Source organism: Abrus precatorius, unplaced genomic scaffold (assembly GCF_003935025.1).
Source record: "Abrus precatorius isolate BTA unplaced genomic scaffold, Abrus_2018 Scaffold10, whole genome shotgun sequence".
Lineage (NCBI taxonomy): Eukaryota > Viridiplantae > Streptophyta > Magnoliopsida > Fabales > Fabaceae > Abrus > Abrus precatorius.
The window spans coordinates 27,438,435-27,510,166 of record NW_020874292.1 but is presented as its reverse complement, the minus strand read 5'-3'; the positions used below and the strand labels follow the sequence as shown (position 1 = coordinate 27,510,166).

Sequence of the window (71,732 nt, the reverse complement as noted above, 5' to 3'; positions counted from 1 at the left end):
AAATTTATAATATATTGTTCAAATTTCTTAGACCATACAATATTTATATTTGATATTTTCTTGTAGGTTACAACTTAAGGAAGATAAAGCAAAAAATGATGAACAAAATGCAACAATAGAAGATTTAGAAGATTGAACTATTTTTATTGTAATATTGTATAAATACTTTTAATATTATGTAGAATTTGAAAAGTAAAATGTTATCAAACATTTAAGTCTTTTATAAAATAATTTTTTTATCTTATTATATACATCTCTTTTACTTTATTATTATTGTTATTATTATTATTATTATTATTATTATTATATATATATATATATATATATATTATGTATTGAGTTTGTTCTTAACATAAAATTTGTCTAAATTTTATATGTGACTCATAAATTTATATTATATCAACTTGTGTAATTTTAATTAATATAAAGATTAATTTTTGTATTAATTTTTAGTTTCTATTTTAGATATTAAAATGTAATTTGAATTAAAAAAATTACATTTTTAAAATTATTAGTTTATATTATATATTGTTAAATTAAATTTTTAATGAAAGATAGGTTTACCTATTTAAAATATTTTATTAATTAGTTTAATATAATCTATAGTTCAATATGTACTTTAAATACTAAAATATATTTTGAATTAAAAAAATTACACTTACAAAATTATTAGTTTATATTATATATTATTAAATTAAATTTATGATAAAAAGACAAGTTTACATATGAAATTGAAAATACTATAAATAAGATAAGATAATTTAAAACTACATTAAATTAAAAATTATTGAAAATAATTATACTCATTTGCATAATTTAAGAATTATAATTAATTCATACTTATTATCTTTTAATTGTATTTAAGAAAAAATTATTAGAATTGATAGTTATATAATATTAAAAATGACAGTAACAAAACTATTGTGAATGATATTTAATAAAAATAAAAAAAGTAATATTGATTAAATTGTTCAAAAATATTTTTGAAAAAATTTGATGAAGTTCTCAAGTTATCTTTAAATTAAAAATAAAAATATATCTTTGTTTTAAGTTCTATTTAATATTTGAATGTTAGTTATTATTTTATATTATATATATTATATATTATTAAATTGAAATTTTAATGAAAAAAGCAAGTAAACTATAATATAGATGAAAAGACAACTTTTATTATATCTCACAATAGGATTTTATCTCTACTTATATAAGTCATGTTTATAGAATTTTAAAAAATTTGTTCACTCTTTTTTTTAGGTATCTCATATTAGACAGCTCACAAACCAGACTTTAAAGAGTCAACGAGTATAAAAGAGAAAAATTATATTTATTTATTGAATGACTCATCTGCGTATCAAGCATAAAAAAAGATCCTATTAAAGGCATACAATTGATAAGAAAGTGAGTAAGCCAACAACGTTCTTTTATATTTGCTTTTATGTGAGTCAGTCAAAGTTTAATAGACGAGGTATAAGGTGTGTTTCCCTCCTAAATCTTTGAGTTGGAGTTTGTTTTAATGATTCACCGTTCTTTTTATTGTCTTCTTTTTTTTGTATTTTGTAATCATGTAAGCTGTCAAGAATTACCTATCCACGTAAGTATATGTGTTTTTTAGGTTGATATTTTTTATTTAGTTTTACTAAATTGTGTTATATATTTTAATTTAATTTTTTGTGTAAGCATAAAGGTGTATTATTTTAAATGATATCATGTATTGAATTTTATTTTTAACTGATTAATTTATATCAAATCTATCATTATTTTCTTTAATACATCATAAGTAATTATTTATTTTTATGTTTGTCATGCTTTTATAGAGAATAACAAGTTTCAATAAAGATAAATAAATTACGATTATGGGATATACTAAATATATATCGTAAAAAAGAGTTAATTGATGAAAATGTATTAGTATTAATATTTTTTTTGTTTAAAAATTTATTATTTTTAATAAATTATAATTACATTATCTTTTATATGTTGTTGTATAATAATTAACTAACTTAATTTATTTTTAAATTTTCTAATTGATTAATTTTTTTTTCTTGTAGAGCAATTACACACATGTTTCCATAGTACGAAGTATTTTCTATTGGTTCAAATATATATTAAAGGAAGAAAAAAATATAATTCATAACAAAATTTTCAGTAACAAAGAACAAAGATAGATTTGCTGTTATTCAAAATAATTCTTTCATGTTGCAATTCTATGTCACTAACTATTATTAAGGAATTAAATGATAATAACATAAATTTTTACCATATCTTTAAGATTGTGAACTTTGAAGATTTGAAAAGTTATTATAAAAATAACATCTTAATAGCTATTTCGCTATAAAACTTTACTATCAAAATTTTTAGATTGAAATACAAGTTTTAATATTTTTAAAATTTTTTTTAAAAATATTCAATTACAAATACAAAGAATCATATTTTCTAATAAAAAATTCAGTCATTCTTAAGATATAAATCAAAATACAAGTATTATATATTTTTTATATAATATATTTAATATAATAAATTTTTTATTATATTTTTATATTTAAATTATATATTTTATATTTTAAAATAAATTAATTTTAAAAAAATAAAACAAACCCGTGCGCTGCACGGGATATTTACAGTGTTAAATGTAAACCGAACTAACTATACGATGTGTTTATTGAGGAGAATGCATTAATTAAATTAATCCTAAAGGGAAAAGAGGGGGGTGCAGGCACTTGTGAGGTGATTAAATGCAAGCCGAGTGTGGTGCTTCTGATCAGTCCAATATCCGCTGTCATTTTCGTAGAATCAGTATAGTATGCTAATTAGTATCATTTACCAATTAATCAGCTAAAATTCCTTGCATCTCCCTTTCAAATCAATTATTCCCTGTCACACCATTTTGCTTAAAAAATTTAGGAATCTATCTCTGAATGTAGTATTTCACATTAACTAACGATAATCAATATAACTAATTTGAGGAGAACAATAGGTACAACAGGATCTGCACACAAAAGTAAGAGGGTAAGGAGTTACCTGTCAATTAATTAACCAAAAATGTAATATTAATTAATTCATTAAATAATAATTAAAAAAAAGGGGTTTGGGTAACAGTTTTAAGTTTTAATGGGGGAGAGTGAACAGCAGAGGGAATGAAAACAATTAAGGGAGTAGAAAGAGAAAGAGAAAGAGAGTTACAAAAAGCAAAGGCAGTGTCTCTCTCTATCTTTATTCTTTATTCACCCTCATAGTTTGATCGTATCGTATGCAAATTGAAGACAGTGATGGCAAAGTCGAGTAGTGTTCCGACGTCGTTTCCGGCGATAAAGGCAGAGCAATACGCACACAGCGCAGTCCACAAAGCGGTGGCAATTGGAGACCACGCCGCGCTTTCTAGAATCATTTCTTCTCTACCCCGATTCCCTGACCCGGCCCAAATCCAAACCGAGTCTGACTCGCTCACTCAGGAGCGACTCGCCGACAAAATCTCCGCTGTCTTGGACCGCCGGGACGTCCCATTCCGGGAGACACCTCTCCATCTTGCCGTCCGTCTCAACGACATTTCCGCTGTGCGAGCACTCGCCGTCGCCGGTGCCGACATCTCCCTCCACAACGCCGCCGGATGGAACCCTCTCCAGGAGGCTATCTGCCGGCGGGCCACTGACATCGCTCACCTTCTCGTGCGTCTCCACCACCGTTCCGCCTGGGCGAAGTGGCGGCGTCGCCTTCCTCGCCTCGTCGCCGCGCTCCGCCGCATGCGCGATTTCTACATGGAGATCTCCTTCCACTTCGAGAGCTCCGTCATTCCGTTCGTCGGAAGAATCGCCCCCTCCGACACCTACAAGATCTGGAAGCGCGACGGCAACCTCCGCGCCGACACCACCCTCGCCGGCTTCGACGGCCTCAAAATCCAGCGCGCCGACCAGAGCTTCCTCTTCCTCGGCGACGGCGACGCCGCACACGACGTCCCCTCGGATTCCCTCCTTGTGCTTAACCGCGACGACCGAAAAATCTTCGACGCCTTCGAAAACGCCGGAGCTCCGATGAGCGATTCCGACGCGGCGGGATTCTGTGCCCAAACCAGCGTCTATCGTCCTGGCATGGACGTGACGAGGGCAGAGCTCGTGGGAAGAACCAATTGGAGAAAACAAGAGAAGACGGAGAACGTGGGAGAGTGGAAAGCGAGGGTCTACGAAGTGCATAACGTAGTTTTCAGTTTCCGATCTCGGAAAGTCGCAGGTGGAGAATCTGACGTGGCAGGGAGCGAACAGGTGCTGCCGTTAGAATTGGATGAAGACGAAGACGGTTTTCTCGTGGCGGAGAATCCGAGTTTCGGAATGCCTTTGGGTGGTTCTGACAAGAGAAGACATAGTAGCTTCGTTCGAGAAGAGAGGGAGTGGGTCCCACTCGGGAGAAAAAGCGTGGATTTGCCTTCCGTTACGGTCCAACCGCCCAGAAGGTCATCGGCGTCGGGTAGAGTTGCGCTGCCGCCTCCACCGGCGACGAAAGAGAAGGAGTATTTGAGAAGCTTGCGGCCGTCTGTGTGGCTGACGGAGCAGTTTCCGTTGAGTACGGAGGAACTGTTGCCGTTGCTGGACATTCTGGCCAACAAGGTGAAAGCTGTGAGGAGGCTCAGAGAGTTGCTCACTACCAAGTTTCCGACGGGAACTTTTCCGGTCAAGGTAAGTGACTCTGTTAAGTGGTTGACCGTTGCTGTTTGTGGTGCGTCCCACAAACTGAACAAAAACTGAAAATTATTAATTTAATAATTGGTTTTTGATGTGATTGACGATGTGGTTTTTTCGAAAATTCATGAATGATTTGATGTGTGATCGGACGGTGGTGATGAAAAGTTTGTGTTTTTGATGTTTTGGTTTGGGGGGCAGGTAGCTATCCCTGTGGTCCCTACGGTAAGGGTGGTGATCACGTTCACCAAGTTCGTAGAGCTGCCACCGTTGGAGCAATTCTACACGCCATTTTCGAGTCCGAGGTATTTGCTGGATGCAGATGATGATGACGATGAGAAAAAATCAGGAACTGGAAGTCACGCTTCTTCTTCTTCATCTGGGGGATCCACGTGGCTGAGGCGAAGTGGTAGCCAATCCAGAGGTGCGGGGAGTAAGCACCAACAACGATCTTCTTCTGGGGCTTTGGATTCAGACCCTTTTGCTATTCCTGCTGGGTATACGTGGACCAATCATGGGGATGATAAATCACGCAAAATGAAGAAGTCCAAGTCTGTCAGAAAATCCAAGTGAAACGCGCTTGGCACAAGAAGCATGCGTCATTGGGAAATTTTGAAGTTGAATGCGAGATATCAGATATGAAAGTATTGTATTGTGGTGCCAAAAGCTGCATTCATTGTAGTGTAAATATCCCCGTCTTTATTTTTAATTAATTAACTGGGGCTTTGGGAAAACGGTGCTTGTTCATAAGGAGAGGTGGCGCAGCAAGTTTTCAGAAGTTAGAACTGCGTTGCATGGCTCACAGTTTTGTTTTATCTATCTTTAGTTATATGGAAATTTTTTATGGTTTTGTTTTTCATTTTTGGATTTGGTGCTGGGGACAGGAAGAGAGATCAAATTTGTCGTGCTTGCCTTTGCTTTAATATCAATTTATTATTGCCAATATTCTTGAATGGGGCCACGTTTCCTAGTCGTATTGGCTATTTCATTTACTGACTCGTGCTAGTTTAGTTTAGGCTATAATACTTTATGATTTTTAACACCCATGAATCTTGGGATCACGTAAGAATTCAGTATGAGAAAATCCATTCTCATTCACTCATCACGCGGATGCGGATATAAAAGTTAGCAATTATATGGAGAGAATGTGAATCCTCGAAGCGTATATTGTAAAGTTTGATTATGCCCTCAAGCTGTCCCCATCCTTACTGATATTATCAAGGCAGCAAGGTTGAGGGTCAACATTGACCAGCCGCTAAATAGGGAGCAAAACGGTAAAAAACTCCATTTTGGACTTGTTTTGTCAAAAGTCGTCTTAATCGTGAACCAATTTAGCATGGAATGTATTATTACTACAGAAATGTACTGCATATAAGACCTTGTTCAAGTTTTGCACTAAAACCTACTAGTGCGCTTTTCTGTGGAAGCACAACGCATTCAACCAGCACCATTTAGAGCAGAAGAGCTTGTGGTTTTTGCCAATTATGCATTGGCAAGATATGTTTGATGTTCGTATTATACCTAGGAGAATGACTAAAGAAAAGATGAGACAGCCGTGTTTACCCCCTCTTTATTTTGACTGCAAATAGCGCCCAAGTGTTGAAAGGGATTCACAATTGTACTTTTGTGACGTTCATTTGAAGCAGGCTCCACTGTCCTTTAGCCTGTCTTCGCATACAAAGATTCATTCTCCCTAGACACCAGTACAGAAGACATTTCCTGTAATCTTTATTCCTCTTTCCCCACGCTTTGGACTAGGCTTTCCCTTTTTCTTCTTAAAGTTTCTGATTGTAACCTTGAACAGATCTTTAATTCCAATAAATCATAAAAGCTCAGCACCCCTAAGAAATCCCCGGAAGGATAATTCTAAACAAATATCAGAAATTTTTTCTTCCTTTTGTCTGTGAAAAATTGCATATTTTGCACAACACATAAAAGTGAATTATAAGCAATAACATTGGCATAAAGATTGTTACTCTACAGCAGCTCTTCTCCCCTAGGAAATGTTACAGTAGATTTTATATTTAACAAAAAAAAGAAAAAAAAAACTAAAGCACTGAACGAAGTTGATGTTAGAAATCTAAAGATACTAACCGGACGCTAATAATATTTATTGTACCTTCAAAGTACAAAAGGTTTCTGTTTAATTTAACGACTAAGTTCGGTGGATATGTGTTGTTTTGCCTCCGAAGCGTGGGTGATAATACGGTGATTGAGTGCAGTGTACTGTATAATAAATTAAATAAAAGAGACACGGACAAGGAAAATCCGTTGATATAAGTGGACAAAAAGTAGTGCGAAGATTATTAAATAGACAGATACTTGGGGCCTGCTACAATCTTACCGAAGCCGAACAAGACACCTAGCGGGATAGCTAACTACCAATGCTGGCCGAAGCATCACAACTATGAGATAAGGTTAAGGATAAAAAATTAAATTAAAAAAGTTTGCTCGACCAGGTCGAAAAACTCAAATTGGTGAGTTGCCAAGTCCTGCTGTGAAAACATAAAAGATGAATTGGGAAAGAAAAGACAATGTAACAAGGATGTCTGGCCAGCCCTCTATATAGCTTCCCTTTTGTTCTGTTTAACTCCTCTTTCTGCATCTAACTCTAACCGAGTCATACGAGGTATTATTCATGTCTCTAAGCATTATTGGTGTTTCCAGTTTTCAACTCTTAGACTCGACAAATATTTGTTCATTTAAAAATTCCTGAGTTATTTAAAACGGTTCTGAAAATCTTTATTATGATTCAAGGGCAATCGCCATATTGATGTGACAAGTGCATCATTTTTCACAGCAGGCATTTCTTCCCAAAAAGGTTTTTGTTTTTGTTTTGGTTGTTTAGCAGTGATTTATTGAGCGATTGTCTCCTTGTGATGAAAAGTTTGAGATTTCTCTACAACTCTAACAAAGGTTTAATGATTAGTATTATTCTTTTATTGTACTCACGGCACCTAGGAAACATGGGCACCGAAGCACCTAGTTGGGCTGATCAATGGGGTGCTGGCGATACGGAGGATGATGACACTAGATCCCAAAGAGACATTGGCAAGAACAAGAATTCAGTTGCCAAGGGCGGTTTCACCAAAGTCAAAGCAGTTGCAATGATAGGTGTGCAAAAGATTAAAAGCGGGGCCTCAATTTGTGTTACATGGATCAAAAATCGATTCAAAAGAAAGAGCACAACCATATAATTGGCAAGTATATATATATATATATATATTCTGTTGGGGGACGGGATAGAAAGGAGAAGTCCAAGGATAGAACAGTTCCAATATCAATTTAGGCGGTTTACATCCCACTGTTTTTTCTAACATTCCGTATGAGCCCACCAAAGAGTTGGTAAGAATAAACGTTCGCGCGAATGTCACTTCTCTCCAAATGTTTATATCAACAATACTCCTCTATAATTTTCACCCAAAAGTTAGCATCATAAAGTGGATGATGTTACTGAAACTAAGCTATGGAAAAATCAAATGCCCACGCATCGGAATTCTAAATTCATCCATTGAAATTCATAATTTAAAGATAACGAACATAATTGAAGTTTAGGATAACAATCTTCAACAGGCCAAGTATTTATTGATAATTAGCTGCAGAGAATTTACATTTTACAGGAGCTATTTACAGAAGGTAACATACATTATGCCTAATGGGATCCGAAGGTGTTCTCTCCACTATAAGTCATGTAAAGAAAACCATCTTGATCCTTATTTTCCTCATAAATAGCAGACATCAATGCAGCTGCAATGAGAAGGGATTAGTACATAAGCATTGCCAAGAGGATAAAAACAACATTTGGTATGACTGGATACTTACCAGTTGGTGGTAGAGTGTTATTGATGAAAACAAAAATAGCCTTCTCTGCACTGAGCTTAATCCTTTTGCGAACAACATAAACAAACTGGCCAACAGTCAAATCAGCTGGGACAAGGTATCTACATCATCACAAAACAGAATCAATTGAGAATCCGTTAATGCAGAAATCAGATCAATCATAAGCATTGATCAAGATTAATATACCTAACCCTTCACTATTGGAATATGGAAAGAAAACCAAGCCTGGTCCTCCAATTTTCAATACTCATCTCTAGCTTTTATGCTTCAATATTTGAAACATACTAAAAAAATATCAAACTAGAATCTTACATGGAGGTAACTTCATTGTCAAGATGGATAGATCAGATGAGATACTTGGATTCAAAAACTTATCCATAGCCATTCAGCACATGCATATGCAGCATGCCCTATTCAGTAATCAAATTACCAGAAATCCCTAAGCAAAAACATGGTTTTATATCAGTAATCAACCACATATTTTATTCCATTAATTGTTCTTCAAACTAAATCTTATTAAGATTGAGCAGTAGTGTCCAAGGCTGCAGCACCAGTGGTCAATCAGGCCACTTGATCGTAGCCAACAATTTATGGCTTGGCCAAATACACCCACTCACTTTGGCCAAATAGATTTCCCAATAAGATTATCATTTGTACATTTTGGCTTCACTTGTTAATCTTTGACAAACACCATATGAAAATGAAGTTATGAAGCGGCATACAATTTTTTTTTATATCAAACGTGCTTCGTATCTAACAATAATGCAACATCATTAAATATTGATCAACATCAGGACCGGCATTTTATAAGAACATCGAAGTGTCAACTCAACATGAGTGCTCCATTTCACACTTTACTACCTTGACTGCCTGCAACTTTTATTACATTACTTAAAGGACAAAATACGAAACTTGTAAAATCTTCAGAAAAAGCATAAAGACGCCCATCCCCCCAAAAGAATTCAGACAGCAAAACAATATTATCAGGCCTGAAAACTAATCAAATGGTAAAGAATAGCTTAAGAAAATCCCTTACTTCTTCTTATCAATGTCTGGAATATCACTTCTTTCAGCTTTCTCCACAATCACCTGCACAGAATTGCCATATTTGAACAAGAGTACTTTAAGACAGAATAAACAAAGCATCTAAACTGAGTACAATCTTACAGGTATTCTATCAGGATACTTCTCTCTAATGCGAGTAGCTTCAGCCTGCCTTCTCTCTGACACGTAAAAACACCCAGCTGTTAGTTAAGTCCAATGAATCAAAGGTTTTAGAATCTCAAAATAAAATAGGCCTGTAAACATAGCAAACACGTTTAATCTTCCATCCGCAAAGATAAAAGGCTAAAGATCCTTGTCATTTCTCACTAATTTCAATTGCATGAATGCAAACAAAAACATTTTTTTTACAATAGAAAAGGCATGGACGTTGAATTCGACCCATCAAAATGTTCCGATACCCAACAAATACCGGAAAATAAGAAATGGGAGGAAAATTAAAAAAAGGAAAAAGTACCCAAAGGATGTTGAAGTTTGAAGGAGGTTTTGGCCATGATGAAATTGGAAGAGTAATTGGAATCTGCGAATTTCAAACACCGAAACATTAGAATAAAATTGAAGAGAGCAAGGGAAAGAGAGCATAAAATAAAATTGACAAATCGAACATGAAAGAATGGATGATTGAAATGTGGGACTTGCAAGGCCAAACGAAAGAGGCTATGTCTCTGTCTAGGTGCGAATGAGATGAAATGGATGAAGTTGAAATTAGGGTTTCGTTTTGTGTTGTTTTCTTGCTTGGTTGGTTGTTCTGATGTCTTCGAGTGGAACACGGAACGTCTACTTGTACGTTCTGTACACGCCTTCAATCGACCTTTCCCAAGTAAGATTCGCTGTGCCTCTGTTACTCTACACCTTCTTTTTTTGGTCAAGAAAGTTGTCAATGGGTGTGGGCTTCTCCGTCACTCTGCTCAGCCCAGCCCATTATCAAATTATTTTTTTATAAATGTTTTCTACCTTTCACCAGCAAAAAAAAATAACAAAACTGGGCTCGATGTAGTCAAACCAATAGGATAGGTGAGACAAGTCAAAATAATCAACATTCACTTTTAGATTAACTTTAAATATATAGTATAGGTATTTGGTCCCTTGAGACACTGACTTTGTTTTATTTTTTGGGCTTTTTAGCCCTCCTATTTAGCAAATAAAATATATATATATATATATATATATATATATATAATATTTAATATCTATGATTTAGGTGCTTGAGATCTACTTATAAAGGGAACATGTGAAACTATAACTTTTATTGGAAAATCAATAGCTAAAATTTAACTAAATTATAAAGTTGTAAAATTTAACTAAATTTTTTAATCAACGGTTAAAATATGATTTTACATTTTTAAAATGCATCTCATACTTTTGAAAAGCTAAATTATTGTCATTTATATCGGATGTTGGATTTATCATGTATCTTGTTACATACTTATATTATATTTGTACGAATTGACTAAAAGAAATAAATTTGAAATTTATATATTTTTTAATACATATGCTTTATTTTCTTATGTTTTTAAGCAATGTAGTTGTTTATATGTTCTAAAAGCGACAAGAAAAATAAAAACAAAACTCACAAGCAAGTCTGTAACTCTGTATGCTCACAAGTGATGAGTACACAAACTTGAGTTTTAGGGGCCCATTTAAGGAGTAAGTTTTTAGATAAGATAATATTAGTTGGATGTTATACTAAAATTTCAAAAAGCTTCTATTAATATTTAAATTTTAAAAATAATTTATTTTAATAATTTTTTATACCAAAAAAATAAATATTATTTTATAAAGTTAAAAATTAATAATATTTTAAAAAATAAAATACCGAAAAGATCTTGAAAATTACTCTTGGTTTATTCTTCATTGAAGTCATTGACCAACTAGGTCCGACTGGTTCTACAAACCGAGTGTACAACCATCATTAATTTTGTTATAGAATGGTTAATGTCAATTGATAATTGCTTAAATGAAAGAAAAAATAAAAAATAACTAAACTATATATCTCCTCTATGTTATGTACTAATAAGTACCTTTATGATAGTTGATAAATATGACATATACTTTTTTTAAATTAACAAGACCTTAATAATTATTATAAAAGTAATATAAAAACCTATAAAAAGATGAAACACTGGGTGTGACATTTTCTATAAGCCGAGGTCGTAGATTGTTACTAGTTATGATCCATCACCACATCTTTAGTTTTTCACGGGTCAATGGTGAACCCATTGAGGGCCACATTGTAAGTTTCTTCGTCCCAATACAACAAAGGCCACTGGCCCATAGCCGCTTACTTCATAACATTGGTGACATTGTTTCTCTTCACACTCTCAACTCTCACCTCCAGTGGTGCCTATCAAAGTGTCTTTACCTACCCTTTTCAATTACCTTCACTTCACAAGTACAGGACCCCCACACAACATGGATCTCTGTTCTTCTTCTTCAACTTCCACACAAACAAGTCGTTGTGAGCAGGCTTCAAGCTTGAAGAAAAGGTGCTTGAAGGCAGCTAAGGAACAGAGGTCAAGGCTCTATATACTAAAGAGGTGCATTATTATGTTACTGTGTTGGCAAAAGTACGACCACTATTGATCATTGAAAAACACTGTTTTTTGCTATGCATCTCTTTATTGCATGTGGACACAACTTAACTATACCACCTATATACACCCTTTTTTTATGAGGTAAGGTAACCTTGGAGTTAATCACAATAGAGGTTGTTTGGTGTTGAATTTCATTCAATGACCACTTTATTCCACCTATGAACTATGTTGGAGGTTTCATTCAAAGGGTTTCCACATTGAAGAAAATACTTGTTTATTTAAAATTAATACTTGGATTTTATTAGCTAGTATGATAGAAGGAGGTGAAATATGAGTTGCAGCCTTCGAGAGTCTTCATGTGATTGTGTAAACAGCTAGCAATTACTCAGTTGAGGTTGTATTTTTTGGTGTGGAAGAAGGTGAAAGAACAAACATTATTTCACATGAGGATAGGGACAGAACGTGGCTATTAAGTACAGGTGCTTTTGGTAGGACTTGGGTCGAGAATATGGGTTTGGCATCTTTTCTGCATGCTTTGCCAGTTTACATTTTATAAAGCTGTAATTTCAGCAAGAATCTTTACCTTTTCTCCCTTTTTTTTTCCCATTACCGTTCTGCAATAGCATCAATCATGTAGTGTTTGGGCCTTTCAACTCCAAAATTTCATTTTTTTGTTTCCTTGTAGCTAGCAATTTATACTACCTTGGTTTTGTTAATATGAGACGAGAGCTAGAAACAAAGTGCATTGATTGTGTGCTAGTTGTTTACCCAATTAATGTCGTTTCATATGCTTATATCAAATACAATCAACTGAGTTGTATTTAAAAAGAGATTTGCTATATTTATCTACGTTTTCTCTTAATAATTCTCTTATTACCTTATAAAATAATTGTTTAATAAAAAATTAGATATATAATGCATTTATTATCTTTACAACATATAAAATATTTAATAATTTCTTCATTTAATAATTAAGGTAATTTATAACCATAAAATGGAAAAGGATTTAGAATTATTCATTTAAATTTTAAAAAATTGTCAAAGCAACAAGCTGCCTTTTAATTACAAATTTTATATTAAATTTGAATTTTCATTTTTGACAATTTTTAAAAAAATATATTTTTTAATAAAAATTTTTGTTAACCTTAACTCTTGAGTTTAAACATTCACAAATAGAAAAATTTTATAAAAAAAAATATACAATTATTATATTAAAGTTATAAAAATATAATAAATACATCTCTTTCTAATAAAATTTTACTATTATTAATTACTTATCTTTGATTGAAGTTATCAAAACGCTTCAATAACATAAAATATGACTTTTCACATATCAAATATTTTGTATTTTGTCTTTTTAAAAAAAATAAATTTAGTCAATTTCAATTTAATTGATTATTGTGTCAAAAATTTTCATATTTATAAATTATATTTAAAGTCTATAAATTTAATTTTGAGATACCATGTCAACTTAATAATTGGTTCATACAATTTATTTTCATAATTCATTTTAATTTCAAAAGTCTTATATATTTAATTTGTTCCCATATGATAGTTTTAAAATTTTCTTTTTAATTAATTTATGCAATAAAATAAAATGGTCAAACTACATTCACACCTTGTGTATATAAGTGATATTGTGCTTGAATTAAATATATTATGTATTTTTAACATAATAAATGTATGCACTTTTTTATTTAATATTTATTTTATAAAAATATATAAAGTCTATATTACAAATCAGGAGATGTTTATGTTAAGGAAATAAATTACAATATCACTTAAATTTAAAGAATATGAATATAATTTATCTAACGTACTTTTTTATTCTTGCAATAAAAACATTTTAAGAAACATGGTTTCACTATTTGGTTGAGAATGATCCTTTGTTATGGATTTCATTTCAATTTGTACTTTTAAATGAAAATACACACCCAACGCATTTAACTTGCTTAGCATATTTTAACGGATTAACCGATTTGATTACCTTTAATATGAATTAAACAAACAATATAATAAAAAGAGCAAAACACGTATTACAAAAGTAATAGTTAAATATATTACTAACAATAAATTTTGTTTAATAATAAATATTTTTTTAATAAAATTTTCAATTGATAAATGTTTTAAAACTCGGACGTATATATCTCTCTTTTGCGTGTGTTTTACCACTTCTAAGTTATTTTGGTCAATTTTATTCCTTAATGTTGCATTTACTTTCAAAGATAATATTCTGAAAAAAAAGTAAAAGAGTATATTATTATTTAATTTTAAGCACTGAAGAGTTTCTTTTGGATTGACTGTGAGTCTTTTAATTTTAATTTTTAGTTGTAACAAATAAATCATTTTTTAATCTCTCTTTAAAAATATTTAATAAACCACTGCAATCACCACCATTTTTTTTTATCATCACCACCCATCAATTATCTCTTCTTATTGTAATCCAATAATCCTTGTTCTTGCTGCCTTCACAATAATTGTCATGTTTGTCATTAATGGTCATTGCCATCACCATAATAATCATACTTATTGTAACCATTGTTATTATCAACTTCTTTATCTTGAGCTGCTACCAACTGTACCGTCATCACATTATTAGTGTTAATTATAATATAGTTGTTATTATTAACACACTTGTTGTTTTTTTATTATCATTACCATTTTCATCATTATAAGTTTACTAATGTTGTCACTATAACTTCCATTTTCCTTTTGTCCTCTGGTCCTAATATCCCTTTATTATTAAACAAGCTTAGTTAAAAATAAAAAATAATTTTGTGTGATGTAAATTTAAAATTTGATATTAAAATTTAAAAAATGAAATTCACAAAATTTGAAATTAAATATTATAAAACTAAAAATTAATTTAATTTTAAAGGAATTCAAACTTAAAACTGTGAATCAGCCAAACCTATATCTAAATTAAGCATTTTTATTGACTTTTCCCTCCTAAGACCTTGCCTTTGAAAACAGGTGCAAAAGTAAAAGAAAGAACGAAAATCCCTGGCCAAGTTGATATATTAAGAATACTAATAAATGAATATCAAATATATTTTATTTAATATTTTGAAGCATTTAAAATTTAATTATTGAATAATATTTATTTTTCGTATAAAATATACTTTTAATTTTTATAAAAACATTTTTTTTTACTTTTTAAATAATACCCATGTTTGATTAGCATTTACCTTGTAAATTTTGTAGATATATAAAAAGTTTCAAAAAGTTTATTGATTGTTATTATCATTAATATTTAAAAATATTAAGCAAATTATTTGTTAGTAAAATACTTGATACTGCTGTCAGATCAGATCAATGTAATTATATGTATTTCTTATCTTATTATGCCAATTGATAAGAGTTGCGTAGACTTGAATTATGTAAATTAGTTATATATTAGAATATAAATGTTATGTAATTGCCGAATAAGGAGCAAAACAGTTGTTGTGTCGTATGATGATGTTAATATATGTGAAGTCCCGTGTAAATTGAAGAATGATTGTTAAATATGTTGAGTGTTTGGAGAATTTAGAATTGGTAGCATTTCACTTGGGAGAGAAATTTTGGAGTCTGGGTGTAGGGTATCTCGCTCAAGCGAGAGCTGATAAAATTGTCTCAGTTGTAACCTCGCCCAAGCGAGATGTCGCAGAAGTAATAGGTAACTCTCTAGACGCAATCTCGCCCAAGCGAGAATGCTGCTCGCCCAGGCGAGATGCATCTAGCTCAGGCAATGTGTTTCTCGCTCAAGCGAGAATATCAAAAAATTAAGAGGTTTCACTGTTTGGTTTTCTCGCCCAAACGAAGGTTGGCTTGTCCAGACGAGAGCATATCTCGCTTAAACAAGAAGTAACTCGCTTAAGCTAGAATGCGTGGGGCTGAAGGGATATTTAAGGGGCCTCAGCGTCCAGAAACTTCATTTTTCACCAAACAACTTTTCTCTCTCATTCTCTCTCTGTTCTTTCCCCTATTACTCTTAGAGAAAACTTCCTCAAAGCCAAATTCCTTCACGATCAAAGCAAGATCTTCTATTTCATCGAGATCTAGGTGAGTTCTCGGAGCTCAGTTTTCATTTTTACCTTGTTTCTTCTCTCTCTTTCTCAAGGGACTTAAATCGGGTTATTTAGAGTAGATTTGAATCGTTCAAGCTGCATTCCACACCCAAACGATCGATCTCTCTACGGAACCCACTAAAAACAATATCTTGGAACTCATTTAAGGTAAGCAGAGCTTACCTGATTTAATCTAGATTATTTAGTAGAGACCGTGATGTTTATATAAATTATTTCATTCCAGCTGAGAATAGTGGACTGTATGAGTTAATTTTGGGCTAAAACCCAGAGTCTATATAGTTAAGTAGATTTCTCAGCTATCTGATGATTATTTAGAAAACTATGATAAAATATAACATGCTGGAATGCAGTGATATATGAGTCAAGAATGTTAATATATGCTGGAATATTTAATTAGTATTTTGAGCTACTTTGTTTTCATTGTGTGCTGTATATTAAAATACTGAGCTTTGCTATAAATATAAATATGGCTGAGATGTTAAAGTTGAAAATGAAAAATTTGTTGTGCTGTAATATGCTGATTTAGCTATACTACATCACATTTATCGCTATCATCATAGAGTTGCCTAAGACATTGAGTTGTGCTGAATCTGGATCCAGATAGCGGGATGGGTCATTCTCAGACTGAAAATAGTTCTTATAGATTAATTAGGCTGTGAAATTAGATAGAAATTGAATTGCTGCATTTGGATTAGATGGGCTGAGAATGGGCTGGACGTGTTGCATTGTTTTATTGAAACTGTGTAATGTGTTGTGTGCTGACTGTTATGAATTGTTTAAATAATTTTATCTATACTCATTCACATTTCACTTATAAGGTTGTCAATTATATAAGTTCATCCTTGCATTTTGTTATGTTGATATGTGTGCTGCAATAATCGTACGTTGGTACGTGAGCAGAAGGTACAGGGAATGCGTTTACTTCTCAAGCTAGGAGATCTGGCTAAGGGACAACAAAGTTGGCATTTTAGAAAAATTTTGATGTTGAATATTTTGGTCAAGTCTAGGTTATAGTAATAGGTTTAGACTATTGGGGCTATACTTTTCAAGTAATGTAATTTATGTTTTAAACACGTGTATTCGATTTTCACTGAGTTAGCATATATAAATGTGAAAGTTTATGTAAAGACTTTGAATATTATATATAAATGCTCATGAAGCTCGTTATTTGTGTATTTGAATGTTGGAGTTCAATTTTTGAAAAACTTATAATCTAGTACTGATATATAATGCTTCATAAATTAAATAAATGAATATAAGAAAGGTAAGCAAAAATATCATTAATTCTCTATAAAAAGGGTCGTGACAACTGCAACCTAATTTTTTTTATAACTATTTAAAGATTATTAAATTTATATTAATGTTAAATTATATTTAATATATTTTATACCATGTTATTATATATTATTTTGTGATACACATTATATATATATATATATATATTAATATAAAAAAGTGAGAAGAATAAGTCTTAACCATTTATTATTTATTGATGTATATTATTTGAGTTAATAGTCAAAAGCTTAATTGAGATGGAGTGTGTGTGGATATATATATATATACACTTCAGCTACAATAAAAAACAGAGGTATTACTAAGGAGACACCCTTTAAGTGTCTTGTTTAATATGAGATATATTTTTGCGCTGTAATCTATGTTAAAGAGATAAAAAAATAATTATATACGATCTCACGTTTTAAGTAATTCAAATAACGAAGCTAAAAACATTGAAAAGTAATAGTAACATTTTTACTCCGATAGTTTTACTTAATTGAAAAATATTTACTCAGTTTACAAATAGTTGCTGATTCAAAATTTGAATTATGAATAATTTTGCATTCATACATGTTTTATGACCCAATATATTTATCACCCATGCTGATATTAGATATGACAAACTAAAATTAAGAAATAAAGTTTTGCATAACTAATCATAAAAGAGAATAAGACTTAATTTGAATTAACTTCTTAATATAATTCATACGATACAGAAATAACGAAAATGAATTAAATATTTTTCATAAGTCAAAGTTAATTTATGTCTTTTAGTTTTTATTTTATTTATTTTTAATTAACTTCTTCAAAATAAGAAGTGCATAGATCAATAACTATGATGGTGAATACAGTGGCATGCAATAGAAATTGAAGTTAAAAGGAGTGGCGATAAAGATTATTATAATTGTTGTGAAATAGGTCACACAAGGCATTGCTTGGTAAAGAGGAGGTGGCATATGTTAATACACGAGTCCTCTTAACGCTCACTCAAATAATTATAATTTATTTCAATTTAAGTTTTGAAAGTAGGATCGAAGATCAAGATCATGTCCTCAAAAATCTTCCAAGCCAAATTTCTTGGTATATCTGTTATTTTCCTGAATTAAGGATTCTGATTCTTTATAAATCTCTAATTAAAGAAAATATTACTGTGAAAATTTTGAAAGATCTCACAACTGACAATTTCTGGAGTATCATAAATTATGTTGCTAAGCTTCAATTTTAATCTTTGATCTTGAATCGTAAGTTCTAACATCATCCATGATTACCCAATTCACAAAAAATATAAAAGATAGAAGTAAACAATCCAAAATGAAAAATAGATTAAATTAAGAACAAGAATCCATAATTACTAAAAGTTTAGATAAAAAATTTTCATTTCGTGCAAGCAAAAAAAATGAAAAAGAAAAAAGTTAAGAAAAGTGCATTCATAGTAGCGAACTAAAACTCTGCAATGTTATATCTCTGAAAAAATCCTTACTTTTCTGAATTCTCAATGTCAAAAAGTTAGTTAAAATGTTAAAAGCTCATTTTTATACTTGGTTTTGTGGTGTGTGCATGTGTATTTAGTGTGGTTATAGTCAAAATCTTTGTAAAAATGCTAGAATTTAGTTAAATTCTCCTTCTGCTTCCAATATCTTTTGGCTTTGCCTTTTAGTTTAAAAAATCTTTCATTAAAGATGAGAATATGCTTAAAAGAACATGCTTCTTCATTGTTTTTCACACAATTATAAGATTGAAGCCCTATGAATATATATTACTTTTCACATAATTAAGAATTATTTGATTGATAAAATGGTCCACCAAAATGTGAACTGATGAGGGCACACAAAATGTAAAAGTTTTTTCTTCTAAAACTTGTGCGTACAAATCTCCCCCTCATTCATGGGCATTGCTCGCGGAGAGACTACAGGCAACTTGTCACAGGTCCCAGGCATGCATGGGAACTAATTAACACTATGTCTGCCGTTGTTCAACCACAAAAAGGGAATTTGTGTGAAACTATGTGGGACCACAATTATATCAAATGAGTAATGTTTAACAACCCCCTTCAACTAATAATTTTTTCCTCTGCATTTGTAGTTCTATGTCTATATCTCTGTGGGGTCTTATTTTATTTTTCTCTGAAAAATTTGCATATGATTCAATAGTTTCATTTTAGTTTTCCTCTTAATTATTTATCTGATGGTCATGCAAATACGAATTTTCTGTCAGGAATCAAACTTTAAATATTGTGCTGGCAAGGAATTAAAACAAGAAGTAAAATTATTTGGCCTAAGCCACATAAATACAAGAAGATGCCAGTGAGTTCTTGGTCCAAATAATATCTATATATTAAGAGAAAGAACATGGTGCATTTTTTCTTAAAGGTGACAGGATCAAATCATTATAATAACTTCCTGGTGTATATGTATTCAAGAAACTAAGAAAAACCATATTGTGAAACACTTCTTTTAAATGATTCTGGACAAAGGAAGCACAAAATAAGAGCATAAAATGAACAAATAGGCCTATATTTTTGTTAGAAATTAATTTTAAAAAAATATAAGTAAAGGAAATTCTGCGTGAATGATGTATAAACTTTCATGCGAACTTCCTTTTTATGGATTCATCACGCCGAAAGGCTGTTTCTTTTTTTAACCAACTCCACTTACAGGTATCTCAGCCTTTGAATGAGGAAGAAAGTTGTGAGCTGTTTGATATTCATGAATCCAGGCTTTGCACATACATAATAAAGGCTTTAATTAGCTTTCAAATTAAGGTGGTTTCAATGGGTTAGACTCAATGAAAGCAGCATATGCTCAACACACCAACCACATCACATAGACACATACTTTTCTTTCTAAAAGCTATTACTACTATTTGAATTTCAAATGTGGTTGGCAGCGTGAGCTCATAAATATAAAACCTGGAAGCTAAACTCAACATATTGTCTCACTGACCTTCTTCTGCTTGTGATAATTCAAAATATGCCTTTCTCCAATTGTTTCCATTTCCTTGAATTTAATGTGCCCACTTCCCATTCGTTGTTGGGTTGTTGGCAAATTTAATGCCACTATATTTAAGGCTCTGCATTTGTGTCTCTGTTTTGGTCCCTCCATGTCTCATCCATTAAATTTTAAGAATCTCACAGGACACCATAGTTACTCCAACAAAACATGCCACCACTCTCTTCTTTCTTCATACCCATCTAACATCCATTCACGTTAAGCTTTTCCTGCTTCTTCTTTTTGTGTGTTGTTTTTTATGATATATATATCTATGCATGTTGGAATTACCATGTGGGATGGGGGGAGGGTAAGTTTTTCTTGTCACATAGATTATATGATCCATTAACAAATGTTTTTTTCTTTAGAAAGTGTAGGAACTTTATACATGGCTTGCTCTATACTTGTGGTGGTTCTAATCTAACTTCTAACATGTATATATTTAAGGGCCTGAGATATTGGTACGGTTCAATCAGAAGGTAGTGCTTTATGATTCTAAAGCTCTCTTATTTGATTGAGCCGTGCCAATATCACATGTAACTGATCATATCTTGTGGCAGCAATCCGCAGCACATTGAAGGTTCTTTCACTGCTTTTCATTTTTACTATAAGCTTGCTGGTAAGTGTTGTTTTTAGTTCAAGAGTAAGCAAAAAGTGAATACTAGTAATTGAGGCTTTTCTTCTGCAGATGTCTCAGGATCTTCATTCTGCTAGCTATTTGGTGCAGCAAGCAACCATCATTCGGACGTGGTCTTTTTTTTTTGGAGTGATCATATATTTCTCGCAGTGAGATAAGAAATGATTTTTTCCTCCAAAATCAGAGATCACGAGGTGTTCACAAATTCAAAAGGTCCAAGACTAGTTTTCACTCGCCGTTTATTGCTGCTGTTGTCCAAAGGAATTAATAAAAAATGAATTTGGTAAGAAAGGTAGGAAATTAGTTTTATTTTATTTTTTTCTTTTATGGTAGGGACTTAATTAAAGTGACCAAAATAATCTAACTACACGTTTAGTTTGCTTCTATTTAAAGCTCTATCTCTTTTTTGACAATCTAGTATTATAGTAGGTGTTTAGGTGACAAGATCCGATCTTTCCTTTGCTTTTATGATTAAACCACTTTCCTGGTATATACAATCAATCTTCTTTTATTTAGGGAAACATTTCTCTATCAGAACCGCTTTAATTAAAATTATTGTAATTTGGTGGTCCAAAACATTTCAAGATCGACATTTTGACGGGTCTAAGTTAGAATTGATTTATTGATCTTGTATCTGGCTATAATAATTATTTTTCACTTATACTTTTCATGGCAATAATGTCTATAGGTTCGGTAACCATGTATAAAATGTTGTTTGCTTCTTATTTATAATTTTCCCATGATGATATTTCTATACTGTGTCTTCTTTTATTAAAAAATTCATGTACTGTTTGTTAACTCTCATGTAATAAAATTATTTGGTTCGGTTTATTTTGGAGAAATAATTATTTATTTTTGTCAGTTTTTTTGAAAAGCTTCTAAAAAATAAGTAATGATCTCTTTAAGATTAAGTATTTGCAAACATGCATTAAGATTTAGTTTTAAGTAATGCATGTTAAAATTATCCATGTTTTAACTACACATTTAGTTTTTGAAATAGTTAAATGCTCTGTGACCTTGAATGTATCTATTATTATATTCTCCATTTCAAAATAGTTTTTATTTAAGGTTTTATACAAGAGTTAAAGATATCTCTTAATCTTAACAAAATATAATTTAATTTGATTAAGTTATTTTTTTTAGTCCAATAGTGCCCTCTCTCCCTCTCATTCCATTTAGAATTTACCAAGAAATAGAGATAAAATGATAAAAAAAAAAAACTAATGAATGTCTTTTTGATTTTGTAAAATGTCGAAATTTTGAAACAAATCTAAAATAACTATTGAAAAGGATTGATGTTATTATTATAATGTTTCATTAACGTACACAATTTCAGTAGCCACTATAAATAAGTTCAAAATATTAAGAGCAATAAATAATTTGTAAGACGGGATTGATTACAGCTTGAGTTTAATAGGCATTTATCACCATCCTATTCAATTATGAAAGATATTAATGAAATAATTCCCTGTTTATATGTAAGTCATTAGTATATTGGCTGTTTTACGGAATTTTATATGGCATTTTTGTTGTTCTCTTTGAGCCAACCTTAATTGATGCGAAAGGAGGAGAACATGCAGCCAAGCGAAGCAGATTTCTTCATATTCTGCCGTTTTCAGGTATAATTTGTTCTTAAAATTAATTCTAGGGGGAGTTTAGTAGTTATCTTATTTTCTTGGTAGTTTTTTTTCCCTCTTTTGCTTTGATTTTTCCTATTATTCAGTTCAAATATGCGTAGAAATTCTCTTATGTTTGTCATTATTTAGGAGAAGATTTTCAGTCTAAGAGAATTTGTTTTAAGAGGAGAGTTTTGGAAAGATGGGAAGGGAAAGACACTTTCTATTAAATAAATATATTTTGATTTAAGAATGATTAAAACTAAAGATATAAAATAATATATTAGAATAAACATAATATGTTAATCATTTATTTATTATCATAAATAATATATATTTTCTTTCATTTAAAATAGAAAAAATGTTTTTCTTCGTTTTTCCTCTCAAACTCTCTCTTTGTAAACAACTCTTAGAGGTGCATTTTGGGCTGTTGGTGTGATGATAAAGAAACACAAGTCTTGATATTCTTTGATAACCTCACTTGATCCTTGTCATAAAGTTTAAATATGTAGGAAATGAGAAGACGATACACTGATAAAGAGAAGAGCCACACAAACATGGAGATAAGATGCTTCAGATGAGCTACTACAAGCAATGATGATGCATAAAGGATTGATTAATTGGAGCCTACATGAAGTAATGTTTGGAAGAATCGGAAAATGCAAATCTTTGGAGAATCATGAAATTCATTAGAGAAATAATAGAATGAACACTTAAGTGTTCATTCATCAAGTATTAAATTGAGGAAGATGCACAATGATGAAGAACAGAACCTTCAAGGTGCCATGAAATGCTGCCAAATTTCAGCCAAAAGCTGCTGCATGAAGCTAATACCTGATGCACATCCCATATTTTCAAGCCAGATAACTCCAAAACTGCATGAAATTATCCCCAAAGCGTTCTAAAAGGTTCTGCTATTCAAAGTTCAGACTAGAACCAAGAAAGCAAAAATACCCTGGACCAGTAGGAATGATGCTATGCAGTAGGAAAAAATGTCATAAAAGTACTAAAAGCTCTTTTTTCACATTTGTCTCTTCATCCATCACATAAAGCACTTAATGTGAATATCATTCTGCCTTAAATATGTAGCAGGTTGGAGAAAAGAAGAGCAATGAACCAAAGGAAAATTTTCTGCATATTTTTTCTTTGAGACCTCATGTTCAAGTATTTATCATCTTTTGCAGAGCCTTTATGTGTATTTGTTCCAGCTCGTGATGAGGTAATGTTTGTGAAATGATAAGCAATTGTATGGTTGGTGTGTATCTATTACCTTCTTAACTTGTGTAGGTCATAACCATCTATGTTCGAACTTCCAATTTTGGATATAAATGTCATGTGAAATGAGATTCTCAACTTGAATCTGTTACTATTAAATCATAGAAGTAAGGAGTTGACTCTAGTAAATGCTATAAGTGGAGCACCGTCTAGTCTATGTAGAATAGTATTTTGCAAAATTGTACAACAATTGTGCTTGTTTTGTTCTATTATGACCAGTGTCCCTTTTTGGTATTCTTTTTTTCACCTCTTCATGACAAACCTAAACATCCTTGTTGGTTTAGTGGAAACTAAAGCACTCAAATGTTAAATTGTCTGTCATTTTTGTTTTGAATCTTCTCTTTCTTCTAAATTTGAATGCCCACAATAAAAAGGAAAATCTTAAACTCAATAGTTAAAGGAGGCATTCACGTTTCAATTTGTAAGAATCATTGAAAGACTTTTAGGTCTATAACCTTGTTATTAACTGCTGGGTGAGTTGAATCAGTCATGACTCATGAGGTCAATTTAAAATCCTTGTTTAAGTGGTATTCAATCATATAAAGTTATTTTTTATGAAAATTCATGGCATGTTATGATTTTTGTTCTCTGTTTCCAGAGTATTTCTTATTTTTCTATTTTTGTAATTTTGGACTTGTTTTATTTTTTGAGATTTTCTATTTTTTTCATTAATTTAGGTGAAAAAACTGTTTTAACATTCCAACCCAAATGGGTTGAGTTTCATTGGCAATTTTCGACTCATAATTAAAGATTGGGTTAGCTCGTTAAAATTTCAATCACTTGGTGGACCTGCTTTGATAGCACTATAATACCATCAATTTAAACAATTGAAACGTGCAATAGAATAATAAAATTTTGTTAGTTCGATATTCTTCAGTCTCAAAAACAATTTTAATATTTAAGATTGGTCTAAATTACTAATATAAAATTTTAATTCAAAAAATAACGCTAAAAACACCTGAACATTAGTAACAATTCCCCCACAAACTGGTCCAAACCAATAAGACTATTCATTGAGTCTAATTGAGAGGCAGTATCTCTAAATCAAGAATGCACTTCAGTGTAGAAAACAAATTGAGACTTGAAACTCATTAGCAATTAGGGAAAATTTTCATATACACTTCAATGTAGTCGTCGTATACTACTTTGCTTAAGCATAAAACCCATAAAGTTAAAAAAAATGTGAACTTTACTGTTCCCTAATTAATCCTTTTCCTTTGAATAATTAAGACCAATAACATACTCTTGAAATTACCCTCTCAATATTAATTAAGTATTATTTATATATTTTAAACTAAGTGGTTGTTAAGGCAAATATCACAGGTCAATACTCATAATCTTGAGGATATATTTTCTTTAAATTGATAGTTTTGATTTTTTTAATATTTTAAATATTAAAAGATATTTATATCTTTTTAAATAAATCATTAACTTTATTGATCATTAATATAAAATTAATGGTAATAATTGTTCTAAGTACAAGAAGACATTAAATAGTTTCTTAATTTCAAAGACAAAAAAGAAATTACCTTTTAAACTGTCATATTTTAATTTATATTTACTTATATTTTGATATAAGAAATAGCAAGAGTTTTTTCCATTTTGGTGCTATGTGTCACGGATTTTAAATTATGTATCCATATATGGCAGGCAATTAATGTATTTTGTGGTGATTGGGTTGAATCTGAGATGGATCCCATGTGTGTCTTTGGATAGAAAATGGTTTGGGATAGGGTGAAAAGCGCCGTCAAAGAAACAAATAAGGTTGCAATTCAAATAACACTAAAATCATCGACTTGATGTAATTTCTAGCTAAGCCACCCATTAGCCAAACACATAGGACATGTTTAGCACACATACCTTTCTCTTACTTTCCCCTTCATTTCTGCAAAGCAAGATTGAGTGATGGAAAAAGAGGGTCACTTCCAGTAGAAAATGACTTTGCCTTGTGCTCTCTCCAAGGAGGGAAGGCATTAAGCCACAGGCTTTTAACGTTTCTTGTGCCCTACAATTTATGTACGGAATCAAATGCAACCTTTTTATTTGAAGATTAATAATAAGTTCATGCTCAAGAGCCAAATGGAATATTCGATGACCATAGTAGCATATTAAAAAATAGACAAAATTTATGTGTACTTTTAAAATATTTTTGATATTTTTAACTAATATTACAAATTTATCTTGATAAAAAATTATATTTGATATTATTAATAAATTATTAAAATAAAATTTTAATTTTGATTAAAAATAATAATTAAAAATTACATTAAATTTTATGCTAAATTCACTATGCATCTATTCCCGAACTAATAATGGAATGTCAATGACTTTATCTAGAATTAAGTCTGGTGTGAAAAGTGTTAATCTTTTACAATATACCAATTATACTTTAAATTTCCGCTGAGAGAAGCTATAAGAAATAAACAAAAATATTAACCACGTTAATTTAAAACTAAAAGGCATGGCTCAAGTGGGAAGGGCTTATTCTCGGTGTTCACGTAATATTGATCATTTTTTAAGTTATAGGGAAAACCTAGCATGGTTCAAATACGAATTTGTGTCAAATATAAATCTTGGTTTATAGTAAAATAATTTATTTATAAATAACATATTTGGAAAAAATATAATTGAACTATGCTTAAATATAATTTAAAATTTTAAATTATGGTTTAAATTAAAAAAAAAAGAGCTGTGGTCCTTTCCGCATGACCCAACTTCCATTGCTGAAAAATAACTTGCCTTCACCTTATTTGTATAAACAACAAGAAATTTATATATATATATATAATTTTTGAAACAAAATAATCAGTCAAGTTTAACATTTACTTGTCTTTTTCTTTAATGTACTTTTGTCCATCCATTGTCAAAAGGATCGTGATAGTGCATTTTTTAGTAACCCACAAAAATAAATTATATCCATCTTTTCCTTTCCTTTATAAATGTCATACCAAGCAAGAAAAATCAACATCATTATCCCATAACCCTTCATTTCATTTCTATTTAGATTTACACAACAAAGTCTAACAATATTAAACATTAACCTTTTTCAAACCTCCCTAATCCTCAAAATTAATCGTGGTGATCTGTGTTGGCAAAAGTGAGGTATTGTTCCTCACATTTTGTAAAGAGAAGAATCGAATATTTTCTACAGAAAGTGGATCTTAAAGCTATATCTTCGGATTCCTTTCTTAAAACTTGGTTCTCTACACTCGAATTAGGTTCCATAAACAAAATTTCTCAGCTAGAAGAATTGTTTTATTTTGTTAGAAAGGAAAATTTTGATATTGAAAAAATGAAAATAATTTTTTTCCTTAGGTTTTGGGTTTTGACTGATCTAATCCGTTCACAAATTCACCTGTGTTGAGTAAAAGCTCACCTCATTTTATTTTTATTTACAATATTCAAATCCGATAAATGCACTAAATTCACTTAAACCTTTTAATTTAAAGAGGTTTATAAAAATAAAAAAGATTAGAAAAGATTTTTGTTCTTCCACTTCCCCCATATTCTAGCAGAACCATGTATCTAAATCTCGAAATTTTCTTTGTGGAATGTCAATTGTCAGGGGAGCAAGAATGTCAATCCGAGAGGGACTGCATGGCATTATGCTCTTTCAACTTTAGGTTATACTTTATACCATATTGGTGGTGGCCCCTGATTCTAATGAAAAATGATGTCAGATTTACGATAAAAAATAACTAAAAAAGAAAAACTATTGATATCCACAATCCTGGGGCTAATGCATTTGAATGCAAACATTGATTTAAACAGAAAACAGTAATGAAAAGGGATTATATTTGAATTTGAACAATAGTACTTACCTTTTTATTTAGACAATGCATGAAGAAAAACACGCTCACTCAAAATATAAAGAATTGAACAATGACAAGATTTGAGGAGTAATAATAAATAACAGCTCTTCCATTTATAAAGTGGTGCCATTCGCCTGAAACATAAAAACCTACTAGAAATCCACATAAAAAATTCAGAGGCTACAACAGCTCACTGCTACTCCTTTTTTGCTTTCCCTATAACTCATTTTCCCAGGAAACTTAGAACAAAAATAATAAAACAAACACACGGAAGTTCTGGCTTCTTGGATATGGATTCCATTTTAATTTCCCTAGCAGCAAGAATATATATTTCATACTAACATACCATATGCTAGCGAGAATAATAATTAATATAAAATGGTTGCATGGGATCGGAATCTAACAATGATGGATGATTTGGTTGTAGTAAGACTAGTGATGATGCCAAAATTTGAAGCTCATTTGATGACATGACATAGATAATGTTTATGGTGGAGACTTCACAAACAACTACTCAATGAAGCCAGTTTTGGTGAGAATAGCATTCCTCACTTTGCTAAGATCTCTCCCCTTGAGTGTCCTTCCCATCCCTTCACATACAGAAAAAGATGAAATCTGGCTCCTTGCAAGCTTCCTAGCAATCCATTCATGTGGAGGAACCATGTCATCATCCTCATCATCACCCTTGTTGCATACTCCATCATCCCTTGATCCCTTCTTGCAATTCTTCCCATAAATTTTTGACCAGTCAGGGATGTCCATAGGAGCTGAAGACCCTTGAACCAATGAAGCATCAGAAGCAGTATTAGCCCTTGGAATCTTCCTTGGAGCAGATGGTAGGCGCCATGCAGAGGAAGAACCAGAAGATTCCTTGCATGCCCTTGTTGTTTTGGGACCAGACTCAACCCTCTCATTGTTTACACTCCACACATCTTCTTCATCAAACTCTTTGTCCTCCATCGCTCTCCCACCAAAACCCCAACTTTTGTTCAGAAAAACACCTTGATCTGCCATTGCTGTTATAGTGTAAGCAGATTGAGTTATAAGCAGTGATGAAAATGTTTCCTATTTCAATATATATATATATATATATATATATTCACTCTTCCCCCTAACTGTATTGTAGCTTCTAATGAGATAAAATGGACTTTTTTTCTGGTCCTTGGGAATCAAAAAGCAGAAAGGTGTAAGAGAATAATATCAGGAATCTACCTTGCTTTTGTTCCAAAAGGACTTTCAAAATAGAAAAACTCACAAATGGTAAATGTGATAACCCTTCGTTAAATACCAATACAAAGGAAGAAGGCTTGAAAATCCGAGACCAGACTCACAGAATGTTACCTGAAATCTTTTTAATTTTTAAGAAAAGAAAAAATAAGGCACGGGGTGGCAGAAAAAGGCAACAGAAGCAGCAAATGTGAAAGTGTAGATAAAGTACACATATGAGATAAGCGTGAATTATTGTTTGGCCCAGAAAAGAACATGATATATAATAAAGGGGGGAAAAGAAAATGAAAGGTCTTGGCGTGAATCTCAGTTGATATAGCATTTAATAATAACATTATTGCTTGGAAGTAATCAAAGTGAGGTGCTTAATTACAAGAGTCCAAAGGATCACAGAAGAAGGACAAGAAGAAAGTGGGCACATAGAGAGAGTCCCATCATAGCATTTCCAATTAAGAAGAGGAAACACAGGTAGAGGCCACTTATGCTTCTTTCCGCTAATAAAAGTTTCTCTCTTTTATGCATTCTTTTTCATTATCTTTTGCAAAGGCTGCATCTTGATTTGGAGAGGTGGTAAGGGACGATTGGTGTAGCCGTACCTTAGCGATCCTCAACCTTATCTTCAACTCTGAAACATTATACACAAACACAATGCTTTCTCTCTCTTGAGTCAATGCCTTCCCTTCTAGGACAGGGAGCTTACCAATTTGATTGGGTATTAGTATTGTTTTTCCCTTACTACTATGCCATAACATTGAGATTTGTAGCTGACACATGACCATGTAAGGCTTCAAGTTTCAACTGTTATTTAGCCTCTCTTTATCTTCCACTACTACAAGTACCTTCTTCTCCTATGCATCTTCTTGGATTATGGGTTGGTACAATTACTACTACTATAATTAATTGATGCATAGTTGCTTCAATCGCGCGCAAACACACACACATAATGAGTATTTTATGAATAGGGGATTAAATTAATAGGTATCACAGACTAAAATGTGATATTACTTTTATGTTCCCACTTCCATCATGGAACTCCAAATTATGATATCCTGTGTTGAGTCAGTATACGAGACACCCTAGTCCAATGTTTTGCACTGTGAGATAGGGACAAAATTTAACTAGTTTAGGCTGCTTTTTTTTTTTTCTTTCATAGTTATCATGATCGTTCTAAATATTCACTCTATTTTTCTTTCTAACCTTTGGAATGTAATGGGATTTTATTTTCTTTCTAACCTTTCAATAGGTATCACAATCTGTTTCTGTGTGCCATTGTCGCCACTTTATGTAATTCCTGACCATGTATTCATTTAATTTTCATTCATTACTTTAGATCCACAACCGATTTTGCAAACATTGACAGCTATCTTGGGTCAAAAGCCATGAATAGCTGTTTGGAGTGAACTAAAGAATAACTACCCACTGGCATAAAACTATTAAAGTAAATTTTATTTTTCTTAATAATTTTTTTATACAGGTGATTAGAAATCTAATCTTTATATTTAAAGGACATAACTATTTACCAATTATGTTAAACTTTGTTAGTATAATTAACTTTTTGATAAAAGGCTAAGTTAAGAATTTAAAATAAAAATATTTAGTTTAAGTTTTTAATGTATTTTTTTTCTTTTTTAATGCCGTATTCTCTTATCTTTTCTTTTGAATAATTTTTCCAAACTAAATAAAAAAATGTTAAATTATATTATATGCATTTAATATTTATAAAATATAAAAGTATTTAATAATTTTAATTTCATAATTAAGGAATATTACTAGGAAAAAAATATAATAAAATTTAAAAATATTTTTAACTCTTTATCAAGTGTCAACACTTGTTAAGATAACCTTAGTTTTTTATTATTTAAAAAAGTGAGTTCGTCTTGTGTTATGCACAAATCAAGCACAAGTTTCCACATCATTTTACACGCATTACTATTCCTATTATTCTTTTTTAAATGTTTAAAACAATGGTATAGAAATTAATAAATATAATTAATATTTTTATTAATATTATTTTTTCAATTAATATACTAATTTCTTATAATTATACTTGTTATTGGGTTATTGAAATATCTAAAGCATGCAGGATCGTAAACATTTTATAATCATGTGAAACAATGTTTAGAAGAATTTTTGGAGAGCTTATTTAAATATATCAAAATAAATTAAAATTTTATTAAAATTTTAAATTTATCCTAATAATATTTTAGTATAATTTACAAAATATTTTTTTTACTTTATTTTAATAAATTTTATGATTAAATATGAGTGATATAAAATGTAATTAACAATAAAACTCTAATAGTTTTTTAAGTAACTATATCTTTAAGATTTAAACTTGAAGCTATTAGAAATAATTTTGTACCAACTATTTTATGCATTTGGTGGTTATTAGACAACCATACACTATATTTAAATATTGAATATGATTTGTATGCAGAAACACTTCATGACTTATAACGAACAAATTAATTGCAACAGTAAGCTTAAATCCTGATTGGAAGGGCTTTCAAATCATCATTTTTTACTGAACATTTACTTCTTGCAGCATTCTCCTATGAATGTCAAGGCAGGCGCTTTGAAACAAAGGTGAGACAAACTGCATTTGTTGAATAATCTCAGGGAACCTCCATGGATCATTAATATCACTTCGTATCAGATTGTGGTATAAAGGGACACATTGCACTTCATCAGTTAATGTTGTGATTGCATCTCAAATCAAACGGCTTCCCATTCGACAAATAAAATTCACTATCAATCTTTTTATTATCATGCCAGAGATTATTATAGTCATGAAAGATTTTAATACTCATTCTTTGTCCAGTAGATTTTTGTTTTCCTTCTATTTTGTCTAAAGAAATAGGTGTTGGTCATTACCAAAAGACAATAAAAAGATTTGACTCTTATTCAATTCTTGAATTTCAATTCTACAGTGCACGAAAAGGAACTTGCTCGATCTACACTACAATGTGGCCATGTAAAATTTATTTACATTATTGTCTGTCAACAAAATAATGAAATTGAAACATTTGAGTCTTGCCTCTACATTAAACTAATGTCACCTTGCAGTAACTTTTTTCACTATGATTCGCTATATGCAACTATTTACTCTTTAAAGCTTACCACTAAAGCTGTACAAAGGGGTGAATCTTAATTTGTATCGCACTTCCTGTCCATTTAAACCTCATGCTGCCTTGCGTGCTGCATGGTAAAGCTCCAAATAGTCAAGAGCAGGCCGGTTCCAAGACCAGTCTTGCTCCATCACTCTCTTGCATAACGTGTTGAACCAATCACGGCCATCGTACCATGCTGATATTGCTCTGAAAAAATCCATAAAATTAATCTTGCAATAAGAAACAGCAGGACTTCAGATATACAGAAGTCCTTGAGTGCATGTGTGTGGCAACAACATGAAAGATAAAACAGTTCAATGTCAAAAAATGAAAAAATGCATCCTGCTTTTGGTTTCCCCCCTGTCCGGGCCAAAGCCAATTTCCAAACCTCTTGACCCATGAAAATTTCAATATAAGAAATTCAGCATACAGTTTTCGTTTCAAAGGATTTTGTATGCAATGTTGGGACACCTAAAACTTTTTTACAATATTATGATATTAAGGAAAAGAAAAACATGTTTCCAGTTAAAATCAATCACATCTTGCAACAAATTAACATACCACTGGCCCTTGTGTATGGGATCTTATCAGGTCTCCTGCCATAAATATGATTTTGGAAGGACTTTTAGACTACTAACCAAGTTTTGAAACTTTAAAATCTACCTTGGATAACTACTAAATTAACTTCTGTGTTTATGCCAACTGTTACATTTTGTTTTTGGTTTTCCATATTATGTCTTCACCTGGTAAATAAGAGACTCGTCTACCAAGTATAGTCTGGTGTCAAAAAAGGACAACCTTCTCAAGTCTCAATGGTATTTTTTCCACACATAAATTTCAGGATTGAAACCAAAACCACATGCTCAAGGGACCTAAGCCTCTTCCACTCAAACTAACATACTGTACCATGTTTTTTAGAGTGGTGGCATTGGCAAATTGATGTTTTTCATGATATAACTGCCATAACATGGCACATAACTCACCTATTGAGAGCATAATCAACACCTCCAGCATCAGCTCCATCAAAACTAAATCCATTTGTCTCAAGACCTTGTGCTTGTGCTCTATCCTTATCATGATCAACGTCAAATACTGTATCATACAGTCCTGCAAAATTAGATTAAGATGAATGCCAACTGAACCAAAACAAAGCTGAATAAACTAAAAAAATTGAAAAGATAAAAAGTATTCTACATATAAATTTATATAGGCTAATGGTCAATGTAATTTCAGGATCTGCATGTTGACCATAACATTTAAATGAATTATAATTTATATTGTTGACTAAATATAAAGCATGTGCAAACCTCCAGTTTTTCGAACAACAGGTATTGAACCATATCTCATTGCTGTGAGTTGAGTGAGTCCACATGGCTCAAAGATTGAAGGAACTAGAATGAAATCAGCACCAGCATATATCTAGAATAAATAATAATAATAATAAATGAGTCAGTCGCACAGCAAGCCATATGTTGTACCTGTATATCTAATAAATAAAAAGTTACCAAAGGTTTTTTGAGTTTCATATGTTACCAAATGTGAAAGAGGCTCATCATATGCAAGGCAAAGTCTAGCACGATCATTATGGGAGGAATGTAAATGATTGGCCAAATTCACAAAATCATTTTGGATACGAGGATCTGGAGCTGAACCAAGTAATACAACCTGCATATCTTTTTACAGTCAAGACATCTACTTAAATGCAACATTTGTAAACAATTCCAAAATTGAACAATAAAATCTAATAACTAATTCAAATACCTTATTTACCCTGGGCTGAAATAATGAAAATTATCAGCACCTATTTGAAGCATAAAACTTTGCCTCAAGAAGGGTATAGGGTAAGGTGGGTTCCAAATTTAAGATATCGTACATCCTGAACATTGATGCTAAACCACTTTACTCAAAAGCTGAAACTGATGTGGAGGCTAAAAACTGGCCACCTATCTTTAACACAAGGGTGATGAGGATTGAACTCAAGAGTCCAAACAATTTAAAGAAGATTTAATACCACATTAGTTGTCAAGTAACCACTTGGCCAAATATCTTGAACCATGAAGTTTCTATCAAATATCAAGTATGATCACAAAATGGTTTTGGTAATGATATAAAAACACTAGTTAAAATGTTTATTTGATTTATTATCCCATACCAAACCACTATTATGTAGGCAACTATAGCATTGCTGCTGCAGACTTCTATGTAAAAGAGAAACAGAGTAATACCTGTCCACCACGTTCTAGGGTGCGCCACATGGCATGTTTGATGAGATGGATTCCTTTCTGATGAGTCAGTCGAGTAATTATTCCCACTAAAGGAAGATCGGCTTTTTTTAAACCAAGCCTTTGTTGCAAGGCTTCCTTGGCAGCTCTTTTTCCTTCAACAACATTTTCTGAGGTGTATGATACCTGGTGATGTGATATTGGAACTAGTCATAACTGAATTAGTAGAAACTAAATAAAATAACTTGTATATAATATGTACATGCACAATTATAATGGATGGGGTTATGCTAATGACTCATGGTAGTGCTTACTGAACTCAACATACCAGTGTTAAACACTGGATTCAGACAAATAGAGAAGAAAATGGATTTTATTTAAGAATCCCAACCCAAATTCACTATCAATGTGATACCTGAACCAGGTAGGTGAGAACAGCAAACAGTAATAGCCCAGGGTGATTTGAGAGCCCCAGAATCCCTCCCACTAAATCAATTTCACCACAAGAGTCCGCTTTCTCTGCCCCAATTCCCCTATTTACTATTTAACTACCTCTTTAACCAACTGTTAATTACATACAACTGCAGGTAGTCACAATTAATTCAGGGTGCTGATCCCCCGTGTGCTTCCTGTTGCTTGACATATCCTCCCCTAATAGGTGGTCTATCAGAATCCATCAGTCCATTTGCATTTAAGAAGACTTCCACAGTAAAACAACTTTTCTATGTTAAACTCAGATGGGCATGTGTGCAGTTGTGCACTGTAGCAACTGCAACAGTTGAGCAGAAGCATAATTGAGGTGGATATATTCTGCATATTATTGATCCATCCCAAACACTCCCAAACTTACAGCATAAAGATGATGCAAGTGACTTCACTCTAATCAATATAGGGTAGAGTCAGTCACTATGATTATCCAAAGGAAGTAAAAAGTGATGACAAACACCATTCATCAGCATCTTTCTAGCTTAAGTTTTTAACTGTGGTAAGTAAACAGGTTTGAAGCAGCCACAATGTTGGGACTTAAATTTGATAACTATACACCATTTTAGGCATGCAAAAAGACTAAGAATAGATCTGTGTATATGTATACTTACAGGAATAAAGTTATCATTATACGGGTCCCATATATCTGGGTCAATTCCATTTATTATACCATGGAACTTGTGAAGATGAGGAGCAACTGCAGGATTCCCAGCAACCTCTCTTGAATATGTGGGGGAGACCTTTCAAACATGCATCATAAAGACATAAAATCAGTCAGCTTCTCCGTCAACTCAAGTTACTGATTCAGTTTAACCTCCAAAATTCTAGTTGTGTCACAATTTTATAAAATTCATATTATAAAGGGGAAATACTTATTTGAAGTAGATTTCAAGGAAACAAGTGGCCAATGAGAGATCCAATCAAATTCTGGACAAGAAATGCTATTACTTTTAAGTGCACTATCACAGACAAACTTTAACATGTATTTTTTTTTCTCTACATTAAATTTATCTAAAAAAATCCAGCACACAGTTCTCTCCATGATCCCTGAAGAAAGTTTGTCCACTTGTGTCAATTAATTTTTACTTGTAAAGAAACACCATCAAGAACATCTAGATAGAAACTGATTCTTTCTAGGGAAAAGAAGATTAAAACAAAAATGAACAGTTCCATCTGACTATGTCAAATCAGAGCTCTGTATATAGACGTTATTGGTTGGAATTGAAATCCAATAACATAGTAAGTTCAGAGCTACACTCATAAGTTAATTCAACAAGTTCCATAGTCAGAGTCCAAGTTCTGAATCCCCGTAGTTGGATGGAATCCAAATACCCTGAAAGTTAGGGAAATTGAAAAATTTAGAGCCTAATCAGCACTTACAGTAGTAGCCTTGTCTGCACATGCCATAGCTTTTCCAATGAAGTGGGCTCCAAATTCAAGGTTATGAATTGTGAAGACTACTCGCGCTTTACTAAGCCCGTAATGTGTATAGTTGTCCTTAAATATCCATGCAACTGGAGCACTCGACCAATCATGGCAGTGGATGATATCCTGAAGATTGGTTAGAGCTAATTAAAATACATCCCTGACAACCATCTAAAATTAAATATTTTTTCTTCCAAAAGGTGGGATGATATACATTGTTAAACCAGAGATTGCATGCTTTATACAAATGGAATGTTAATTAAATCTTAAATAGAAATAACCCAAGTGGGAAAGCTGATCATTGGGAAAGGTGCAGCATACTTGCAAATTTAGAATGATATTCTGATAAATGGGTGTTTCTCGTGTAATACTTATGATCATTTCATGAATAGGAAATTTTTTTGCAATTATGGATATGCAAGCATGTAAACAAAAAACATAGATCAACGATGTAAACAATGAAAATGTAGTTAACGTGTTAAAAACAGAGACTTAGTGGCAACCCCTTCCCCCCAAAAAAATAAAAAATTGGAAAGGTGTCGATACTTGCATATATAGATTGTATTTTGAAAAGCATCTATTTCTTGTGTAATATTTTTGGTCGATTTGAGAATAGGAAGTTTAGTTACAATTACATATACATGCATGCAACTACACAAGACAGGCATAAATCAACAACGTAAGAATGAAAAAATAATTAGTGTGTAAAAGTAGGGACAGAAATATCTCTTTACTCTTCTAGCTATTAATGACTCTCAAATGAAAAATTGCATGTATATCATAATTTTGAAGACTAGTGAGATTTGAATTTGTTTAGTAGCCAAAGGATAGAAACTTTTCCATTCTGTCAGTAAAGGATGTTACTTGGAAGTTATGACATTGAGAACTCTTAATAAAAAATAGAATAAAATAAACAGCTCAGTCACTAGTCAAATAATAAGTCTTACAGGATGAAATCCATTTTGGAGTAGAAATTCAAGAGCAGCATGACAAAAAAAAGCAAATCTCTCTGCATCATTCCCACGACCATATACACAACCAACCTGAAAAAATCTGTAGGAAAGAATATTGATTTGTAAAGCTTAGTTCAATTTATGAAGCATTTGAAGTTTTCTTGTCATCTTAATGGCAATGTTCATACAGGGTAAATATGCAGTTACCCATAAATAAAAGGGAAAAAAGAGCAGAAATGATGAAATAGATACACTTCTAGGTATATAATATAATGGTTGCATATAATCACAATTATAGTTTCACACTCAATGCCAATTTTAGCTAACTCCCAACAATAAACAATAATCAAATCTTATCTCATTAGGTGAAGTTGACTACATGAATCACATGATGCTATTGAATTCAGTCAAAAATCAAAATTGCATAAATCTGGTTAATCAAAATGTTTCTCTCAATAATTTCATTTAAAATTCTTTTGGGTCTCCCTCGATCTCTCTTTATCGATTTAAAAATCATGTAATTCACCTTATTGCTAACGCTTCCAAAAGTCTTTTTTATATATGAACGAACCACCTTAAATAATTTCTAGTCATCTATTTCATTATGAGTTACTCCAATATTCTTTAGGATACAATCATATTGTATCTTATAATTTCTCGTGTGTTTACTCATTCATCTTAATATTCTCATTTATGTCACTTCCACTTTTTTCTTGTGTTATTCCTTTGAAGTTTAACATTTAGTACTATTAGGACACTTGGTTGCTTTACTCATAATGCTTCAAACAAATAGAATCCCAATAGAACTTCGTTTTGAATCTACCATAGCTATTCTGTTAGGTCTAAGTCAATTGGACCCCATTAAAGAGATATATCAAAGGAAAAGGGGTAAAATGGGAAGAATGAGCCAGGAGGCCGTTATGCTAGATCCTAACAGATTAACAAATTAGCATACGTGGCAAGGAGGGTGGGGAAAAGGAGAGTGGCAGGGAGAGAGACATTATATAGAGGTTGAACACTCAGCCAAGGATAGGATTTATCTGGGAGGTCATTTGGGGTGTGGCTGCTGCCATAGGATCTAATTTTGTCATTATTATTTGCTTTTGTTATTTCATTTTCTGTTGTACTGTCAGGGTATCCCCTGAGGTTTCTGCGATTAATTCCATACACGTACTCAGTTCCTATCATGTTCACTTTGATGATAAGGTGAATATTTTGAGAGGAATATTGTTAGGTAAATACAATATGTTAGTTACTTGTTAGTAATTACAATATTTCAATTAGTTAGCCTAAATTTAGTTAATTAAGCATGTTACCTATAACTAAGTAGAAGGGACGAGGAGAAAAATATCTTGTGAAGTTAGAGAAGAAAAGGGTCTTTGGACACTGGGAGAGAACTATGTCTCTTGATTAGAAAGAGCTTGCAAAATGAGTTACCAAGCTCATTTGGACCAATCCGTTGTGGGTGATAAGCTTTAGCAGATCAAGTAAAAAACATAATTTAATTTGAGCTCACAAAAATAATATAAAAGACAGATAAAGTGACTTTTTACAAATTGTTTTAGGCTTATCCTATATCAGGCTTGATCGGATTGAATTTAAAAAGTCTAATTTTAATTTGGACTCAAAATTTAAGGCTCAAACCCTATATTTTATTGGACAAATTTAAGCAAGCCAGGTTGCCAAACCCATTTTGTTGGCTCTAATTGTAGAAGTGGTGCTAGTTTTTGTTGGATTACCCATGATTTGAATTCATTATACAGTTTCAGAAAGATACACCAGCAGTTGACCTTCAAATACAATTCAGGTTAATATCTGAAAAAGTACCACATTAATTGAACAAATTTATCCTGAATACTGTACAAATTTGGGTTTAACAGCTATGAAATGGAACTTATGAACTTCACTCAACCCAACCTTACATGTTACTCAAATATTTCAGCCTCATCTTTGGTACTAACTAAGTTTTGAATTTATTGAAAGCCTAGCCAGCAAGTTGCTTATATGTGCCTGATCACCAAGATTCCTACTTAGTACCCAAAATCTTGGGCACTTAAAAGTAGTTTGTTAGGATGAAGAGAGTAGTTTGTTAGAAAAATGATTAGTAGTTAGTTTGAATAGGTATGTTGGCTTTTAAAGTATTAGATATAAGGAGCTAGTTTAAATAGGAGTCAGGAGAGTGTAGACGAGAGAAGGGTTATCATTTTAGGAAACCAAGCATTAGCTTTGTTGCAGAAAGGGAAGCCCTTGGAAGGCAGAATCTTATCCTTAGGTTCTTTCTAATTCAATAAACTCTGCCAAAGCATTCTTTTTCCTTTTTTATTTCTGTTTTTCTTGTCTTTCCCTCCTAAAGACTGAGAATTCCTAACATCTACACATAGCAACTCGTGTCCCAACTCCCAAAGAATACAAGCTTTTAAGATTGCCATCAAGCAATTTTGTTATAATATTGTTCAAGTTCAATTATGTGATTGTCGTAACCAGAATATTTTGCATGCTATCTTAACATGGATATTTCTCTAACCTAGAAAGCTGATGTTAAAAAAGGTATTTGTCCAAAAATAACGAACATAAGAAGCACTTAATTGACATACATTAGAGAAAAGTATGGAGAACCAAAGCATTTACCCATTCTGAGGCTCCAAAAAGTAGACAGAGAGGCCTTCAACCTTTCCATGCCATACTTTTATTTCAGTCCCACCCCAGACATAGTTTTTGTGGCATCGAAAGTCCTTTACCTGCATTATAGCCCATGCATTTATCAGCTATTAAACACAATATATGCATATACCTTGAAAAAATGTTAAGGAAAGTGCTTAACAATAGCCATTATATCATCTAAAAGGGCCACTGATGCCGATGCTCAACAGCCAAATGTGAAGAAATTTACTCAACCAGTCATTCATTTCTATGCAGAAGCCCATCAAACAATACTTGTATCCCCCCACCCATGCAATTATTGACCAGTTTCATATGGAATATCAAACTGTAGCATTTTCAATGATCATTACAACAGCATGCTGTATTCAATGAAGAGTTAGGGACAGAACAGAAAACTCAAGGAATAGACATTAAATATCAAATGCAGAGTATAAGATGCAATATAAGTACCAAAGTAAAGTAGGGAAAAAACAACTTACATTGCTAAGGTTCAAACAGTCATACTTTGGAAGAATGATGTCCACATTGTGATTTAAATCCTGAACAGCCCGAGATAGACTAGTAACAACATCACCAAGGCCTCCAACCTACCATAAATGAATGAAACAGAAAAAAGTTATTTTCTGTACAAAGTTTTAAAAGAGGAAAATAGAATGAAAGCAAGGTAGCAAAATTGTAATTAAAAGTTAAAACAGAAAATATATCCTGAAACAAATTAGCACCTTAATTTTTCATCTCTAAAAATTCTCAAACTCCACTTTTAAAAAAACTTACAACAGATTTGTTGATTTATTTTTGGAAAAGACTGTTAGACCTTTGATTAGAAAAGTATATGTTAGGAAAAATAAAGGTGGGGCCCGAGTAAATAAAAATAATAATTGACTCTAATGCAGTTGTTACAATTGTTTTTATTAATTGAGAACAAATAGGGCCAAGGAGAAAGGTGGGGGGAGGGCAATTGATTAGACATTTGGGATTAGGCTAGGAGAGATCATCTCTCGAATTCCTGAAGGCTGATATTGTTGTAATAATTCTTTTTCTTTGTGTGAGGGTACCAAATCCCTAACCAGTGTTATCAAATGGCGGCCGTGGCGGCGCCATGGCAGTTCTGAAGACAGCTGTTAAACCGCCTCCGTTAGATGGCTGATTCAGATGGCGGCGCCATGGCGACCGTTACCCGCATGGCGGTAGCGACAGCCATGGCGGAAATCCTTCAAAAATGGCGGATTCGACAGTTTGGGCCCAAACCCGACCCGGCCCAACGGTGACCCGCGCAGAAATAAGGTTAGTACCCCTCTTCTTCGACACTCAAAGCCGACCCCATCTCAGATCTCTCTCTCTCTCTCTTCTAATCCCTCTCGTCTCCGATCTCATCTCCGTTCGTCTGGACTCTCCAATCCCTCTCATCTCTATTCGTCTCTTTGTTCTCCGACGTCGCACTCATCTTCCATTGCTGTTTTCTTTGACTTGTTACTGTTCTGCTGGTGGCTGTGACTGTTCTCCATCTCAGGCGACCTGAACCTCCATTTCCGGCGACCTGAACCTCCATCTCCGGCGATAGCAATCTTTTTTTGTATTTCCCTCTCTCTTCCAGTTTTTTTTTTTATTTCTTCCTTTCTGTTTTTCTCTTTCCATGGTTCAATTTTTTCTTCAACCACCTTTCTGTTTTTTCTGAGTTTATCCTCAAAAAAGCCCATTATATTTATTTCAGCTTCTCTTAACATGGCTCAACAAGAATCTTCATCATCAAGAGTTTTTAATCGATCCGACCCGGGATGGAAATACGCTCATTCATTGAAAGAGGGTGATACAAACAACATTGTATGTAACTTTTGTGGAAAAGTTATGAGTGCTGGAATTACTAGAGTGAAACAACATTTGATTGGAAAGAAAGGTAATGTGAAAGCTTGTCCCAAGTGTCCCGAAGAAGTTAGAAAAGAGATTGAGGCATATCAAAAGGATAAAGAGAGTCAAAACAACTTTGAAATGCCAAATGTGAGAAGCTTTGAAAGTGTAAGCTATAATGAAAGTGAGGATGAGGAGGATACCCAAACACATACTATTGCCATGGGTAATCAGAAAGGGCCAATGGATTTGTTTTGTAGAAAGCCAGAAAATGCAATTGAGAAAAGGAAAAAGTTAAAATCGAGACAAGCAAATATAAGAGAAGTTTGTGACAAAGAAGCCAAAGCAAGGGTCCATCAATACATAGCTCGATTTTGGTATCAAGCTGGCCTTTCCTTTAACCTCATTAAAATGAAGAGCTTTCAAGAAATGCTTACAGCTGTTGGTGATTTCGGTCCAAATTTACCAGTTCTAAGTTATCATGATATTCGAGTTCCACTTCTAAAGAAAGAGCTAGAATATACCGATTCCCTCATGAAAGATCATAAAGAGCAATGGAGCAAACATGGTTGTTCCATCACGTCAGATGCATGGACCGATCGAAAGCAAAGATGCTTGATTAATTTTTTGGTCAACTCTCATGCTGGTACTATGTTTGTGAGGTCTATTGATGGATCTAATTTTGTGAAGACTAGTGAAAAATTATTTGAGATGCTTGATGCTCTTGTGGAAGAGATTGGAGAAGATAAAGTTGTGCAAGTGATAACGGATAATGGAAGCAATTATGTCTTGGCTGGTAAGATGTTAGAAGCAAAAAGACCACATCTTTATTGGACTCCTTGTGCAGCTCATTGCATAGATCTTATGCTTGAAGATATTGGAAAGCTTCCTTTGATAAAGAAGACAATTCAAAGGGAAATATCGGTTGTTGGCTTTATCTACAGTCATTCAAGTACCTTGAGTTTGTTGAGAAATTTTACAAACAAGAGGGAATTAGTAAGACATGCAGTTACTCGATTTGCAACTTCTTTTCTATCATTAGAAAGGCTTCACCAAGAAAAAACAAATCTTAGAAAGATGTTTACTTCTGAGGAATGGTGTAAAAACAAGTTATCAAAGGAAGCTAAAGGGAAGCAAGCAACAAAAATTCTATTAAATCCTGTATTTTGGAATAATGTGGTGTATACTTTGAAAATCATGGCTCCTCTTGTCCGGGTGTTACGTTTAGTTGATGGAGAAAGAAGACCAGCCATGGGGTATATTTATGAAGCAATGGAGAAAAGTAAAGAAGCTATCATGAAGTCATTCAAAAATAATGAAAGTAAATATAAAGATGTGTTTGCAATCATTGATAACAGATGGACTTGTCAGTTTCACCGTCCATTACATGCAGCTGGTCACATTTTAAACCCAGAATTTTACTATGACAACCCTCAAAGTGAATTTGATTTGAAAGTTACAAATGGGTTGTATGATTGTATCAAGAGGTTGGTGCCAAGTCGGGATGTGCAACAAAGTATATTATTTGAATTACCAATTTACAAGAGTGGTGGTGGTCTCTTTGGTTCTGACTTTGCAAAATCACAAAGAAAAAGCATTGCTCCTGGTAATTCATCAAATTCTTCAATATTTTAATTTTAAAGTTATACTTCATCTTTAGAGTTATAATTTATCTTTCGTTTTATAGCTCAATGGTGGAGAATGTATGGACATTCAGCTCCACATTTGCAGCAACTAGCTATCAAAATTTTAAGCTTGACATGTAGTGCATCCGGATGTGAACGCAACTGGAGTGTTTTTGAGCAAGTAATTTTCTATCTCTCGAGCCTACTACTTTCTTTTAGAAATTAGAGAGAAACTAATTAATATTCTTATAATTAAACTCACGTTGCAGATTCATTCAAAGAAGAGAAATAGGCTTGATCACAAAAAATTACATGACTTGATTTATGTGAAATACAACCAACAACTTAAAGAACATTACAATCTTAAAGATGTAATTGATCCAATTACACTCAATGATATTGATGAGTGTAATGAGTGGTTGGTTGGAGAAATGGATGATGATGCTCTAGATGAGGATGCTGGAAATGACTTAGTTTTTTATGGTGATAACACTTTAAATTGGGCAACTGTTTATGAAGCTTCTGGAATTGGAGAGCCTACAACATATACTAGGCGCCATTCTAAGAAAAGAAAGAGTCCATCAAGTGGTATCACTATCAAAGCTGCAAAAGTTGCCAAGATCAAGGCATGTTCAATAACAAAAAGAAAAGAGAAAATAGTTCTTGAAGATGATGATGAAGAATTAGAAGATGAAAAAATGTCGGAAGAAACAGAAGATGAATTAGAATTTAGTCTTCCACAATCTGAAGGAAAAGAGGAGGAGGGATATGCCTTGGTGGATGAGAAAGAGGATGATTATGTTGGAGTTGAAGAAGAAGACTAAACTAATAATCTTTATTTTTATTGTTAACTTGACATTTGATAATTACATATTTTGTATTTAATTATACTTTGGATTAAAGGTTATGTTACATATATTTTGAGTTAATCATTTTTTATTATTTTCTGTGACCTATAGTATTTTTTTATATATTTTATTACATCCGCCATAACTCGCCATGGCGGCCGCCATAACTTTATGGCAGTTTTTTGAGTTTCCGCCATGAGCCGCCATCCGCCATTGATAACATTGTCCCTAACACAAAGGTTCAATAGCAATAATACATGAATCTTTTATTGATTTTGTCTTATGTTCTTCTTCCTTTGGTCTAGTTCTATCAACTGGTATAAATTTCTAATGGTACATATAAGAATAGAGGCTCTGTTTCTTCGGAGCTCAAGTTTGAGAAAATTCTTCAGCGGCTCAAGGATGACAAGCGAGAAATGAAAAAACTATTCGACAAAGTTATGGAAAACATCACTTGAAATGCAGAATGAGATGATCACAACACAAACAAAGAAAACAATTTGGAGGAAGACACAAGAAAGAGTCAATCATAGGTCAGGGGTGAAAGAGATCGATGGAGGAAACTAAAGATTCCTATATTTTAAGGAGATAATACATATGGTTAGGTGAATCGAGTGGAGAGATACCTAATTGACATTTCGAAAGAAGCTACAAGCAGTGTTAATAGCCATGGAAGGGAAGACATTGACTTGGTATCAATGGTGAGAGTATTGCACTCAAAACCCTAATTGGGACGATTTCTGATAAGCAATTATAAGAAGATTCCAACCTTCGATGTTGTAAAATCCATATGAAATGTTGAGTTTAAAGCAAACAGAGACTATAGAAGAATATCAAGGACAATTCGAGTTATATGCCGGTCCTCTCAGAGAGGCAAATCCCGAATACCTTATATTTTTAAATGGGTTGAAGGAGGTGATTTGAAAAGAATTGAAGCTACACCATTTAGGTACTCTACCCGAATTGAAGGATCAGACTTAGAGGATTGATAAGAAGGATATGTTACTCTCTGAAGAGGTTAGTGGTAATAACAAAGAGGTAGGTTCCTACAAGAACTACCCTTCTTCAAGAAAGGTAACTTGGGAGGTAGAAAATAAAAGTTTGAATGTCATAGGGGTTGACGGAACCAATGTTATGTTAGAGGTGATTCTAGCGCTTTTTCAGAAGGAGACTCTAATAGCCCAAAGTCTATGGGTTCGTACAGGGGCAGAGGGTTTAAGAAATATTTTATGCTAAGTGGCAAGAGAGGTCTAGAAAAGGCCTATTTTTATGTTTGATGAGAAATTTGGGTTTGGATATGGGTGTAAAAACAAGCAATTGCGGATTCTGTTGTGGAAAGAAGTCACCAATAAAGAAAAGAATGAATTTCATGACTTTGAAGAGAAAGGACTCCCTGAATTTGAAGTCATGTGGGAATCAGTTGCTACTATCCAGGAACATTTTCCACATACCTTGAGAATAAGATGAAACTTTGGAGGGAAGGAGAGAAGGAGAGGAGTATTATTAGACCTTTTATTAGAAAAATATATGTTAGGAAAAATAAAGGTTGAGCCTAAGAAAAATAATAATAATTGACTCTAATGTAACTGTTACAATTGTTTTAACTAATTGAGAATAAATAGGAGGATAAGAGAGACTGGGCTCTCGAATTTCTAAAGGATAATATTGTTGTAATCATTCTTTTTCTTTGTGTGGGAATACCAAATCCCTAACTCAAAGGATCAATAGCAATAAGACACGATTCTTTTCTTGATTCTATTTTCTGTTCTTCTTCCTTTGGTCCAGTTCTATCAAAGACTACCAAATGTAACCATCTGATGCAACAGCATATACCATGTTGGAAATGGATCCTCTCAAGTTGAATTTTCACACGCCATTGTTAGGTTGAAAATTTGTGTATATCTTTGTCGTCATAAATATTCACAAATATTAATAAGGATCAACTTCAACCCATTTAATGCTTCCAAAGAGAGAGAGATCCACACAAAATTTCTATATCACAAAGTCATGTGAAAATTCATGAGAGGGTTCATTCTCACTATAACATAACATGCCACAGGACAGTAAAATTTCTTAATAGTAAACTCCAACAATTTGCAGCCTTGGAAACAAAATAAGTCTTCACACAGCCATATCAATGATATTTACATAAGATATATGCAGTAGACTAGTTCACCTTTGCAATTGGGGCCATCTCAACAGCAATATGGATGATATGCAAAGGTGGTTCCTTCACAATACCTCCAAAAACAGGTATGTGATAATCCATCCCAAATTTGTTATCAAAAGCTCCACCATTTTCACTCTCAGAAAATACAAAGTCCATCATGTATGCATCCAGAGGAACCTTAACTGCAGAAACACAAAATCATTACACTTCTTCGGGAACAAGTGTCTTTTTTCTCGAAGAGAACAAGTTACTACTGACTACACTTTGGATGAAGTTTTATAACACCAAATCTGTAGAAGTATAATAAATCTTGAAACTCTATTTCTAATGATACAAGATCCCTAAACAGGGAATCTAAATACAACACAGGTAATACAGATTATAAACTCCATGCTGCTTTCTTTATAGCATTTGTGACAACAAACACTTAACATTCAGATTAAAGGCCAGCCTACGTCTTAGAATACACAAAGGGTGATGGTATATAAAAATTCTGCATGATTATATTTATCTTTAATCCATGCAGTGGTGGCATATCAAAATTTTTGTACAAAAATCCATATGCAATCAACTGGATCTGAACATCCTTTGCCACCTCTTTGTCTTCTTTAGTGTAGTTGAAATAGCATTATCCATGCACACAATATAAATTGACAACACAATAATTCATTCAATAGAAGGACCAGTAATCTGCTAACCAGAATTGTGCATCAAATATGATGATAACTTCAAAAGTGGTAACAAAATGTATTTGGAGGACAGATCATTAACCAAAATATATGAAGAGAATATAAAATCTAAATTAAGCAATGAAAGAGACATTAAAATCCTTGATATTACTAATTGCTGGAATACTATTGTTTAATAAACTTCCAAATGCAAACTATGAGAGGGACTCACCAGAGGCTTTGACGTGAGTGCCATTCTCTGCAGGCAACATTCTCTGAGGTGGCAATGGACCATTACGGTGAGACCAGCGATTGAATGAACATCTAAACCAAATCTCAGGTTTTCCATTCAGATTTGTGTTAGAGGAGTTATAAAATACGGTCACTGTGCTCCCAGCCTGAACATCAAGAGGGTCAGTGAAGACGATATGCTTTTGAGAAAGCAAAAATCTTTTCAAAGTTCTTTCTTTTGTTTCAGCTTTCATTTGTGATGTTTTTTCAGCCTGCAACAAGAATAGGATCAAATCAACATGCTGAGTGTTTATTAACTTGAATATCAAGAATGCTTAAATGAGCAAAGTAGTATTTAGCAAACAGTTATAGGAATCAATCTAGAACCACGCTCTGGACAAAAGATGAACTTATCCTCCATGCTCAGGATTAGATTATAAGAATACACTATCTCTATCTTTCTGTATATATTTACACAAAGGAGTACAAGAACGGAAACAGACAACTGAAAAGCTTGTTATTATGATTGACAAGTATCTTAGGTTAGTGCCTCAACATTACCATTTTGAAGTGATCTCAAGCAAGAACTAACCTTTGCACGTATTGCTTCCTCCCTTAACTTCCTCTCCTCCTGAAGTTTTCTGTATATTGACTGCTCTTCCTCAAGCCAAAAATGTTCATCAGGTGTAGCCATAGGGACAATAGTATGGAAATCTTGCTTATGATTGTTATCATACACTACTGCATTTCGGGGTGGACCATTGGCAAAGACCCAATCCAGGACAAGAGCTTGGTCAGGTACAACAACTGCATGAAACATAAAAATTTATCAAAAAGGGTGTTGTTTACTTCAAACTAATCCTAAAGAAAAGATCAAGTTTTAATGCCTCTTCTGAATCTGAACCAGCATTCTTTTGCTGACCTTCAAACATTCATATCTAAAACAGTTTAAAGAGTTGATGAGTCTAAACCCTACTCTAGAAGTAAACATCTACTGCTTCATATAAGAAATTTCTCTCTCTCTCTCTCTCTCTCTCTCTCTCTCTCTCTATATATATATATATATATATATATATATATATATATATATGAAATTTCATCCAAACATAGAAATCCAAAGCAATGAGTTAGAATTTAGAAATAATTGTGTAACTTCTAGTGTTCAAGATTCAAAATTCTCATAAAAGATTTTAAATAAAATGATTGGCATAAACATCAATATCCATGTCAAATCTGCAACCTTTTCATTTTTAAATTAAAAGATGGACATGGCAGATCAATAAAATCAAGTCACTTCAACACTGATTCTTCTATTCGATAAAAAGGGTACTTCAGAATCATGTGTACAGTCATACTATTCACCTATTGCATCACCATCTTGTATCCGCACATTCCACAATATATTAATTTTTTTTAAGTCCAGTAAAAGATTAATTTCAGAGAAATGACTTTGCATCGAAGATAAAGAATAGATATGTAAAAGAGCATACCATCAGCGTACCACCAATCACCTCCTTTTAAAACAGATTTGACAAGCCTTTCAACAATTGATAATCCATCCCTCCAATTATTGTGCCCACCATGAATCCATATTTCATTAGCATGTGCAAGAGGACCTGAATTTTTGTTATAATATAATCTGACCAAGTCCTTGCCTTTAAATTCACTTGGTTCAATATACCAAACATTATCAATGGATTTTGCAGCTTTTTTCATCATTTGCGACAATGTTGCTTGCATTCTGTCAACCTCCACCCTCGCTTGTGACCTGTCAGCTTCCTTTGCAACTCTGTCTGCTTCCATTCGCCTTTGCTCTTCAGCTTGTCTTTCCCTTTCTGCCTGCTCCATAGCAAGTTTTTCTAATTCTTTACGTTTCTCCTCAAGCAAGAAATCTTCAAATGCTAATGCATCCATTATTCCACCTTCAATAGGTATGCAGAAGTCTTTTCGGTCATTATTGTCATAGACATTTTGTCCATTGAAGAACACAAAGTCTACTTTGTAGGCTTCTTTTGGCACATGTAAGTGGCAAGACCACCAATCACCTTTGAAATTTGTTTTACTCAACCTAATGGTAAAAGATTTCCACTTCCAATCATTGAATGCCCCCATGATCAGAACATCTGGTTCCTCACTTAGTGTTGAAAGGTTTCTGTTAAGGAAAAGTTCTATATCTTGATCAGGTTTAACCACAGTAGGATATACAAACAGCTTGGTCCCCTGTGAAAATTTTTCCTCTGCAATCCTCTCTATTTCATGCTTGCGCTGATTTGCTTCCAACTCTAACTTCAACAGCCGAGAAGCTTCCTCATTTATTCTATCATCATCAGCAGTGCTTGTTTCCTTGACACCTTCCTTGGTTATTTCATCATCAGTGTCAATACTTGTTTTTTTAACATTTTCATCAATTTCCGCATGCTCTAATGACCCTTCTTCAGAATCTATAACAATCCCAACATCCCCATTGTAAGGAATTTCCTCCTCCTGTAACTTGAGAACCTCAACATCCTCATCAATTATAGAAATGTTTCCAATTTCTCCATCTTGGTTGCTCCTAAGAACACCCACTGAGTCATCTGCCAATGCTAATTCACCCACATCCCCATCAATTTCATCAGTTCTATCTACAACCTCAAATTTCTCCTCCAGGGAAAATTCAGCTGCCCCTTCTGTATCAGCATCAATATTCACATCAACTGTTTGTTTATTATCACCCCCTGAAACCTCACTAACTACTGGAGTTAATGAATCTCCCTTCTTGACTCTTGTATTCTTCTTACCCCTGTTCTGGTTGCTTGTTCCAACAAAGCCCTTTGAAGCAGGGCCCTTGGGCCTTGGAATTGGCACCTTCTTCTGTTGTTTCCTCCGAGAAAAATCTACCAAAATATATATAAAAAAAAGAAACTCAATCATAGAAAACCTAGCTCATAAGTTCAAAGGAACAATCTTAATATGACTTCATGAAGCAACAAATTAACCAAAAGAAAATAAGGTAACTAACAAACCTGCACTGGCACGAACGCAATAAGCATCAAAACCTGCTTTGCACGGTGAATACTGAAACAAAAAAATAAAAAAATAAAAAATCAACATATTCATATTTGCCATCATATTAATCCAAATAAAATTATTTAAAAAAAAAAGAAGCAGATAACAAAAGTTAGATACATAAAACGTAAACGTTACATAGAATAATAACACAGCAATTACTAAGCAACCACTTACAACCGTTACTGAATGTCTAGGGTAGAAGCCAGAAAACGACTTGAACTTCAAAAAGCCACCTCTGTCGGGGAACACCGCTTTGCAGTTTAGTTGCCAAGACAACTCCATAGTCCCTTACGGTTGATTCCAACAACGTTTCTTCGTGTTCTACTTCTATTTTCACTTCGGGGTGAGCATTCGATCAATGATCACTGTGCTAATAATTTCATGATCTACAATCAACCTTCCTCAGAATCTGTGCACCAAATCCTAAAATAATAATAAAATATTATATTAAAATAAAAAATGAAACAGAAAACAGTGAAAATGAAATGGTTGATACATGCACTTGTAGTTGTGCGGCGGTGCCAATCTCTTTGAAGCGTTTTGATTTTAGTATCTGAGTCTCAGCCACACGACATATGTTAAGCTTGTTGTTTGTTATGTCATGCTTAGACACTCATTTGTTCATGGGAGTCACACGCATCAACGGTCCAAAATCACTTATATTTGAGTGGTTATTGTACGATAATGTTGTCCAATTTCATGTCTCTCTCTCTCTCTCTTGTCATCTACGTTAATTATTAAAGTTCTGCCAACTCAAAAATAAAATTGTTTTTATATTAATTATCTGTCGATATTATGTTAAATAAACATAAGATTACAACTATAGTATAATAATATATGATTAATTGAAGTTTAAAAGTGTATCGATGTTGGAGATTTAAGGGTGAGAAGCAAGAAATCGATGAGGATGTGACAGTGAGGACAATCATGGTGCCAAATTCTTCATTGGTATCATTAATTTGTAGAACGTTTTGGTTAGGGTCACGGACTTATTTGAACTTCAAAAGGAAACACAGGGAAGTGAAGCAAGAAAAGTGAAATCAGTTTCCCCATCTTGCTTAATCACAAGTTGCCAAACTGGATTTATCTCACGTGAGTTACAATTTCACTTTAAGTAATTTGTAATCATAAGAATCTTAACTAGGCTTAAAAAATAAAGAAAGATAAAAAATAATAATACGGCCTATTAAACATGAGAAGATGACCAAGGAAAAGATACAAATACATGCAAAATGACAACTGGATTTTTTATTTTTTTTTCATTTTACTCTTATGTTTACTTCAAAAATATATTTTATTTTTTATGAATATTTTACATATAATTAATAAAAAAATTCCTTTAAATTTTAATTTCACTGAGTATTAGTATATAATTTGATTTATAAGAAAACTATCAAGAAATCTTATTTCATGATATTTGCATAAGATTATTTTTCCTTATTCTTAAACAATTTCTGTCATTGATCAATTTCTATAACAAATTTATGAGTAAAAAAATGATATATTTCTTTAATAGCCAGCAACATAATCTACTAGAAAACACTACTAATGAAACCGTTGGAAAAATGTACAGTGCAACTCATTAATGTAGTCTTGTCAGGTGAGTTTGGATTTAACAATTTTTTTTTACTGGCAATGCATATATTTTAACTGAATATCTGGTGTTTTTAGCTGCCTACTAATGTTTGACCACCAACAATCATCATATGACTAATTGGCTATTCTATTTTGAATTAAATTGGAAAGTATGCATTACATTGACAATATAAACAAAATAAAAATAAAAATTGGGCTATGGGATAAGCTTTTCAAACCAAACATATCAAGGAAAGGACATGTTCAACCTTTGCTCTAGGTCCAACAATATACATGCATATGTATTAATTTTAAAATTTAATTTAAATATACAATATAAAATTTTTCACACTATTATCTAATTATGAATTTATGTAATAATTAATATAAAATTATATGATATATATTAATTGATTGATAATGTAAAAAAAATTACATTTACTATATGTCAAAATTAATATAATGTTACAGATTAATCCGCCGCCACTCCCTAGTTAATTGTACATATTGTTATATTTATTTTGAAACTGATTCTGTCCATAACTTTCTTTTGATTATTTTACTATATATTCTTTATCTTTTTTTTAAAAAATATATTCTACTATTGATTATGAATTATCATGAGTAGCATGGTACTAGTTTTGGAATTGACAATATTTATAGAATTTTTTACTTTATTTTGATACAGATCTATCAACTTTTGGTTTTTGAAAATGTTTATATTCTTTTCATATTTATATCTCCTTCATGTTTTTATTTTCTTCATATTTATATTTCTTTCATGTTTTTTTTACCCAAAAAAAATTTTGGTAGAGCGTGTTAAATCTTTAAAATGTTTGCAGTATTTAAAGGCAAATAAATCTTTAAGTATAGTGTCATTTGATAAGTCTCAAATTATGTTCTTCAATTTTTTCCAACAATTAATAAGAAACTACTATACTCCCAAGTCCCAACTTCAACTGATATTTTGAACATTCATAATTTCTGTGTTTAACTTAATACATTTTCTTTCATATATGAATGAACAGAAATTTTGTTATGGATAGGCAACACTTTGTTTTGCTATTAAAGTCTATGAAAATTCATACACAGGATAAACTCTACTATTATTTCTAAATTTGTTTAAACTTAGTGTTCTATGTATCCTATTCAGTTTCTTATAAATTCGCGAACAAAATGTTTCTGCTTTAGAAATCAGAACATAAGTTTAGGATAAAACAGGAAGACAGAAAAGGGCATTGCAACAATCATGTGTAGACCAACTTCGGGACTAAAGCAATTGTAGCACAATTATGCTTTAGTTGGTTATTTCCCATGAATATTTAACGAATCTAAGATGGCCTATTAGAAATGTATCCTCTTTGTGCATTTCTAAGCTACATATGTTGATTAATCGAACGGAGGCCCAGCAACTTTTTTAGCTGCATAACTTTATTACAAGGAAGCATGACAATAGAATGTGTTTCCAATTACTTACTTATCACATATATTTTGTTGTACAAGGCATAAATTACATGCACTATAATATTTAATAGAATTGACACGAGATTACTTTCTCACTTGCTCTAATTGTTTTGATATACAAAATCCTGTGGGAGTCACTTAGTTTAGAGAATAGATTCCTGAAAGCAAAAAATTAACAAGATTCAGTATAGTGGGAAGGAATGATGAACATATTCAAAGATAAAATCCAGGTAAAAGGAGATCTCTTATCTTTGTGTTTCTATGTTATTTTCAACAATGTGATACTGTTTGAACAGGCATGTATGCACATTATATCTATGATGATAGATGATATCCTGCTTAGTACTTAGTTTCACAGAATGTGATGATATAATATGTTAAAAACATATTTACCAGGCTATCAATTGAGGACCTCAGTACCTTGGTTCAGATCACCTTACCCAAATCTGTTATAATATATGTATTGTTATAAATATCAAACACAATTACCACATTGCAGTGAAACATTTTGTAATTTACAGAAGTATGTGAAGCACTATTTTCTAAGTACAAACATGCCTGTGGTGCAGTTGAGAACAAATCAACAGAGATAACTCTCTGAATCTTTATACAAAGATCTATTATTACATATATAATTTAGAAGGGTTAAACAAAAAAAGGTGTCCGGTTCAGATTGAATTGCAGTATTCCTAGTGCACAAAGGTTGCACAACTTAGAAAGACAACAATAGAAGTGTAAAAATTGCATAATTGTCTTAAACAAACATATTAAAATGAAAAGGGCAATACCCATTAAATAGCAATTATACCTACAAAGAAATTCAATTCAACCATGGATGAGGTAAGAGCCAGAGTGCACACTATTGCAAGGCATTGGCACCAGCCACAATTTCCAGTATTTCACCAGTGATCTTAGCCTGACGTTCCCTATTGTAGATAATGGACAAGTTCTTCTTCAACTCTACAGCATTATCAGTTGCATTGCTCATGGCACTCATTCTAGCAGCAAGCTCACTAGCAAGTGATTCCTGCAATGCTCTCAATATTTGGCTGTTCAAATATAGAGGCAAAAGTGCATCAAGGATCTGAGCTGGGTCCTGCTCAAATTGCAAAATTGGAGAGAAATCTGCTGTTTGAGTCCTCACTGTGTCTCTTTCCACAGTTAACTTTCCTTCTTTTGTTGTTAACCTGAAGAACTCATCCTCAGCAGCATCCACACAAATACCATTCACATCACATATCTCTCCTTTTGGTGAGAGTGGAAGCAAGGTGTGAATTACAGGATCTGACTTCACTAATGACACAAACTTAGTATACAAAAGTTCCACTTTATCAACCTCTTCACTCACAAACAGTGAGAAAACATCATCAGCAATTGCTTGAGCCTCTTTAGCAGTGGGAAGTGTACCACCTTCAAGAAACCTATCAACCGGTATGTAAGGTCTACGAATGAAATAAGAGTTACCCTTTTTGCCAACACTGATAACAGTGTATTCAAGGCCAAGTTCCTTCAACTCAGCAATTCTAGTCTCAGCTTTCTTGATGATTGCATTGTTAAAACCACCACAAAGACCTCTATCTCCAGTGCAAACAACTAAGGCCACCTTCTTCACAGGCCTAACCTTAGTGAGAGGAACATCAATATCTTCAGTTTGGAGCTGCTCATTGATGTTGTAAAGGACTTCAACAAGGGTCTCTGAGAAGGGCCTGCCATTAACAACAGCTTCTTGAGCTCTTCTGACTTTTGCAGCAGCCACAAGCTTCATTGCCTCTGTGATTTTCTGGGTGTTTTTCACAGAATCAATACGGGTTCTGAGCTCTCTAAGGCCACACTGAATTGGAGTGATAGAGGATCTTGAAGGGGTGAAGGAAGATGAATTTTGTGAAGGAAGCTGAAAAGGGTTGAAGACAGAACGGAAGGAGAGGTTGGAGGCATCAGATAGAGAAGGTTTGGAAGACACCAACATTGTGAGATTGGAGCAAGACATTGTTTCAATGAGGTTCAGCTTTTTTAGGCTGTGCAATGGTTAGATTGCAGTAGACAAAGAGGGTATGAGATGTGTGGATTTGATTGCTTTATTTGAGATGGTTGTGTTTTTTTACTTTTGGGTTTGTGAGGTCTTATCCTCTCCTCATAGCAATGTGTTGCGTTGGGTTGAGATTGTGTAGTGCCATGGAAGTAACAAGTGGGAATGAGTGGAGGTAATGAGAGGAAGTGGATGAGGTTTTGGGATAACGATTTTGGCCGTTGGTGGAGAGAGGAGATTGGAGATAGGCCCTAAGGGTAGCTCTTGTGGGTCCAATCTGATGTGGCTTCTTTTGAATGGTGCTGAGTGTCAAGTGTCAACTGACAAAGGTATATGCGGCTGTTCGAGTCATGATTCCTTCTGCATTTTAACTTGGTTCATCTCTGTTCTCTCCCACACCACCTCAATTTATTTATTTGTTTAATGTCAGTGTCTATGTTTCTTAGTGCATGTCAAAATGTAAAAGATGCAGTGAATGAGATTACATGGAAAAATTAAGAAATGTTATTAGAGTTTACATAAAGATGCACCATTAAATTTAAATGAATTAATCTTCACACGTTTTGGTACGTGTTTACTTCTTTTTAGTGTCAAAACATCACAATTATTGGTCGTCAAAATAAGTGTTTACTTTTTTTTTATGTAGTTTATGTGATAATAAATTACCTCACTGTCAATAATTTTAATCCTGTTTCTATGTAATATTCTTTTTCCACTTTTGTCTAATATTAAAGTAGTTGTCAAGGTATTATTTTATTTTGAATTTGAATCAATAAAATTGAAACCCCGATTTTAAAAGCCTTCTTATTTTAGATTTTTTTTTTTTCTTCATTAATGTTTCCTTCCATCTTATCAAAACAAACAAAGGCAATAGTCGATGAATCACTACCCCTTTGACAGTTTTTTTTTTTGGTGAAGCAATACCAAAAACAAATGAATTAAAGCGTGGAAGTTTGTGCTCCAAAACCTGAGGCTACATGTTTCATTAAAAAAAAACACCTGAGCTACATGTATTTATTGTATTCTCAATTTATATTTCTTATTCAGCGCTTATATTATTCAAAAGGTTTCTACAAATATTTTCAATGAATGATGCAACACACACATGAATTAGGTCTAACTCTTTTGCGTGTCTATTTCTTATATTTCTAATTGAAAAATAACACATCAATGTAAAACCCTAACTAGCAAAAGAAAAAGAAAATGTTACTTTTTACTTTTTAAAAGAAAAATTAACGATAATTTCTTTTTTTCAAAAGTAAAAGAATAGAAGGAAACAAGACTAAAGTGATTACAATCCACATGAACATTAAAGGCAATACAGAATCATAGGCTATTTGATTGTTAAACTACAGCTAAATAACAACACTCATTTTTTTTTTCTTGGTTGCAACAACACTCATTTGTAATTCATGGGTTGCTTCACGAATTTCGGTTCATGAAAACCAGCATTGCCTTTCCCACTTGCTCGGTAACAAGGCATTGCCTTTTTAAGCTTCATACAATACCTAGACTCAGTTAAAGAACTTGCTCGATTTAAAACAACAAGTAATAAAATTACTACTTCAACAAAAGTAGCGCCAGAAAAAGCTGCGCAGGCAAAGGCAAGTTAAATGGATGACTAGCCCAAGTGTTCTTCGCACTTTTTTGAATAACTTCTTGGGATATAAGAATTAGTGAACCATAAAGTTCTATACAATTCATCAGTTTCACCATGAACAAGGAGCCAACGGATGTCCCGCAGTATAAAAAAATTTGTACATGATATATTCACTGAACTTGAGCGAATCAGACTAATTTTGCCCATGACCTCTCACAAAATATTTACAAAGACAAAATATCACTTCAACCTTTGCCAGTAATTGTACAAATCTGAAGTCTCAATTCTTAGTGAAGCACCAAGAAAGTGAGCCCCGTTAAAAGATTTGGGAGAAGGGGGGATAAAGGGACTGTCAATTTTCCTTCTCCTGTAGCACCTAAGCTTTGATTAACTGCCACTCAACATTTGGAAACAATATTAGATGCCAAACCCATCGTCATTTTCCATCTTTGGTTAGTCCAGATGGTGAATCAATCAACCATGTTCATCATTGCCATCATGGTTGAACTTTTAACAGTTCCATTTGCCAGAACACTTAAATCAACTCTCTTTATGATTACCATCACGGCCAGATCTTTGAACAGCCAATCCCATTTGCACTCCATTAGCCAGAATACTTCAATCAACCGTCTTCATGATTACCATCATGGCTTGATCTTTCAACAGTCAATCCTATATTTAAATTTGCATTTGATTTGCCAAAATGCTTCCTGGGTTTTCGTGGTGTGGTAGACCCATGACAACCTAGACTTGATTGTTGTACCACATCTGTGGTATGTCTCTCCTCTGTGACTGCTTTACCAATTGAAATTTTTCTGGAAGCAGGAGCTTCACCAACCTTGCTCTGTTGAAGCACAGCCTTTGAGAGTACATGATTATCTGCTGTACACGAGTCTAAACTTAACCATGAGGAACTACTTCTGTCATCCTGTCCCTCACAGGTGAAGGCCATATTTAGCGTAGTATTATTTGGAAGGAGGCCATCATCAACTTGAGTATCAGAATTGGACCTTGGTTCAAATGGGTTTTTGCTACCCGCCATGTACTTCACAATATCTTCTTCTGAAGAATTTGGGACCTCCTAAAATCAAAGTTAAAAAAGGAAGGTTAAAAGGGGAAAAAAATATTTCTATATGAATTAGCATAATACAAGAATAATGGGGTGTTGAATCTCAATATCTTCGATTCTTAGCGTGATACAAGATTATAAAGCAAAGAAAAATGACCAACCACTAACTAGCACAAAGGTTCTGCCCTTCTATTGAACTACAATAGTAATACAGGCTCATAATGCATCAGATGGTCATGAACCAAGAAGCAACCAAAAAAATAGGTAATAGATTAATGAAAAACATATCTACTGAAGCATGAAAAAAAAGTCAAAACTGAAGCATTTTCATGCAGCAAGGAGAAGTTTATAATGTGTAACCAGTGAATCATTCAGCTATTTAGAGTTTAGACATGGCTTGGCCAGTATGGCGGAGAAGCAGATAACTGATAATGATTATATGAATCTCAATTAGCCTGACTTAGAAAAGGGTCGTCATGTAGCCACTCATCGACTGATAAAATGAATTACCATCCAATGAAGGCACCACAAGAGGCAAACAAGATATAGTCAAATTTCGAAAAAAATGAACGCTACCTGGAAATAGAAGTCAGCCCTTCCAATGCAACGCCCAAACCAAAAAGTTGACTCAAGTCCTTTCTATGGTAAATAGTTCAACTCAATACCAAAAAAAAAATAAAAAGGTACTAAAATAATTTTTTCTCGCAAGTTAAAATTAATTTATATACTTCAAGTTTTGGAAAAATTAAATATGAGAACCTCTAAAAAAATACAAAGCATAAGTTGATATTAACTTATGGGAGAGATTTGATTCTTTTTTTTTTCCTACTTTTTTCTTCTGTAAGTATTTATTGAGAAGTTTGTCCAAACTAAGCTAAATACACATACAGACACACATGATTGAAAACTAAGAGCAAACTAAAAAGATAAACCAAATACCTTATTTTGAACCTCAAGAGCTTGTTCACAGCCAGAACCATCCTCTCCTTCAGAATCGGCCATCTCTTCACACTCAAACTCTACATGCTCTTCTTCAATATCTTCCTCAGAATCACTTAACTCTTCCTGTTCCATCACTATCTCAGGATGAGACTGATCACCAATATCATCTACCTCATATCTGGTGATGTTATCATCAGGAACAGCCAAAGGAGCACCTGAAGCAAGCTCATGGCTGCTAGCAGAAAGATTTTCACCACCCTGCTGACAATAGGCAATGCTATTCTCTTGAGGTTTCATCGTTGTTCCACTAATTGCAACAATTTTCTTGGAACCTATTGGATCATGTGCCTTTAGCTGTCTATTTTTCACAGAACTCTCCCTTCCAGACCCAGAACTTAAGTGAATCTCCAAGTCAAGTTCATTGGATTTTTCATTAAAGCCAGATGGTCTATGGGCTATAGCTGGCACACCACTATTAACCGGTGACTCAGGCTGAATGGCATCAAAACTGGTTTTTGATCGTGTATCATTAGATTTCTGCAGAAGTGGATGAAAATCAATGCCTCCTGACCTTAAAGTGAAATCCTTTGACTTCAAGGACTTATTAGCATAATCAATGTGGCTTTGTTGTTGTGAGCTATGGAAGAGACTCAGATTTAATTGTGGTTGGCTTCCAGAAAAGAAGGCAAAGGAACTAGAAGTTCCAGAACTAAATTTCAATGGATAATAAGGCACATTGCCATCCTCATTGACCTGGAACAAGAGAGGATGCATCTGAAGATCAGTACAAGTGCCTTTTTCTGCCACAATAGATCTGCCTTCAACGGTTCCAGATCTCTCTAATTGAGAATCTGGGACTCTGTCTGTCTGTCCTGGTCTTGCACCTTCAACAGGACGAATACTTTCAAATTTTTTGCCACCATGAGGAACTTGAGAAGCAGAATTATCTTTTGTACTAGCAGCTACCACACCTCCAGGAGGATAAATCTTAGATGTTCCACACGGAAACCCTTTAAAATCAGTTTGAGAAACTACACGAACAGATGGAGGGAGATTTACCGGGGGCAAATCTGGTGCTAATTTCACCAAGTGAGCATTATGTACCTTCCGAGACCTATAGGGCCGACAATAGTATTTGGAGCTAGAGGTCACCTCAAAAACTGGTTTCATAGGATTGATGGTACTACTAGCACCTTTAATGCCATTCCTCAAATCAGACGTAGCATGAAAAAACTGGGGAATCTTAGATATAGACGGAAATGCTGACCGATTACTGTTTTGATGTGGAACTTTTCCACTTAAGCCATAATCATGAATACCTCTATAAAATTGACTATCTTGAGAAATTGCATCATGAGCAAGGTTTCCTTCTCCAGATGCAATGGAAATGCGATCTGAATAAGTAACAGTAGATGCATCTGGCCTCCAGTCAGCCAGAAATGCCTGGTGGACATACGGAACATCTGAATAATCCATGCACTCTGAACCAGCAATTTCAGCATCACAATCCTGCATGAAATTTCAAAAAGGCCAAAAGAAGTAAATCTCAAAATCAGTGAATTCCAATCCTCAATGACCCATAGAAAAGCCAAGCTAAGCTATGTGCTCAAACTTGGCCATAGGCCCATAGTGCACCGAATAGATAGATGAAATGCTCTGGGTAGAAGTGAGAGGTTGTTTCTTACATGTCCAGTGCATAACTAAGAAATGTTGGAAACATATATAACTATATAAGTACATTTATAAGCACACCATCAATTTTTTATGCTTTATAATTTCTTATACGCTGTTGGTGCATGTACATATGAAAGAGGATTTTATAAAAGTAAATTAAAAACTGTTAATTGTGCATCTGTATGTTACTCGCCCTGAGAAATTCAGGTAGTTAACAAAAGCAACATTTAAGATGACCATAATGGCAATTCATACACAGGCAAGATCCATGAGATAAAATTTCAACATAGGCTTCTAAGCTTCAGACAGTAACAGACCTCTTTATCAGATATTGCTTGCCAACTCTCTAATGCAGCAGCCTTCAGCTTTCTTCTTTTTGACTCATACAATCTTCGCTTCTCCCTTTTTGATGCATCTACTTTGTATGACTTTTGAGTCCCAAGAGCAATGCGCCACTGTCGTGGAAGCAAGGATGGATCTCTATGTGGCACAATATATTGCCATACTGACATCCAATCGAATTTATAAATCTTAAGTCCCTGCGTATTTTTGGTCATACATCAGCAAGTTATATAGCAGAAAATTTTCAAATCTAGAATTCAATTGATTACATTACCTCTTGAATGCATGCCATCTCCTCTGCAGTCAATGGGGAGGTTTTCATTCTTCGAACTGCCTGTATAGAGAAATCAGGCAAATAATATCAAGAATTATTTAATAAAGTTACAGAGTATAGTATGGTTCCATATATGCTATATACATATATGCTATAAAGTGGAATCATCTGAGATAGGCCAAGAAAGAGCATTAAAAACCCTGGAAGGGAATGATTATATTTGACTTGGATCTCTAATTAGAGTTTAAAATTTTGGGCACCTGATAACTTATCTAGCTTTAATTGTTGATGTGTGTGTCACTTTGAATGATAAAATAGGGAAAAGTCACAAATCTTCAACTTGCAATTCAGACAATTGCCTTCCAATTCATGATTTGACAACCATGCATCAAAATAACTAAGATTCACATACACAACAATTGGCTTTTAGCAATGATCCTACATGCTAAGATACAACACGTGAATGCTTAGAAGTGGGTAGGAAAAAAAAATGAGCTTTCAAATTTAAAGTATTTAGCCATCCTATTTTTTTTAGGCAAGTTGGTTTTAGATTAACTTGGTCTTGGCAATATCAGATCTGACTCTGCCTTCTGCATTTCTTTTACTTTGATAAATAAAAGTTTAGGATGATGAGAGGCTCTCCTAATTCCATGGCAAACCAAACAACCAACCTCAGTGAGGATTTACGTTGGAATTAAAAATTCCATTAACTACATGACTACATGGAATTCCTAGATTCAAACCCAAGTCATGCAGCTGGCATAACCAAAAGGTTGTCCAGGTGAGCCAACCCCCTTTCGCTGCCTGATGCATATTTTACCTGTGCAACTATTGAGAAAAGATTCTCCTTCTTGGGCATCATTTTTTGTCCAAAAAAACTCAATATCCTATGCTTAGGAGGTTATAATTTACAGTTTCTCAGTCGATTTTATAATTCAAACAAACGTAAAGGAATTGAGTATTGACATGCAATACAAGACCAGGATAAAATAATACAACTATAATAATACCAGGATAAAATGTTATAAAGCATTTGGCACCACTGTTTTCAATTTTTGTCCATAATAAGAGGGTAAGAGAAAAGGGAGGAGAGAATGTCTTACAACTATAATCAATGTCCCAATATTCTTTGATTTCTAAAATTCATTCTTTACATAATTAAACACAAATAAGAAAAGATATATACAGCATTTCATTATACAGGATTAGTATATAAATTTACCTTTATTGGATTCTCTAATGCTTTTGAAGAACAACGGTTTTTCTGCCTGACAAAAATCTGTAACCAGACCATTCCACATCATATTAGATAGGCAACAAACTTAACCACCACAAACTTAACCATTATATTTTAAAAAAGGAATGCAATTCATCATCATGGTGACTCTTCAACACCATGCATCAACCCCACTTGAGCACAAAAATGCTAAAGGTTGGGTCCTTAAAATAATAACACAATACTAATACATTAAAAAAAGTGTATTCAGGACATTACTTTCACAACCAAGAATGTATTTGCCCAATAGACGAGTAAATCAATATATATGGCCATCTTTAACAACTATTAAAACCAACTTTCCAAAGCTGTAAACACAGTTTTACTGTCTTTACTGACAAAGTATATTGTTTTATCTTGAAACATGCTCGTTAGAGCCAAAAAAACAGTTGTAAACCGCCAGGCACTAACTCATTTACTTTGTTCTTTATCTTTTTCTTACTTCTCAGCCTAAATTTCAAGAAACCTCGCAAGAAGTTTAATTAATCAAACCTATAAATCACATAAATAAAATGAAAATGCTTCAACAATCAAAATACCCTCCTTCCAAAAGAAAAAACTGTCCTTATAAAAAAAATCCGCTATGGTAGTTACCTGATGCGTAGACTTGCAGGGAAGAAAACGTTGTTGAATTGCTTTCCAATCTGTGTTATATTCCATTATCCCTAGGGCTAGTAATCTGCAATTAAATCAAAAGGAAGAGATGTGAACTCCATAAAATTGTCATAAACAATGACGATGAAGGTATTAATAAATCCAAAAAATGCAGACTATCAAAGTCAACTATGATGAGAAAATGATTTGATATGTTAACTACGGTAGAAATTAGTAAAGAATAAAAAAATGTTCTAAGCTCCAACAAATAAAACAAAGCTAAAATGAGACACAGAGGCAAAAACAAAACAGCATCACAATGTCAATTTTTAATTGATCTCACTGAGACCAGAATAGGCTAGGACACATTCGGAAGCTATATTATACATCAAAAACAAAAGAAATTATTTCATGATAAAAGAAAAGATTCTCATCAAAAGGAAAGAGTACAAGGGTACAAAAAAAGAGAAATAAGAGAAACATGCTTGAACATACCCTCTTGCAAACACATACTCAAAATTAGGACTAATAAATATTACCTCTGTTCCTATTTATTTATCCAAATAGAGAAGCAAAAAATGTGTTCTTATTTATTTGTCCATGTAGAAGTTAAAGACCAAAATAATTGTTATTTTTCTACTAATATCCTTTTTGTCTATATACTATTTAAGTAGTTCAAGAGTCAAAAGAAAACTCATTGATAAAGGATAAATTAATAAGTTTAGCAACTAATAATAACAAAATAATTGAATTAACTGTGGAATTTCTTCTCTCTCTAGACAGATAAATAATAAAGGAGGTAGTTTCAAAGAATAAACATGTAGAGCGTCAAATTCAAGGGAAACATGACAAGATTTCATAGGAAGATAAAATATTGAGGTAAATATCTTCACCATAGACATCACAAAGATTAATTTTATGCTTTTCTTATGAAAAGAAAAAGCTTATTCATAGACATAACCAACTAAAGCAAACCTTGACACCTAACTGGAATTTCTTAAATTACTAAAACAAGCATAGCATAATAACTTAATAAGCACTTGAATATTCATTTGAGAGAAAATGGACATGTGCAGTAGAGTCCTGCTAACTTTATCAATCTTCATTTCCTCAAAAACACCAATGACCAATCCAACAACCACAACAATTAATTTAACCTTGATATTAGCATTCAGCATAAAAATTAAACAAACAAAAGTGTTACATCCAATGTTGTCAAGATCAGGATCTTACCTAAGATCGGAAGAGGGGTAAAAAATTGTAAATCATGGAATTGTAAGATCCTACTGAATGTGTAAAATTATATTTAAAACATATATATAAACATAGAAAATTACATGGATAAAAAATTCATATCTAAATTACCTAATTTAGTTAAATATAAACTTAAAAATCCTATATTTAAGATTCAATATAACACATAATTAGTTAAACTATCCATGCTGAGATTAGAGAACACATAATAAAAAATATATGGAAGAATATTTTTTTAAACATTAAAAAGACAAGTTATCCAACTTATATTACTTTACAATAAATAATACTGAAGTATTAGCTCTAGTTAACAATGTTTGGATTTATAGTTAAATAGGTGAAACTTAGATGCTTATAATGTTTAATAGGTTTTTTTATAAAATATGATATTCATTAATTTTTTAAAAATTATTAGAAAAATTAATTTTATACCATTTTACATATAAGTTAATGTCTTATTACACTATTTTATTTTAATATATAATATATTATTAATAAAGTTGAAAATTAATTTTTATAAAATTATTTTTAGGTAGTTACACTAGTAAAATGTTTATTTAAATTAACCTCGCTCACATATTTATATTGAAAGGTGTATTTATAACAAGATATATAAAAATTCATCTCTACTGCCATATGCGAAACAAAACTGAAACAATAGCTCGCAATGTATCTAGAGAATAAAAAACACCCAGAAAACATGAACCACCAATTGAAATAGGCAAACAGCAGCTCAAGAAACACCAAAACAGAAAACACGAACCACCCACCCAGAGAATACCTGCGCCCAAGGAATGCGAACACAATGCCTAGAGAATGTAGACCACCCACGCAGAAGCATGCCCAAAGAATGTGAACCACCCACGCAGAAGATCCCATTACAAAGCCACCCACACAGAAGTACAAACACAACGGGTCATTATATCCGACTCCAACACCGGGATCAAATCAACGATCCCACGATCTTACAAGAAAAGATCACGATCCCCAGCAATCTTGACTAACTACGATCTTGTTTGCAATCTAAATCGTGGAGGTTGAGCAAGATCACAAGATCGTGCGATCTCACGATTAAGATCGCGGTCTTGACAACATTAGTTACATCTAAGTGCCATGATATGTTGCAAAACATTGATCTTAGGCAAGTTTTAATTAGAAATTTAGGCTTTATTTAGGAGTTTAGTGGGGAAGGAAAGGGAAGAGTTTAAAGGAGAAAAAAGGAGAGGAAAAAGGAGGGAGAAGAAGATTAAACCCCTCCCTTGTTAGGACTTTGGATTTTTAATATTAAGAAGGAAGAGTGATAGGAGGTTTAAGTCTATAAATGACATTATACTTTATATCTTTTATTTATATTTTTTTTATTTTTACAAAAAATAAAAAATAAATACTTTTCTTTTTCTAAAAATTAATAATTTTTAAATTAATATTTTTATTTTTTTATAAATTTTTTAAAAAAATTCTCACTTAAAAAATAACATTTAAAAAAAAAGTTAAAACCTTAATCATGAAAAAGTATGAGAGAGAAAACATTCAGATTTAAAGAACTCAAAATACTAGCATTGAAAGGGCTTTGAAAGGTTTAAAAAAACCCCCAAACCCTTTCCTTCCTAATTAAGTAACTTCTAAATAAGAGTTAATCCCTCCCTTCCCTTCTTAAACACAACTCTCAAACATAGCCTTAAAGATTTTCTGAGATTTCATACCTCCAGGCTTCAACTCATGCAGATTTAAGAAGCAACATTAAACATAGTTAGCAGGATTGGTCATTGGTGTTTTTGAGGAAATGAAGATTGATAAAGTTAGCAGGACTCTACTTACACATTTCAGAAGCATAGCACATTTCACAAAAACTTGTTAAACATAGTTAAGTCGAAGATGAAAGCTCAAAAGTATTCTGAGATTTAGATCTTCAGCCTATATACCTATCTACATACATGCACACACATAAATGTATGTAAACCATAGTAGTCAATAGTGCCCGCTATTGCGGAGGAGCGGAGCGAAGCGGCAGGTTGCCGCTATAGGGAGCTTGTAGTGTTGCATTTCAGTGGAGCGGCTATCGTGCCGCAAATAGCAGCCAAATCGCGAGAGAATTGCAGCCATAGCAGCCGCTATTTCATCCCTGGCCAAAACCCAACTTTGCCCTCGCTTTCTTAATGTGGGACATCTTTAAATGGGGGTAAACTTAGAATTTTGCCTCCTTTTACATTTCTGATATCTTCTTCCTCACGAGCCCTAAGTTTTCATTTTCATCTCTCAGTTCTCTGGTTTATTCTTCCCCATCTTCGTTCTTTGCGACATTCTCTTGCTTCTGGTGTCCTTCTTCATCTTCGGCGAGGCTTCTGAGGTGACAGAGTCGTCCTCCGGTTATCTTCTTCGTCTCCAGCAAAGCTTCTGACATAACTTAGATGTGTTCCGGTCGTCTTCATCTCCGATTGTCTTCTTCAACTCTGGCGAAGCTTCCAATGTGATCCAAGCATTTCCAATCATCTTCTTCATCTCTGATAAAACATCCGACGAACCTGCACATTTTCTAGTGACTAACCAATTCTCTGCTTTCTTATTTCCTTATCTATTTTTTATCTCGTCTCTATTTTTTATTTCTCTCTATTTTGGATATTATTTTTATATTAGGTATAATACTTAGAACTTCAAAATAGCAGTCATCCCACTATGCCGCTATAGCGTTTTTGGGGTCGGCCGCTCCGTGCCACTATTCAAGATTGACTACTATGATGTAAACAGAATGAATGATAATGCTAAGTAACAAAATAAAGATCAGCATTTTCATAGTAAACCATTTAATACAGTTGACTTGCAGAGGAGGATACTTGCAACTTACTCATCCTCTGAATCAGTGAAAAGTACCCTATTTACAACTGCTGCCGGGGGTGGCTTATGTGGGAAGAGTGCCGGATTGAACATGGACATAAATCTTTGAGCCAACTTTGCCACTTCCTTCGGTACCAAAGCAATTGACTGCTTCTTTGTACTTTCAACAAGCATGGCAGCCAATGTTTTCTTAGGTTGTTGTTGACCAGGTGAATTTGTGACTGCATTTACTACTCCAGAGATGGTTCCACTTGAAATTTCATTGTTAGGTTCAGCAATTGTTGAAGAAAACGGAAAGAGAGGTTCCATTTCAACACGGGAATCACAACCAGACTCAATGTATCTCCTTCGAAACTCTTGGGCAGCTGTAAAAGGAATTTCAAACCAATGCATGAGTATGCAGAAGTCATTCTTATGAACTAGTACACTGGTTCAGAATGGAAAAGCATGAATAAAACTGAAAATCTTTAATATTGACCTACCAGAATAAATGTCGTCTACATATCTTCTGACTAAATTAAGAGGAGAAACATCCAAAATAGATTGTACAGGGCCTCTTACAAAAGGAACCCAGAAAGAACCCTCAGTATCTTGCAAACAACTTCTTTGCCTGTTCAAACCTTCAGAAGTATTCTGATTGGATTGAGAAAAGCTTCCGTTATGTGCATCTTGTGGAGAAGTATATTCCATGTTGCACTGGCCTGGGACGAATTTGGAGATTCCATTGGACATAGATGTGCAAGCAAAAGATGGGGTAAAGCAAACACTAGGATATGGTGCTCTTTTCAAAGCTAATACTTCATCACGTTTGTGAAGCATCTCAGAAAGCAAACCTTGAACCTGAGAAGCAACCTGGTTTTGGGAGGGTTCAAGAACCAACAGAGAAAATACCTGAATAAGAAGTTGCACATGCTCATGTATCAAACAATGCAATTGACCAATTTGTTCGGGAGTAAAGCCATTGACAAGACCATTTCCGGAAGCAGAAGACTGAAAGCCCAGAGTACCCTCAGGAATCAAACCTTTCCCTGAAGCTAGGGGTCCATTAAGCCAATTAGGCAAAATGGGGCGCAGTGGCCTCTTGACTTCTCCTAATGTTTTCTTCTCACATTGAGCAGAGGTCTTTTGGCGCTTATTTTGCCTAGTCTCAGGTCGTCGTCCAGCTCCATCATACTCTTTTCGGGATTTTACAGCTGCACCATCATCAGCATCACTTTCCAGTAATTCTTCTAGCTCTATCTCGAAGTCTGCATCGTTATCCTCATCTTCGTCATCAAGATTCCCATTTTCATGTGTTGAAGGACCATCACCATCCCCACCCTGTAATACAGCTGCTAAAAATTTTCTATACTCTTCTTCATCATCAGCATTTTGAAGATCATCATCATCATCAGTCTCTTGAAGAAAAGTCTCAAGCTCATCAAGAGTAAAACTTGCAAGTGAATAACGAGCTCTAGTGCGCATACAGATAGCATCCTCATTATCTATGTCTATTACTGGACTTCGAGATCTTTTGTTACTTAGTTCTCCTGTTCTAGAACCATTACCATCAGTCACACTGGTTTGGTCACTGTGCCTCTCTTGATTAGCTTCTGATTGAGAAATCATACTTGATGATTGTAAAATAATTTCCTCCTCACTGTGTTCAGTATCTACAACAGTACAGATATGCTCCTTGGTAGTTAGTTTTGGTAACTCTGAATCCGCAGATGGTCCACTATTGACAACATTACCATCCAAACCATCAACTTCAGAGCTCAAACTTGAAGATGCTTCTTGCGAAGGAGTTTCCTTTAGAAAAGGGTTAAAATCTGCATCTTCATCCTCTTCCTCCTCCCCTTCCTCCCCTTCCTCTTTATTCTCCTCAGGTTTCAAAGTCCTTTCATGGCTGTCAGAAGAAGAGAATACATTCTGATTCATAGCAGAGCCAATTTTTGCTGACTCTGAATTTGAACCTGAAGGCATCTTAAACAAACAATATATGACTAGAGTTTATTCTCAATATCTTCAGAGACATTCAGAAGTATGTCTAAGAGGAAGTATCCATAAGATGGAAGCAGAAGAAATGACTAGAGATCCTGAAGAAGAAAGCAGAGGTAACTGGTAAGTACAAAACTCAAGAGGGTGTCCAGTGCATATGCATGCAAGTGCATATGCATGCAAGTACTTATGCATGCATTTCTAACTCACATCACATCTAAGATGACCTTGAAAGATTTGAAATCTAACCAAATACTGGTTTTATTGAAAAATCAAACAAATCCAGAACTAAAATTTTTTACATTCTGTAAATTTATAATTTCCCAGAAAACTAGTTTATATCCATTCTTATCAAGCATATAAAAATTATGACGAGGACAAAAGGATATTACAATTTCATAGTTACATACCACAATATACCTTTAATGAATTTATCGCATTCCAAGAGAAAATTTAAGATCAACAAAATATACCAACAACTATAAGTATAACCACTAACAACACTGCAGAATAGTGTAATCTGTACACAAATTATGGTGCTGCACTTGCTTACTCCTGCGGCACCCTCCCCTTATCCTTTTTTTAGAGGAAAGAACTAGACTTATCCCCTCTCCCAATAAGAAATTAAGCATGATATAACAATCAATAATAAATAACCCCATTCACAACCACCAAGTATCGAGTAAATACACGTACTTAACAATGATACTTGTCTAAAGAAACACAAACACTTCAAAGCCTAATAATGCCCACAAGCTACAACTCTCAATGTCCAACGAGACTTCGACAAGGATTGAACCCCATTTTCAGACTACCAACAGAATCTCATAATTAACAATGTGATTTTGCATTGGTAAAGAAATTAACTAGAGAAAGTCAAGACCAAATTCTAAAATCCAACCAACGCCCGAATTGTGATCAATAATAATAATAATAACAATAATGAAGATGTTAATTAAAAGAATTGCAACAAGTGAAGTTGCGCTGCGACTTACTGAATTGAAAACATGGCATCAATTCAAGAACCCTAACAACCTAAAGCAAGTTATAGCAACCCAAAGCAAAGGCAAAAAGTAACCAAATTAGAGGTGAGGGGTGCACGTGAAGAAGCTAAGAGTTGCGTTGGTGGTGCAATGGGTGACGAATATGTTCTGCAAAATGAGCGTCCCGTGGATGAAGAGGTCGACAAAACAACGAGCGTACGAGTACGATGCTGTCCTGTCCCTTCTGAATTTACGGTTTTCTTTTCTCCCTCACAAACGGAAATTTTTTCCTATTCACTCACTGTTTGTTTTCTTTTCTTTCCCTTGTGATCTCTACACAGCCTTCACCAATTCCCCTTCTCCCTCCTCAGATGTTTGGTGTTTTATATATGTTTTTAAACTAAAAAAAAAAAAAAAAAGCAATCACACGTTTTCCTTTTTAATTTTAAAAATTAGGGCCCTGAGTTACCACACAAGCTTAATTATAATTTTAGTTTCATATGATTTTCACCATCTAAATTTTAATTATTTTCTTTTTAATCATTCTAAAATTTTATCAGTAATTAATAAAAATATAATAAATGTATAACATATTATTGATTAATACACATTTAAAAAATATGTATAAAATAATTAAATAAAAAAATTTATTATATTTCATAGTATTTTATCTAAATTTTTTTATTAATTTATATATATTGATAATATGTTATAATTCTATTATATTTTTAAAAATATTAAAAAAAAATTTAAATATTTTAAAAATTATAAAAATTAGATATAATCAATTAGAATTAAAAAAGTTGAAAGTACACATAAATTAAATTATGAAGAAAAGAAATACAATTAAGCTTAGTATATAAGTAATACATGAGTGCAAGACCATGTTGTACCCGTTTTGAATGATTTGTAATTCGGTCCTTCGATAAATTTTTTTAAAAGAATAAAAATTGAGAAGGAAAATTAGTTTTAAGGCTGAAAGGAATGAGTAGTGTTTTTGGGACGAGGTCATCGGGGTTTTTCTACGATAATTTAGTTGAATAATGTTTAAATTAGTTAAATGACCTTTCCTTAATGTCGAAGGTCAAATATTGTTTTATTTTTTTTATGATAACTAGTTAATTGACCTTTATAGAACTTATATTATGAAGAATGTTACCATGGTTTACTGGAATTTTTACTTTGTTTGAGAGAGGACAAATAACCTTGTTTAAGGAATTAGATCTTTTTATTATTTTTTAATTTTTTTTAAAATTATAAAATTATGAGTAAAGTTCATTAATTTAAGAGTAAATTTTACGTTATTTTGTAATCTTGATAAAGTCTAGGTAATAATTTGAGAATATGTTGATATTATTTCTCTTCCTATAAAAGTTTGCAGATTTTTTAATTGGATTGTATTTTTTTAAGATGGAGACACTTTATTTTCTTTGTATGATGACAACTTCCTGTAGGCAAGTAGATGAGTAAAATACCGGTAGGTAGCTTTGTCCATTGCAATTTTTTTTGCAAAATAGAAAGCATTCCTTTTATCAATTAGTTGCTGATTC

General features: G+C 33.1%; 6 protein-coding genes across 17 annotated transcripts; 1 reads left to right on the top strand and 5 right to left on the bottom strand.

Moving 5' to 3' along the window:
• The first annotated feature begins 3,130 nt into the window (after window positions 1-3,130).
• LOC113852546 (ankyrin repeat domain-containing protein 13C-like) lies at window positions 3,131-5,591 on the top strand. The gene is made up of 2 exons (XM_027482852.1): window positions 3,131-4,664; window positions 4,869-5,591. Exons 1-2 carry the CDS (start codon window positions 3,267-3,269, stop codon window positions 5,238-5,240), a joined length of 1,770 nt encoding a protein of 589 aa, XP_027338653.1. The 5' UTR covers window positions 3,131-3,266; the 3' UTR covers window positions 5,241-5,591.
• Window positions 5,592-7,905: 2,314 nt separating this feature from the next.
• On the bottom strand, window positions 7,906-10,384 carry LOC113866897 (autophagy-related protein 8C). 3 transcript variants are annotated; one of them, XM_027501697.1, is made up of 6 exons: window positions 10,170-10,384; window positions 10,027-10,089; window positions 9,675-9,730; window positions 9,544-9,596; window positions 8,490-8,608; window positions 7,906-8,414 (listed from the first exon to the last, which is right to left on the bottom strand). In XM_027501697.1, exons 1-6 carry the CDS (start codon window positions 10,174-10,176, stop codon window positions 8,320-8,322), a joined length of 393 nt encoding a protein of 130 aa, XP_027357498.1. In that variant the 5' UTR covers window positions 10,177-10,384; the 3' UTR covers window positions 7,906-8,319. The 3 variants fall into 3 exon arrangements, with proteins under 3 accessions (XP_027357498.1, XP_027357505.1, XP_027357510.1); XM_027501704.1 differs by having other exon boundaries at window positions 10,175-10,384; XM_027501709.1 differs by having other exon boundaries at window positions 10,209-10,384.
• Window positions 10,385-28,285: 17,901 nt separating this feature from the next.
• LOC113852166 lies at window positions 28,286-28,789 on the bottom strand. The gene has a single exon (XM_027482410.1). It carries the CDS (start codon window positions 28,787-28,789, stop codon window positions 28,286-28,288), a length of 504 nt encoding a protein of 167 aa, XP_027338211.1.
• Window positions 28,790-31,853: 3,064 nt separating this feature from the next.
• Window positions 31,854-50,931, bottom strand: LOC113862343 (starch synthase 3, chloroplastic/amyloplastic-like). Of its 6 annotated transcripts, XM_027495448.1 has the most exons (18): window positions 50,794-50,880; window positions 50,472-50,706; window positions 50,252-50,303; window positions 50,027-50,122; window positions 48,737-49,915; window positions 47,839-48,053; window positions 47,248-47,518; window positions 46,354-46,529; window positions 40,339-40,446; window positions 39,827-39,936; window positions 37,193-37,298; window positions 36,201-36,371; window positions 35,432-35,560; window positions 34,338-34,520; window positions 33,646-33,777; window positions 33,420-33,531; window positions 33,096-33,219; window positions 31,854-32,319 (listed from the first exon to the last, which is right to left on the bottom strand). In XM_027495448.1, exons 2-18 carry the CDS (start codon window positions 50,577-50,579, stop codon window positions 32,184-32,186), a joined length of 3,408 nt encoding a protein of 1,135 aa, XP_027351249.1. In that variant the 5' UTR covers window positions 50,580-50,706; window positions 50,794-50,880; the 3' UTR covers window positions 31,854-32,183. The 6 variants fall into 6 exon arrangements, 4 of the variants coding, with proteins under 4 accessions (XP_027351249.1, XP_027351240.1, XP_027351235.1 ...); XM_027495439.1 differs by having other exon boundaries at window positions 48,737-50,122; window positions 50,472-50,720; window positions 50,794-50,931; XM_027495434.1 differs by having other exon boundaries at window positions 48,737-50,122; window positions 50,794-50,928.
• A 632-nt stretch (window positions 50,932-51,563) lies between these two features.
• Window positions 51,564-55,505, bottom strand: LOC113862366 (ATP synthase gamma chain, chloroplastic). 4 transcript variants are annotated; one of them, XR_003504453.1, is made up of 3 exons: window positions 54,145-55,495; window positions 53,730-53,782; window positions 53,162-53,494 (listed from the first exon to the last, which is right to left on the bottom strand). XR_003504453.1 is itself a non-coding variant. In XM_027495465.1 (2 exons), the coding sequence occupies exon 1, from the start codon at window positions 55,321-55,323 to the stop codon at window positions 54,196-54,198; it is 1,128 nt and encodes a 375-aa protein (XP_027351266.1). In that variant the 5' UTR covers window positions 55,324-55,495; the 3' UTR covers window positions 53,174-53,494; window positions 54,149-54,195. The 4 variants fall into 4 exon arrangements, 1 of the variants encoding a protein (XP_027351266.1); XR_003504451.1 differs by lacking the exon at window positions 53,730-53,782 and having other exon boundaries at window positions 51,564-53,494; window positions 54,145-55,505; XR_003504452.1 differs by lacking the exon at window positions 53,730-53,782 and having other exon boundaries at window positions 53,174-53,494; window positions 54,125-55,495.
• Window positions 55,506-56,979: 1,474 nt separating this feature from the next.
• Window positions 56,980-70,475, bottom strand: LOC113862330. 2 transcript variants are annotated; one of them, XM_027495421.1, is made up of 9 exons: window positions 70,195-70,475; window positions 67,702-69,297; window positions 67,230-67,584; window positions 63,134-63,218; window positions 62,486-62,542; window positions 61,264-61,323; window positions 60,965-61,186; window positions 58,971-60,482; window positions 56,980-58,043 (listed from the first exon to the last, which is right to left on the bottom strand). In XM_027495421.1, the coding sequence occupies exons 2-9, from the start codon at window positions 69,182-69,184 to the stop codon at window positions 57,585-57,587; spliced, it is 4,233 nt and encodes a 1,410-aa protein (XP_027351222.1). In that variant the 5' UTR covers window positions 69,185-69,297; window positions 70,195-70,475; the 3' UTR covers window positions 56,980-57,584. The 2 variants fall into 2 exon arrangements, with proteins under 2 accessions (XP_027351222.1, XP_027351228.1); XM_027495427.1 differs by having other exon boundaries at window positions 57,106-57,890.
• Between the last annotated feature and the right edge of the window lie 1,257 nt (window positions 70,476-71,732).

Bases quoted from the DNA above. Each gene is read 5' to 3' on its own strand.
- LOC113862366 (XM_027495465.1), bottom strand. From the start codon at position 55,323: ATGTCTTGCTCCAATCTCACAATGTTGGTGTCTTCCAAACCTTCTCTA.
- LOC113862330 (XM_027495421.1), bottom strand. From the start codon at position 69,184: ATGCCTTCAGGTTCAAATTCAGAGTCAGCAAAAATTGGCTCTGCTATG. The intron at 61,187-61,263 runs GTAATGTAATCA...AAAAATACGCAG, and splicing joins AGATGGCATGCATTCAAGAG to GGACTTAAGATTTATAAATT. The intron at 60,483-60,964 runs GTCTGTTACTGT...AATTTCATGCAG, and splicing joins AAGCAATATCTGATAAAGAG to GATTGTGATGCTGAAATTGC.
- LOC113862343 (XM_027495439.1), bottom strand. From the start codon at position 50,579: ATGGAGTTGTCTTGGCAACTAAACTGCAAAGCGGTGTTCCCCGACAGA. The intron at 47,519-47,838 runs GTTAGTTCTTGC...TTCTTGTTGCAG, and splicing joins AGGAAGCAATACGTGCAAAG to GCTGAAAAAACATCACAAAT. The intron at 34,521-35,431 runs GTAAGTATACAT...TCACATCACCAG, and splicing joins ATAATGATAACTTTATTCCT to GTATCATACACCTCAGAAAA.
- LOC113852546 (XM_027482852.1), top strand. From the start codon at position 3,267: ATGGCAAAGTCGAGTAGTGTTCCGACGTCGTTTCCGGCGATAAAGGCA. The intron at 4,665-4,868 runs GTAAGTGACTCT...TTTGGGGGGCAG, and splicing joins CGGGAACTTTTCCGGTCAAG to GTAGCTATCCCTGTGGTCCC.
- LOC113866897 (XM_027501697.1), bottom strand. The intron at 9,597-9,674 runs GTAAGATTGTAC...AATTCTGTGCAG, and splicing joins AGTATCCTGATAGAATACCT to GTGATTGTGGAGAAAGCTGA. The intron at 8,609-9,543 runs GTAAGGGATTTT...GTGATGATGTAG, and splicing joins CCAGACATTGATAAGAAGAA to ATACCTTGTCCCAGCTGATT.
- LOC113852166 (XM_027482410.1), bottom strand. From the start codon at position 28,789: ATGGCAGATCAAGGTGTTTTTCTGAACAAAAGTTGGGGTTTTGGTGGG.